We start from the raw sequence: 71,685 nt of genomic DNA on the forward strand, positions 1-71,685 counted from the left end.
AATAGGAACGATAATTAAGAACCAGGTTGTGACTGAGACATCAAATGCTTTTCTTAAGCTCTCTGATGAGAACAGCTCTCCCTTGGTTGGAGGTTAGGAAATATATTTATCTCTTGTGTAAGGGAAGAAGTGCCACCCTGCTACCTCAATTAATATAATCACAAGAAGCCCAAAACTAACCTTAAGGTGAAATTAAGTTGAATGGTGGTCATACATTCTGTAAGCAAGATGCCCCTAGACCTTTGAATCCCTTTATGAGGTGTAAAACCTCTTTGATTGTGTCGAGAATTCATGACTAACTGTACAGGGAGCCTGGCTAAGCCTCTAAGACCTTGAAATAGCTAGAGGAATTTCAGCATTTTCCTAATTTGGGACTTGGAAGTGGAAGTGGAAGAACTATGCTCCTGAGAGGGAATGGTCCTTTGGGGGTGGGAGGGGCTCAGGAAGGAGTTCTAAGAATAACAGGACCTGTAGGAAACAATGCATCTGGCCTGAAGCAGAGAGACACACTGAGGCCAGGCATGGATGTGGAAAGTCATGTGAGAGGACACAGCTTTTGAGAGTGTGACTCCTCATTGTGGAGAGAAATGCAAACTATGAACTCAATAATGAGACAGACCCTAGGAGTGTTTCCCTTGGCCACCCACCCAGCTGAGTGGCCAAGGGAAGCTATGTGAAAACAGAGAGAGAAGACTTTTATTACTAGGAGTTGTAAGTTATCCTTTGCTAAATCTACACGTGTGCCTCACTACAACTATATTCAGGTCTGAGCCCATCCTTTCCATGGACTCCGGGGATACTTGTAAGAGAGAGTGTTCCAGGCTTTTGAGGGACATAGTTGGTACCAATTCTTCTAAACTGATCAATTCAGTGTTGCTTGTTAATTGACTGATTCAACTTCCGGTTGCTTTATTACTAACAGTGGGGGGAAGTTTGCCATCTATCCAGAATTGGAGCTTTAGGAAAATAGCAGTTTATGGTACTTGATAGACATCAGTTGCCTATGGGGGATCTAAGAGATTGTGTGTTCAGATTCCAGGGAGACTAAAGCAAATAGTTTGCTATGTTGTAGAGCTACAGGGGAAGACCTTTTGATCCTGAAACTGAGAAAGGGGAAAGGGAAGGGTTCTGGAGAACTCATCAGAAAGTGCATTAGGAGCTAAGAAAGAGAGCTTTGCTTGCCTGGGAATAGAGGCCAAAAGTTAAAGCCGAAGCCAATAACTCTATTGGGTATCTGTGATTTAGACCTGAAGATTACTTACACATTGTGGTAAATGGGTCTGTACTCTTAAAATGACTATGCCAAAGTTTGGCTCCATGTCAAACCTAATTCCAAGGTGATCTGATTGACTCTAGTCTGGGGTTCTTAACCATTTTTGTTTCCCAGACCTCTTGGGTAATCTGGTGAAACCTGTAGACCCCTTCTCAGAAAGATGCTTGTAAATATCTAGAATAAAAGACATAGAATGACAAAGGAAACAAATTACACTGAAGTATAGTTATAAATTTAAAATAAACCCAAGGTCCTGAACCCCTGGTTAAGAACCTCTGGCGTAGACACTAAAGTTTTTTTCAAGCTCTAACAGGTCTTACCAAGCTGGAAAGGCCCAGTGAGAATCATCCAAGGCCCAGCCTAAATTCAGAGAGACTCATTAGCAGAAGTTGAGATAAGTCATGATTTGAAGATGGAGCAAAGGCACAGGAATTTATGAAGACTATTAAGGCATGGAAAGGTTAGGATCCACGTTGATGGAAGCTCCTCACTGACCAAATGACAGCTCTTTTGAAATAGTGGGGTAAGCATAGGGGTGGGGAGGAGAATGGTGGTAAATATTAGTCCCAAGGTCTGGAATGACCAAAGGCAATTGAAGGAAGGCCTTCTGATCAAGGGTGATCCCTGCCACTTTCTCCAGTCATTCAAAATCGGCTCAGGAAGGCCAGGCAAGCCCCTACGGGGTCCCCAGGGATCTCAGCACAGACCAGGCTAGGTAACCCTAGCTTAACCACACAACTGCCTATCTCAATAGGTGCTAGAAACAAGCTTCTGAGAGTAGAAAATACAAAATTCTTTTTTATTCATGATGGTATAAAACAGGAAAAAGTGACCAATAATAATGCGAGAAGGAGAATACATGTTTTAGTACAAAAAAAATCTCAGGACTCCAGAACTTGTGTTCATTGATTTGTCTGAGTGCCACATGCCGGTGTTTAACTTAAAGCACAGACAAGAGGTGATTTCATTGCCTTAGGAAACTTCAAGAAGAGAAAAGTCCATCACTTTGGTACCTTCTCTGCAATGTGTTGAGTTGCCAACATTACAAATTGAAGTAGGTATGTGTCACAGGCTGGACTTGAACCCAGGCCTCTTGGCCCCAAGGCCAGCTCTCTGATCACTAGGCCAGTGCTGCCTCTCAGTGATTTCTTTAAAAATACCTAATATTTATATAGCACTTTAAGGTTTGTATTATCTGTTGATGCGTATGTACAGCATTGATCATTTAAGTCCTGTTTTTTTAACTTTGCAGAATCTCTTGAATATGCCCCCTTCTCTCTTCTGACACAGCCCCCATCCTGATGTGGGCCCTCATTGCCTCACATCCGGACTATTTCAATAGCTGTGGGGGGGGGTGGTCTGCCTGCCTCAAGTCTCTTCTCATTTCAGTCCATTTGCCATTCAGCTACCTAAGGGGTCTTCCTAAAGTCACCTCCCTCCCTATTCAGTCAGCTCCAGTGGGTATCACCTCCAGGATGAAATACAAAACCCTGTTTGGCATCAAAGCCTTTCATAACCCAGCCCCCTCTTCCCTTTCCAGTCCTCTCACACCTTTCTCCACCCCCCCTCCCCCAACATGCCCTTTGATCCAATGTAACACTAAAGCTGCCTTGGTGATCTTCAAACAAGACACTCCATCTCCCAATTCTGAATGTTTTCATTTCATTGATTGTCCCTCATGCCTGGAATATTTTCCCTCCTCATCTCCACTGCGGCATTCCCCTGGCTCCCTTCGAGTCTCAGGTGAAGCCTCACCTTCTGTAAGATGTCTTTCCTGCTCCTCCTTAATTCTAGTGCATTTCCTCTGCTGCTGATCTCTGTAGATTGTGGGCTCCTTGGAAGCATAAACTTTTGCCTTCCTTTGTGTCCCCAGCACTTGGCACAGTGCCTGGTACATAATAGGCGCTTAATATATGCTTGTTACCTTCACTTGACTAGTTTTCCTCAAATCTATGAATAGAGAAATACACTTGATACACACAGATCCATTTAGCCCTATATCTACTGGCATATCTTTTGAATGTGGGACTTTTGTCTCTCTTTAAGAGAAAGTCAAAGTCACATGGGGTCTAGAGATGTCCCCCCATTCCTCCGAGTTTCTTGAGTATAGATACTTCTATAGGCAAAGGTAAATTGCAGGGGAGGGGAATATCATAAACTATTCTACTAAAAGCAATAAAAATAATTAGTAACTATATTGTATTAGGAATAGAAATTTTCAACTTAGTGACTTCAGTCAATGAGTACATTTTATAATGGAATATGTCTGCATCTCAGGCTTTTATGACTTTGCTTTGGTTTATCTATCGTTGAAAGATGATTAATAAATCCTTAATGGTTCAGTAGCAGTTTAATGTAGTGACAGGCATCACAGTCTAATCATCTGGAATCATGAATAGTATTAATATTCCCAGGCATGGAGGGATGCTCCAGAGTGGGTTGGCCTTCATTATTTTACTGGCCATCTTTGGAAAATTTGGTTTTGCTTCTCAAAAAATGCTCATTCCTTCATTTAAGTAGTAAAACCAAGAATAATCTCTCTCTCTGTCTCTCTCTCTTTCTCTCTCTCTGTATATGTGTGTGTGTGTGTGTGTGTGTGTGTGTGTCAAAAAGAGGCAGTAACAACAAAAGCATTGCTTGACTCCATAATTAACATTTTTCTTCAGTCTAAGGCCAGAGATCATGTCTTTCACTATAAAGGATTCATTCCTATGCCCTGGAATTTGTAAGCCACATAACTCTGCCCCCAAACCCTCTCGCCTGACTATACATTACCAATTATTCCTAGACGAGACTGGGGCAATGCTCTGAGGAACTGATGTCATGCTGCTTTCAGGTGGTGATAATTTGGGGCAATATCCTTAGGGAATACACCAATAGTGTTACTGACTTTTGAGGTAGCTGACTAGTGTTACCAACTATTGAGACAGCTAGGCAGTGCCACAGTGCACAGAGTCCTGGCCCTGGAATCGGGAAGACCTGAATTCAAACCCAGCCTCAGAAACTTAACAGCTGGGTGATCCTGGGCAAGTCATTTCACCTCTGCCTCAGTTCACTCAACTGTGAAATAGAGATCATAACAGCACCCAACTCCCAGGGTTGTTGTGGGGATCAAATGAGATAATTGTGAAATATTTAGCACAGTTCCTGGTACATAGTAAGTGCCGTATAAATGCTCATTCCCTTCCCTGGACTCAAGTGGGATGAACTGTTAGATGGGGGGCCAGGAATACAGTTTTTTTTTCAGGTTCAGAATCTGGGCCTGTCAATTCCTTGCTTGTAGAAAACTGAACTCTTAACAAAGTCCCACTTAAATGATTTCATCCAGTATCTTGGGCTGAAGCTCTTAAAGGCTGGGGTACAAAGTTCACCAGACAATTTAGGCTCCAGTTCTGCTGAGATTTACATAAGTCATTTTAGGGATTCAGGAATCAAATGGGTTTGCCATCAGGATGCTGGAAATTTGTGAAAGCCTAAAGGCGAGATAGAATATGCAGGTGCACTCTGGGTATCGCTGGCTAGATAGAAAGCAGAGTTCTCTTTCAAACTACATGTTTTGTCAACATTTCTAGCAGAAGTAGGGATATGATGCAAAAGGTAGCTTGCATGGGCAGTGGTCACTTTGGAACATGCACCCTTATTTTCCTAATTCATTTTTTTAGCCACAGATGCATAAGTGCTTTCAATCTCTTTATCTGCAGGGCATGTGTGGCTGAACTCCTCTCGGGCATAGGCATTTTCCAGATAGCGCCAGACTCCTGAGAATTCAGCAGGGATGTCAAAGTCCCGGTATTTCTTAGCAACCACCTAGAGGAACAAGTAAAAAAGAGGGAAGAGCTGTTGATGTCTAAAGCCACATACATGTCAATGGCAGTAAAAAATGACCATAATGGGCATTCTTCAGTCAAAATGGCCTTTTAAACTGTGGTGCGCTATACCTTGGTACTATTATTATCATGGTTATTTCTCACCTTGATGATGTGCAGTTTAGGGAGCAGGTTGCAGTCGGCCAGGGTCAGCTGATCTCCATCCAGGAACATCCTTCTGGAGACCACTATTTCTTCTGCACTGTCCTGATCAATTTCCTCTGGAAGGGGGTTGTTCAGATAGATGTCTAGACGCTTAAATTCCCTCAGCAAAGCTTTCTCCAGATCTAAATCATTCAATGAAGTCACAGGTTTATTTTTAGATGCTTGACTGTCATTGTCAAATGTCTCTCAGTATGCTTATTTTCCCATGTTTTTACCTACTTATCCCACATGCAAGACCTTATTGATGGCTCCCAAGTTCACTCAGTCATTGAACTTTGGAATCAATTTTGAGACACGGGAGACACTGGCAGAGGACCGCCCAGCATGGCATGCCCTGAATCAAGGAAGGTGCTGTGCTTTATGAGCAAAGCGGAATTGCAGTAGTACAAAGGAAACATGAGATACACGAATCTAGAAACATCTCCACCCCAAATGTTCATATGGACCATTTGTGCCCTATCTGTGTCTGATTTGTACCTGAGCCTTCTGAGCTCATATTGGTCTGATAAGCCACAGTCGGACACACTGCACCTTGACCCCAACATAGTGATGTCATTTTGGTCCTCTTCAAGATCCAACGACAACAACCAACCAACCAACTGATTTCTTTATTCATTCAACCAACAGATATTTATTGGGTACCTGCCTACTATGGGCTAGGCCTTGTACTTGATGCTGGGTTAGCTAGAAGGGCAGGTGGGGTAGGATGGATAGAACTCCAGGCTCGAACTTGGTCAGGAAACCTGAGTTCCAGTCTGGCCTAGGACTCTTACTAGCTGTGTGTCCCTGGGCAAGTCACTTCATCTCTGCCTGCCTCAGTTTCTTCAACCTTAAAGTATCCCGCAGGGTTGTTATGAGGATCAAGTGAGACTATAATTGTAAAGCACTTAGCACAGTGTAAGTGCTACATAAACATTAGCTATTACTGTTTCTGTTAGGGAGTGGAATACCATAGGCTGCCATAGTTTGGCCTCTCCCACTGGACTGCACTGGATTGGATTAATTAATTGATTGGTTCATACTTTGGGGAAGACAGGAAGGATTAAAGGAGAAATTAAGTAAGGAGTACACAGGTCACATGAACCAAATGTGTTTTTAGTCATGGGGGCAGGGTTAGGAAGGCTCTTTGCCTTATGAGCATTTTCTTTCCATTCTTTGGGTTGGGTTGGCACATGGGAGGAGGTGATGAGAGAAAGAAAATGACATGGCTTATCGAGGGTGAATCAATAAATGGAGGGCTTGGTAGTGGACAAGAAGATGGATGTATTTCACTTCCCAATCTAGATGGTTGACCTAATGAACACTGCTCAAAACGGCTCAGCAGCATTATCCCCTCTTCCTGCACCCCTCCCCACCCCAGACTCTCTTTGGCTCTCTCTCTCTGTGTCTCTGTCTCTTTCCTTCCCTCTTGCCCCAGAATGCTAGCTAGTGATTCCTTGTCCTTTCTAAGGTTTATCTTTAGTAACCTGTAACCTTGGTAAGCTCTTTTTCTCTTCCTTTAGGACACTGTCCTTGGACCCCTCTTCCTCTTTATTCTGTCCTTTAGAAATCTCGAACATACCCATGGCTTCAACTAGCACTCCTATGCTGCTGATTTCCAGTTCCATATCTGCGGTCCTGACCTTGCTTCTGAGCTGCATGCAGAGTCACATTTTTAATTGCCTGTAGCATTTCTCCACTTAGATTTCTTGCCAGCAAGTATCTTAAACTCATGTTTAAAAGAGAGCATGCTGCTTTTCACTTCGTTATTTGTGGTGGCTTCATTCACCTAGTCTCCCATTCTCTAAACCTTAGGGTGGTTATCCATGGCCTTTCCCTTCCTCTCATCTGTCAAATACAATTAGTTACCAAGTCCTGTTGATTCCACCTTCACAGTATCTCTCCTCCTCTTCCTTCTCCTCCCACTGCTCTTTCTCTTCTTCCTCCTCCCACTCTTCCTCCTCCTCCCACTGCTCCTCCTCTTCTTATTCTTCCCCCTCCTCCCCCTCCTCCAACTGTTTCTCCTCCTCTTCTTCTTCCTCCTTCTCCTGCAATTCCTCCTCCCACTGCTCCTCTTCTTCTTTTTCTTCCTTCTCCCCTTCCTCCCACTCCTCCTCCTCCCCCAACTGCCCCTCTTCTTCTTCCTCCTCCTTCTCCCCCTCCTCCCACTGCTCTTCCTCTTCTTCCTCATCTTCCTCTTCCTCCTCCTCCCCCTCCTCCTCTCCTTCTGCTGCTGCTCCTCTTCTTCCTCATCCTCCTCCTCTTCCTCTTCTTCCTCCTCTCCATTCTAATCTCAGTACAGTACAGGTCTTCATCACTACTTTGTCTGGACTATCACTATCACAGTAACCATCTTAAAATCTTCATGTCTCCCCTCTCTACTCTCTCCAATCCATTTTTCATATACCTGCCAAATAATCTTCCTTCTGGGTAGGTCTGTTTAACATCTTCAGTGTCTTCCTATCATTATCCAGTAAATTGCCAGCTCCTCTGCCTGTTATTCAAGATGTTTTCTAATCTGCCATCCCTCTCTACCTTACCATTCTGATTGTGTAGTAAGTACTCTTATCCATGGACCCTGAGCTCAAGTCAAATTGCTTTCCTGATTCTCTGCCCTTGCTCATAGCACTGCCTATGCCTGGAGCATTCTCTCTGCCCTCACCTCCATCCTTTGCCTGGTGAATCTCTACTGATCCCATAAAGCTCAACTGACATAGTGCTTCTTCGAGGAAGCTTTCTCCGATCCACTCGGCCCCTAGACCTTCCATAGCATTTTGTTTGGGCCTCTCTAATGCCATGTATGATTGTGTAATATAGTTGTCCATGTTAGGAGCATGTCTCCCCACTGGCTCCATGGGAGTATCTTACTGACAACTGGTGTCTCCGTCCCTAGTGGGAGGGAGGGCTTGAGTGACTCTGCTGCTGTTGGTGCTGCAGGACTCAAGTGGGCTGAGCGGGTAGATGAGGGCAAGAAGAACAGTTTTCCTTCAGGTTCAGAAGTTGGGTCCACCAATGTTCTTAGCTTGAAAAAAAATCACCTCTTGAAAGAACTTCAGTTATAAAACTATGAGTATCAATGAGCAATGTCACAGAGAGGGGAGAGAAAAGGCCAAGCTCCATTGTAAACCATGTCCAAAGAAACAAGTCCACTGGGATTATGGCTACAGTAGGTGTTAACTTCTCCGGGTCTCAGTTCCATTTCCTGTAAAATGAAGCTGGATTGGGTAACCTCTAATGTTCCTTCCAGCCTGAAATATATTATTCTATTTTTGTTATTTGAACTGAGATGTGGGGGAATAATTATCACAGAAAAATGATTCCATTCTACATATATGCTTTGGGGATTAGTACCCTAGAATCTAACAGGCAGCTAGGTAGTGCAGTGGATAGAGCACTGGGCGGGGAGTCAGGAAGACCTGAGTTCAAATCCACCTTTAGACACTTAATAGCTATGTCACCCTGAGCAAATCATTTAACCCTATTGCTTCAGACACTTGATAGCTATGTGACCCTAGGTAAATCACTTAACCTGCTTGCCTCAGTTCCTCATCTGTAAAACGAGCTGGAGAAGGAAATGGCAAACCACTCTGGTATCTTGGCCAAAAAAAACCCAAATGGGGTCATGAAGAGTTGGACATGACTGAAAAAATGACTAAACAACAACAAAAACCCTAGAATCTAAGAGGGCAGATAGAAAATATGTCTTACGTTTATTGGTATCCTTTTGTGTGTTCTTAATATATGCAGAAAACTTGGCGAAGATGTCACTCCCCACATCAAAAGACTCCATATACTTGGGACTCAAACGTGGATACCTTAGGAGAAATAGACTTTAGTCATATGATCAACTTTATCCACCTGGGTTTTGGTGGAACACTGAATGAAAACATCCAACATGTCTATTGGTTGTTAATCACATCTCCTAGAGTCCATGTTCTATTGGGACAGATGAAGGAGTGGCCAAGGAATGGTTCCTTCTTTTCCTCGTGCCTGTATGCAAATGGACTTTGTAAATAGAACCCGTTTAACTGTATCTTCAGTTAGGGCTTGCTACAACCCTTTTGCTTCCAATTCAGTCTGGTTCTCCGAACCTGAAGAAGGCATTCTCCCCATAGAATTGATGTTACATACGCGAGTTAAGTCTCCATTCTCTGAAAATGAGAAAGAAGGAAGAGGGGATAGGTCAAGATAGAGAGGTCTTGAGGTATACAGGAAGGGGAATGAGAGAGCTCATATTGGATGGCCATGATCTCAGCACAGTAAGGGGGACATTATCTAAAAGAGATAGGTAGAATTGAGGCTGAGAGAGGAGAAAGTTTGGAGTACCCAGTTGGGAGACAGTGTGATAGGGAATGAATCCAAGATGAATAAAAGGATCAGTCAGCAGTCATGAGATCTCAGCTAAGGTTAGATGGCACACATACGTAGTGAACAATTTCTTGATTTTCTCCAGTATGCTCAAAAACTCTGAAGGCACAGAGAAAATATTCAGTGAGAAAGAACCAGAGTTGTGGCTTTCCAACATGGGAACCCACAGTGGAATGAAATGGCCGATTTACAAGGGCCAAACTGTACTGGGAAGGCAGTGAAGTCAAAGAAGGGTGATGGAATGGGAAAAGAAGTTCAAGAAGGAGGGACTTGGGGTGCCATAAAGGCCAGGAGAAGGCTCCTAAGGAGTGAGGAGGTAGGACAGGTGAGAGGACTGGAACTTAGGATCAGAGATGGGCATCTAAGAGTTCAAGATCTTCAAGGTGAAGGTGTTTCAAGTGGTGACTCAGGTCTTGAGTGTGATCTATCTTGTAGGTAGTTAAGGTAGAATCCATCTAGGGCAGGGCTTCTTAACCTGGGGTCTGTGAACGTGTGTGTGTGTGTGTGTGTATGTGTGTGTATTGTTATTGTTGTTGTGTTTGTCCTTCATTCTCAAAAAGGATCATGACACCAGGGAAATGATGACATGACTTGCAGTTGATTTTGATTTGAGTGAGAGCTGTGCAAGGTTACCAGACTCACTTTCTCCTCCAGAGCCCTCTGTGTCCAATGGCCTGATATTTATTAGGAAGACTGGAGATGGCCCAGGATGCATTGGCAGACCCTGGCCCTTTCAGGCTAAGGTCTTTTCAGGTTCTCACTTTGAATGAGGTAATGCCCATTCAGTGAAGAGGCCTCTTTAAGAAGTTAAACAAGGCATAGCCCCTTTAATCAAAACTCAAATAGAGAAAAAAAAATCAAACTGGGAGAGGAAGACCCTTGGGGTTCCTGGCCAAAACAGAAACAGTTACTATTTACTGTTTACATTCACTCTGGGCTAGGAGGGCAGGGACCTATTGTCCAATACACATACACAATACATACACACATACGTATACATATATGTATAAACTTTATATATATATACACACATATACATATATTTATGTATGGATATAAATATATCTATACATATATAAACACATATAAATAAACTTTATTTTGCTATAATTTGTTTCCCTTATAATCCCAATTATTTTATTTTATTTATTATTTTAATTAATTTTTTAAGAAACATGTTTCTGAGAAGGTGTCCATGGGCTTCCCAGAAAGTTCTGAACCACTCAATGAGAGGAACTGACACATTCAGGAAATGGAAGGTGAGGGTCTTAGAAGGTTAGGGAAGAGAGGCAGGCCATAAGCCAGGTTCTAAAGTCCAGCAGGAAGAAAGGAGGTGAGGGGAACTCTGAGCCAGTTTGGGTGTTCACCTCCAAGGGAGGGAATCAGAGGCAGTCCATTTGGAAGGTAACGGTAACGGGAAGGCAATATTTCAAAGGAGACAGCCTAAAGCTATGAATGTGGGTATGCAAAGAAAGGAAGCAATCATTGATGTGGAAAATTCTGATGCCCATGTGGTGTCTTCATCGCAAAGCCAAGCTTGATAAAAGGGTCTGGCTGTTTACAAAAGTCTATCACAGGCAGAATATCTCTGCCTCAAGTTATAAAAACAAAAGACTCTCAGATTAAAGTAGGCCTGCCCCATCTCACTGTGACTGCTGGATTCATTATAAATACCCTATGTCACCCCAATTTTACTTCCAAGATCATGTATAAAATCTTCTCCAGAAAGGACAAATCAGCACAATTAGTATCATTTCCCACTCTTTGGGGAAGTGAGCAAGTGGTTATTTACAAGTTTCTCCTCAAGAGAATAAAAGAGAGGTCTGACTCCCAAATCCATGGTCCTGGAAGTGAGTGAGTCAGAAGTTTTGGGGATGAACAAATGGAAGAGCAAATTAAATTGATCTACTTATGCCAGGGAAGGATGGGAAAAATTCTGTACCTTGGAGGAGCCAGGACCTGCTCTAGAAACTCCTCGATTTTAATGAAGTCTGTCTTCAGTTCCTTGTTAAACAACAAGAAAGGAGGACTGGTTCCTGGGGCTAGTTCTTTCAGCTCTACAGGTTTCCTAGAGGGATTGGAAAGAAAGGGTTATTTACCAAAGGGGTCAGACTCACCCGGGTGCATGCAGCAGCAAAATTCCTCCTGCAGTGGGGAACCAGATGAAAATGTAATTGGGAAATGTTTAACAAAATAAATAAAAATGCAATAAAATACTGTTGTTGTTCAGTCATGTTCAACTCTCTGTGACCCCATTTGAGGTTTTCTTAGAAAAGATACTGGAGTGGTTTGCCATTTCCTTCTCCAGCTCATTTTATAAATGAGGAAACTGAGGCAAATAGGGTTAAGCGACTTGCCCAGGGTCACAACAGCTACTAAGTGTCAGAGGCCAGATTTGAACTCGGGTCTTTCTGACTCCAGGACTGGCGCTCTATCCACTGTGCTACCAAGATCATGTTAATTTGTGATTTTCTAAGTCAATATGAGACCTGCAAAGATCCATTTCTATTTGAGTTTGATACCACTGATTGAGACACCTACCAGAGAATCTATCTATACATTACCCAAGGAGATTACAGAATATGCCAGGAGAGCAAATGAGGAGGCCTCCCTACTCTGGGCTAATAGAAGGTCAAAGATTTCAGTCAAATAAAGAAAACTGATGACCACTTTATACTTTTTGAGAGCTGTTCATAAATTCTCCTGTCCCTTTACCTCTCCTTTTGGTTGATTTTACTCTTTGTGGACATCTGTCAGAAGGCAGATAATCAGTCAGAAGTACCTATTAAGCACTTACTACGTGCCAGTGCTAGAGATACAAAGAAAGTCAGAACCAGTCCCTGCACCCAAGGAGCTCAGTCTAATGGTGGAGAAAACATGCAAAGATGTACAAACAAGTTAGACAGAGGATTAATTAGAAATAATTAAGATGGAAGGCACTAGAATGAAGAGCAATTGGGAAAGGCTTCCTGTAGAAGGTAGGACTTGAAGGAAGCCAGGGGAGCTGAGAGGCAGAGATTAGGAGGGAGCCTTTTCTAGTTTGGGGGCCAGAGTCAGGAGATGGAGTGTTTGTTTGAAGAACAAGGACAGCATTGCTAGATCGTAGAGTGCTTACAAGGGCAGATAGTTTAAGAAGACTGGCAAAGTAGGAAAAGGCCAAGGCATACGGGGATTTAAAAGTTAAAGTTTAAGAAGACTGGCAAAGTAGGAAAAGGCCAAGGCATACAAGGCTTTAAAAGCTAAAGGGAAGATTTTATACTTGATCTTAGAAGTAATGGCAGGGTGACATAGTCAGACCTGAGCTCTAAGAACATCACTTTGGCGACCAAGGAGAGGATGGACTGGACTGGGGAGAAATTGAGGCAAGGAGGTTGAGCAGCAGACTCAGTCCTGAAGTGATAAGAGCCTGTATGAGGATTGATGGGTGTGTAAGTGGAGAGAAAGGGATATAGACCAGGGCTGTTGGGAAGGTAGAAAGGGGAAGACTTGGCAACAGATTGGATACCTCACTCATCTGGGCTGAGTGCAAGTAAGCAAGGATGATATTGAGGTCATGAGCCTGGATGAGTGAGAGGATGGTGGTACCTTTGATAGCAATATGCTAGTTGAGAAGAGAGGAGGCTTTGAGGGGAGAGATAATGAGTTCTCTTTTGGACATAATGAGTTTGAGATGCCTTTGGGACATTGAGACAAATGAGGATGCAAGCCCAGGGATCAGGAAATAGGTTATGGCTGGATAAAAAAGACCTAGAAATGATCAGCATAGAGATGGTAATTTAATCCATGGGAGCTGACGAGATCACCGAATGATATAGTATAGAAGGAGAAGAGAAGGGGGCCTAGAACAGAGGCTCAGCTAGTGGGCATGATCTGGATGAAAATTTAGTAAAGGGAACTGACAAGGAGTGGTCAGCCAAATAGATGGAAAGCCAGAAGAGATTGTCCTGAAAACCTAGAGAAGAGGGAGTATCTAGAAGGGGAAGGTGATCCACATTGTCCAAGGCTGCAGAGAGGTCAAAGAGAATGAGGATGAAGAAAAGGCCACCGGGTTTGGTAACTGTGGAACGATGATGCTAGCCTCATCATTTACCATCTTAAGCGAATGGCGAGGTCAGACTACAGAGGGTTTAGAAAAGAGTGAGAGAAGAAGTAAAGGCACCAAATGCAGAAAGCTTTGTCAAAGAAACATAGGACAATAGCTGGCAGAAATGGTTAAATCAAATGAGGGTTTTTAAAGGAAAGGGAGACATATGAGTGCTTGTAGGCAGAATGAAAACAAACAATAGGTAGGGAGAAGTTGAAGATAAAACATTGGGAATGATAGGAAGGGCAATCTGCTGGATAGAAGGGGGTGGGATCATAGTTGTACTTAGAAGGACTGGCTTTGGCAAGAAGAAAGGACAGAGACCAAAGACCAGAATGAAGGAGATAATGGAAGAAGACATATGAGTTATAGGAGATGATGAAAAGGAGAAAATGGGGAGCCTATTGACTGGCCTCTATTTTTTTTTGGTGGAATATGATTCTAGGTCTTCAGGTGGGATAATGGGGTGCAATGGGAGGCTTGAGGAAAGGCAAGAAGGTTTGGAATAGCTGCTGTGGGTATTCTGGCAAGACCCCCTGTGAGGGCTGAAGGACAATCATCTTGTCATGTGTGCCAGAGTCATCATCAGTGATGCAAAATCACCAAGTGATTTGAGAGGATTGCCTTGCTGCAATGAATGCCCAGTTAAGATTAGATAACATGAATTTGTAGTGGACCAGTAAACAGTAGTAGTCAGTAAACAGAAATTGGGAGGTGATCCATCTTCTCTTCTCTGGGATTTAATAGAATTCAAAAAATATTTCTTGAGTGCCTATTATGTACTAGGCATGGGAGATAGCAAGATGAAAAATGATTCTTTTACAATTCCTCAAGGAATGTATAATCTATTAGGGGGGACATGACATACACACGAGTAACCAGAATACAAATGAGAGTTCATGGGATAAGTCAAACTAAGAGGGATGCAAAGTTGTGGGTGGAGTCAGGGAGGTATTACTTAATATCTAGCCAAACAGCCCAATGTGGTGGCTATTAGGAAGAGCCAACTCCGAATCCTGATCCAGACACCTGGACAGGTTGTGTTACTCTGGGCAAAGGGACAGTCTTCCTTTGAACCTCATTTGTCTCATTTATAAAATGAGGGTAATGAGAGTGCCTATTCCAGGATGACTGTGATTATCAAATGAGATAATACATGTGCAATCTGTGCTACTTTTTCATTTTTTCTTTATTTAATATTTTATTTTTTCCCCAATTTTCCTCTTGGCTCAGGCTAAAGTAGATTTGAAGAGAGAACCTGCCAAAGCAGTATATGATAATCCTGGTGCACCTTCTGCCTCAAAGGGGGTCTTGGGAAGCCTTGGGGAAACAATACACAGAAGCTCCTACCCCAGGCACACTAGGTGAATTTGTGCTTGAAAGGGATTCCAACTGTCCTTCGAGAGTAAATGTGGATCACATGAGACAGGGAAGGCCTCACTGAACAGAGACCTTGGAGCAGGGGCTATTAGCTACTTGCTGTATATGGGGTTCATGGTCAGAGATGGCCACCAGGTCCTTCCCAATTCTGTAATTCCAGGAGAGCATTTAGAGATACTGAGGAGAATAATGAATAATGATGAGAACTGAAATTCAGACAGCAAAGTGCTTTACATGCACTATTTCATTTTATCCTCTGTAAATGGCATACTAATAGGTGGGCAATCATCTCCATTTCCAGATCAATCAAGTAATCGGTCAATACCTACTATAAGCAGGCACTGGATTAAATAAGCAGTAGGGACAGAAGCGCGATTCCTACCCACAAGGAGCTTACAGTACAAAGAAGAGACAAGGATGTATACAAATGGATAAATCGAAAGTAAATCAATATGCTACACACACACACACACACACACACACACACACACTTACACACATGTTAAGTACAGGGTAGTTTGGGAGGGAGGGCACTAACAGTTGGGGGAATCAAGAAAAGCTTCTTACAGAAGATGGCGCCCAAGATCCATCTTAAAGGAATAAGGGGACTCTTTGAGGTGGTGGTAAGGAAGCAGGGGATTCTAAGCATGGGGAATAGCCAGCACCAAGGCAGGTAGCTTCATGCATGAGTGAGAATCAAAGTGTCTCAATGGCAGATCATGGGAAAGGAAGGTTGGGAAAATGGACTAGGGTCAGGTTGCAAAGAGTTTTAAATACTAAACAGAGGTATTTCTATTTGATCCTAGAGGCAATAGAGAACCGCTGGAGTTGGTTAAGTAGAAGAGTCACATGGTCAGATCTGCACTTAGGGAAAATGACTCTGGCAGCAGGATATACAATGGACTGGGATGGGGAGAGACTTGAGGTGAGAAGACCTATTAGGAAGCTGTTGTGACGACTGAGGTGAGAGGAAATGAGGATCTAGACTAAGGCTGTAGCTGCAGGAGTGGGGAGAAGGTGTTGGGTGCAAGAGATATGTTGTGATGGTAGAAATGGCAAGATTTGGCAACTGATCAGATATGGAAGGTGAGGGAGAATCAGAAGCTGAGAAGGCCAAGTAGAAGATGATGGTTCTTTCCATAGTAGTAGGCAGAGATTAGGCAGTAATTAGGCAGAGAGGAGGTTTAGGGGGAAAGATAATGAGTTCAGTTTTAGACCTGTTGACTTGTCCTCAGATAAGGAAACTGAGAGAATTTAGGTGACATGCTCAGGGTCACACAGCTAGGAAGTTTCTGAGGCTGGATTTGAATACAGATCTTCCAGACTACCAGTCCAGTGGTCTGTTTCCAATGCCACGCTGCCTATGAAGGCTGATGGAGTCTTCACAGATCTTGTCTCCCAGGTCTCTAGGCTTAACTGTAACTGAGAAAGACCAGTGACATTGTCATAGGGTGGGTCGGATACTTCAATAACTGGACGTTTTGCCATATGCCTCGTGTCGTACACTAATGTCTAATTTTCTAGTGGCTAATGTAGGGGGTGAGGGCAGACTTGTGATTTCATTGGTAGAGGGATTTTCCTAAGTACAAACTCCTTTAACATAGTGCTGGGCACAGCATAAGTACTTAATAGATGCAGCTTGTTTTAGAGAGTTCCCTGGGACACTGAAGGCTTAAGTGATTAGCCCAGGGTCTTTGTGTCAGAGGTAGGATTTGAACCCAGTTATTCCTGGCTCTAGGCAGCTAGGTGGTAGAGTGGCTAGAGCTCTAGCCTGGGAGTCAAGAAGACCTGAGTTCAAATCCAGGCTCAGAAACTTCCTAGCTGTGTGACCTTGGACAAGTCACTTAACTTAAACACAGTTTGCCACTGGAGAAGGAAATGGCAAACCGTTCCAGTATCTTTGCCAAGAAAACCCTATGGACAACATTGGTGTGCTATGGGTCCACGGGGTCACGAAGTGTCAGACATGACTGAAAAACTGGCTCTAAGTCAATTCCTCTATCCGGCACTCAATGCTCCCTTCCAACACCTATATATTGTAGTAAAAGAGACCTTTGTTTTCTTAAAGACTGAATGTCAAGTGCCACTCTAGGTCCCACCAAAAGCAAAGGTCACATAACATGCTACATTATCACCAGTTGAACCTGAGAGGTTCATTCTCCAGATCGAGGCAGCCCTTTGCTTCTGTCTCATTCAGTCTTGGGGCCCATTATCAAACAGGTCCTGCTTTCTCTCACCTGGTCATGTCAACAGTTGTCACATTGAACTTGACTCCTTTCAACCAGAGGACCATGAAGAGGCGCTGGCAAAAGGGACAATTTCCAATGCTCTCCCCATCAAAACCAGCCTGTCAAGGGATGGAAAAGGAAACAGAAGACATCTTTAGTTGAAAGTGGAAAGAAAGCAATTCCACAATCTTTTTTTCATATTTAAAATAGAGAATGTAGCCAATTGATCCCAAATGTTTAGTTAAATCAATATGCACTTATTAAGTGGTTTACTGTGTACCCAGCCTGTGCTGATCACTGGGGATCCAAGCAAAGGCAAAAATGGCTCCCAACTTGGAGGAACTCTAATTGGGGAGACAACATGCAAACACATATATACAAATAAGACGGAGACAGGGTAAATGAAAGGTAATCTGGGAGGTGAGGTAGGCACTAGAGTGGAGGGGAGGACAGGAGAGGAAAGAGGAAAGAGTAGAAGCCAGAGAAGCCAGGAGGTGGAAGGATGGAGGGGGAGCACAGCAGGAATGGGGAGATAGGGATTGGAGTGTCACATGTTAGTAGAGTATGGTGCAGGAGAGGGCTGAAGAGATTCCAAAGCCAAACAGAGGATTGTATATTTGGGCCTAGAGGTAAAAGGGAACCACTGGAGTTTATTGAGGAGAGCAGCCTGCTCAGACCAACACTTTGGCAGCTGAGGAAGACAGGCTGGAGGAGAGAAAGGCTTGAGGCAGGGGAGTCCAGCAGCAGCAGCAGCATTTTGGGCAGAAGGTGACAAGGGCATGAACCAGAGTGGTGGCAGTGTTGGAGGGGAGAAGGGCACCTAAATAAGAGCTAGTATGAAGGTAGAAATGCCAGGCCTTGCCAAGTGATGGGCTATGTGGGATGAGTGCAAGTGAGGAACAGAGGATGTTAGCAAGGTTGCCAGCCTGGGTGACTGGGAGATTGGTGGTAGTCTTGGCAGTAATAGGAAGGTTTGGAAGAGTGGAGGGTTTGGGGGGAAAGACAATTCTGTTGTAAACATGTTGAGTTTAAGATGGCCACAGTACATTCTGTTTGAGATGCTTGAAAGGCATTTGGAGATGGGTGATGGGAAGTCAGGAGAGATGGTAGAGTTTATAAAGGAAGGAAGTTATTTTCATAGAGATGATGGGAACTGAGGAGATCACCAAACAAGTTACTCTAGAGGAAGAGGGTCAGGCCAGACCTTTGGGAGATACTCACGGTTACTAGACACGACCTAGCTGAAGATCCAGCAAAGGAGACAGAGGAGCATCACACAGGTAGGAGGAGAACCAGGAGAGAGAGAGTGAGAGCAGTGTCAGAGAGAAGCTTGAGAGTATCCAGAAGAGGATGATGGATAGTGTCAAAGGCTGCAGAGAAGTCAAGAGGGAGAACTGAGAAAAGGTCATTAAAAGAAAAGAGCAGTTTTGGTTGAATGACAAACCAGATGCAGAGGGTTTAGGCCACTTTTTATCTTGCCTAGCTTCCTGGGCAGCCTTATTACCTAGTCATTTGTCAGCTAGACTTGATTGGTGGGGTGACAATACAAATATTTGGTAGGTCCTACTGGGACAGTGCTTTTGGAAAAGAATTCATGCTTGTGTATATATTCTGCTGCATTCCTATGTGTTGTAGAAAAGTGGAATGCCTTCAGTAGGGGGGATGGTTGGCATGGCCTCTAGTTCCACAAACCTACATGTAAGCTCTCCTAGCCAGCCATTTGCATGTATGGGTATGCGTGTGTCACCCACATAGGTTATGTGTTTGTCAAAGGGAGTCATTAATGGATACTTCTGGAGTCTCCTTTCTCCAAAGGAGTTTTGCTACCTGCCAAGCAGGGAGCAAGAGATTGGGGACATGAAGTTGACCCTTCTGCTCTCCTCAGAGAGGGAAGGCCAGGCTAAAACGATATCTATCACCTAGTCCCGGTACATTGCTAGTCTAGGGGAAATAACTTTTTAGGTTCCAAGCGGTTCCTGGCCGCTATCCCTTAATGAGGAGTGCCCTAAACCAGAGGTGTCAGACACAAGGTTCATGGCTGAATGTAGCCCACAATGCTCCCCAGTACAGCCTGAACCAGATTAAAATGGAATTGGGAAAGATTTTTAAAAAACAAAGATACAATAAAACAGAGATAACATTGCATTTTAAAACTAAATTGATAAGTGGCCCACAGGGATCTTTTTTTTAACCAATTAGTGGCCCCCATTTCTGAGTTTGACACCATTGCCCTAAGCTATATCTGAAGGCTTGACCCCCTTTCCACCAATGCTAGTCACACAGACTATTACAAGGAGTGAATAGCAAAAAAACCACATTTCTCCAACCCCATAGAAAAAAGTCAGGGGCAGCTAGGTGGCGCAGTGAGTAGAGCACTGGCCCTAGACTCAGGAGGACCTGAGTTCAAATCTGAACTGAGACGCTTGACACACTTACTAGCTGTGTGAACTTGGGCAAGTCACTTAACCCCAATTGCCCTGCCTTCCCCCTCCCCCAAAGGAAGAAAAGTCAGAGAAATTATACTAATTAGAATATACCAGACAATATGCAGAAAGAATGAGTTCTCCCACTGAGAATGAGATAGCTCAACTGGGGAAAATTCTCTGGTCACTAAATGTGCTAGGAATAGGGACACGTGATCTAGGTGCCAGATCCTCTATGTTCCTCTATAGTCTTTCTCCCCCTCCAGGTACTTCTCTCTGAAGAGATCTTGGAAGCGCATGTGACCCATCATGAAGCTGGAAGCTAGAAGAACAAGAATTTCTTTTCTCCCAAGCTCGCCCTCAACAACTCTGCAATAGGCTTGAGCCCTGGGTGACACTCATGTTGTCTTCCCTGACAGAATGTAAGTTCTTTGAGAAAAGGGACTTTTCCATCTCCTGGAAAAGTGCTTGCTATATAATAAATCTTTAATAAATGCTTGTTGATTGATACCTGACGAGTGGTCATCCTTGCATAGCAGAGCAGAGCATTTAGGGCTGAAGAGATCTGAGAAGTCATCTAGTCCTAGCCCCTTGTTCCGTAGGTGAGGAAGCTGAGGCCAAGACAGGTTAAGTGACTTGCCAGAGGGCATGCAGGTAGGAAGCAGCAGAGCTAGGATTTGAATCCAGGTCCTCTGGCTACAAAAGCAAATTTTTTTCTATTGTACCAAGCTACCTCCCAATATGTACCTATATCTTTCAATAAATAACGTTAGGATATGTGAATTGGTATGGTTCTCTTTTCATTTCCCTCATGCTACTAAGGACAGGCCATATAACCATTCACTCAGAAATCTTTTGCTTTGAAATGCTAGGGAGCAAACAGGGGAGACTGATTACCTCTCTCACCTCTGAAAATTAGCACCTTGAACCCAGAACATTCTTCCCACATACTTCTCCTCAGGTGATTCTCTGCACTTTCATGCATTCATACATACTCTTCCCTCAATCCCAGCCCACCCCTCCATATACCCAAATGTCTTCATTCCTCCTCCCTCCAAATGCCACACTTGCTTGAAAACATAGCACAGAGTTGGCTTCCTCCTTACAGCCTTTCCAGTCTGCTGGCCAACTTTCATTTGGTCTTTGCCATCGTTGGCTAGTGTTTTTGAAATCTCTCATTGACTGCCTGGCACACTGTCCAATCGTGGCTACTGGTCCATCGCCCAACTTCTCTGTGGAATCACCTAATGGCTTCCCCATCTCCGTCGTCGATGTCAGCTGGATGAGAGCTTTACTGACTGATTCTCAGGAACCTTAAGCTCACACACTCCACAGGGCCAATTGTGTCTCCCGCCTCTCCCTCTTTTGTCACATCCTTATTCCTTTCTGCCTACATTCAGAGGAACCTTTTCTTAAAAACAACAACAACCACAGCGACAACAGCCACAACAGCGACAACCACAGCAGCAGCAGCAACAACACACCAAACCCTGCACTTAATATTGCTTCCCTCTCTTGTTACTGTTTTATTCTTTCTCCTTATGGTCTGTAAGGACCTTTCTTGGTCTGTAAGGAGAGAAAATTGACTCTCACCTCATTTCCCAGAACTTAGCACCCTACTGTTAAGAGAATGGCAGATTTGGGGCCATGCAAGGAAGGATTAGCAGATGGGAAGTGATCAGATACAAAGGACATGAAAGCAGTTGGTGCCACCAAAGGCATATAGCCATGAAAACACTGCAGGGTGATTCTGGGTACTTGGGCCAAGGTAGGCCTCTCCAGCTGTGATGGAACTGATTCTACTCCAGCCCAAGATGGCAGCAGATAAATGGAAAATGTGTTCGATGTGCTTGGTGCATTCAAAGGAAAACAACCTTCCCATATTGCTTCTCTGGAGAGTAGAGGTATCAGTAAGCCTCTGGAGCTTGGAGGTATCATGCCCCACCTTTTAATCTCTGGAAAGAGATAGAAAAAAGCCAAGCAACATCTTTGTGGTGTCTGACCATATTACCAGGTATTCAGAGGGAGACCTAATCAGAAACCAGAACATTTCTACATTGACCAAAGCATGGGAGAAGAATTTTGCTGTATGTCACTTCCCAACCAGGATCCATTCTAATGAAGATCAAGATTTTGGAGGCAGTTGCTCAGGGAAGTAGAGTCTCCAAAGATCCCTCACCATCCACAAGGAGACCGCTCTCCCCCTTCCCCCCCACCCCTGTTGAGATTAAGTAAGCTAGCACCCTCCTAACCGTGTTGGTTGCCCTGAGGACTAAGCAGAAGGCTCAGCTGGGACCACCACTTATGTGGGCATTAGTCTATGCTCTAGAACTGCGATCAAAATAAATTTACTCAGTGTTATTAAAAGGAAACAATTTAATAAAAACACATGCTGTTATTTGCCAGGGTAGCAATGCTTGGTCAGAAGGAAATCCTGCAGAGCAGTGGGAACAATGCCAAATCTCAGGAACACCAACCCCATACATACTGGGCTTTTTCCTGCCTCAGGAGATGAAGAAGCCTCAGGAACAAACTCATCTGTAAGATGACCTGGTCCCTTTAAGGAGAAAGCAGCCCAGGCCCCAGAAACATCGGATATATCTCCCATACCTGATGATGTTCCGGTTCACATTTGTCTATCACTTGGTGGTGGAGTCTCATAATCTTATGAAATATCTTTGTTTTGAGTTTATGTCTTCCCAAGCAACACCCCCACCTCCACCCCCCAGTTTGTTATGGTGGAGAAATAGCATTGGCTGGGGCCTCCCAAACCACACTTTTCAACAGACACAGAGTTGAGGTACACCTCAAACCTCAGTCTCACTCTCAGGGGCCCACATTTGAAGGGAGCCTGGGCTATACTTGCTTTAGGCCTGATTCACCAGCCACCTTCTCCAGGACTCCTTTCCAAACTGTGGTCCCTTGTCGCTACTTGCCAATTTTTCTTTTAATCTCTCATTGATTGCCTGGCACACTACCCTATAGTGGTTACTGGACGACTACCAACCTTCTCTTCTCCAAGTTCCTAATCTCTCCACCCTCTCATCCTTCCTCTGCCATCTAGACTCGGGCTCTACTGAGAGGTTCCCAGGAACTTTGACCTCACAATTCTATTCTTCCTGTCATATCTCCAGCTTGCCTCTTTCTTCTCTACCTTATTCCCTTCCACCTACAAACACTCAGATCTCTCCTTGCCTGGAAAAAACAGGACAAAACAAAACAAAAAAACAAACAAACCAAAAAAAGCACCAACCCACAACAAACCCCCCCCCCCCCCACTTAATGCTCTATCCCCCTTCTTACTATGGAATTATAATTGGGGTGGGGTGGGGGGACTAATTGGCACTTGTTTTTTCACTGTTTAAGGAATTTTTATTACAGCAAGAATTTTATAATTCAAATTACGTTTCCTTGCTCAGCTATCAATTCTGTTATCTAAAACAGTGGTGATATTCTGAGCTTTTCTACAATAAAGAATTACAAAGTTAAAGACAGGAATGCTTCAGTTCCTCATCTGTCAAATGAGCTGGAGAAGGAAACGACAAACCACTCCAGTACCTTTGCCAAGAAAACCCCAAATGGGGTCACAAAGAGTCGGACACGACTGAAACGACGGAACAACATCAACAACTGTGCTGAAAATTACCCCCACCCCCACCCCCACCCCACCCGTCTATTAAACATTAAATTGGTTTTTAAATTTTACTATTTTTTTAGGATTATTTTCTCCCCCCTCCCTTTTTTTTTTCTTTTAAATCAATAAGTAATCTAGGACTAGCATTAAGTTTGCTAGACCTGGCATCTGCTTGATACATCAAGTTCAAAGTTTCCTTTTCATTTTTTCTTTCTTTTGCAATGTTTTTTTTTCTTCCCCACAATAGACATTTTTCTTCGGTGAATCGTGAATCGGTGGTTCCATTTCGTGGTCCCTCATCTTTTCTTTTAAACAGCGGGCACATCAGGAGCACTGTTCACTGCTTTCTGGGCAGCCTCTTTCGCCTGGTGAGCTTGGAGTACGGCTACAGCTTCGTCGACCTTAGAACGCAGAGACTCGGGAGACTCGAGCATGTGAAGAAGCTCCGAGTTGTCGATTTCTAGCAACATGCCAGTGATTTTCCCGGCCAGAGTAGGGTGCATGGCCTGAATGAGTGGAAACAGGCGTTCACCTAACATCTGCTTCTGCTCTTGCGGAGGGGCAGATGCCAACATCGAAGCAGTTAGAGGTTCCTGACCTTGCACGTGAACGGCAGGCTGCTGCATGGTAACCTGTGGTTGAGCATTAAGATGCTGTTGAGGATTGCGAACGCCGGCAGCATACTTATACTGTGGAACCGAGCGGACAGCAGGGGTACCCGCGGCAGCCGCTGCTCCCGCTGGACGTGGACCCATGGTCTGAGTCGACGTGTTTGCCACACGTGTGGACACCACTCGTGGCACCTGTGAAGAAGCTGGTCTCATCGTACTGAATGGCGGCCTGGGAGCCGCGGGGCGGATAGCACCAGGCATGTTCTGGAATGGATGAGGTCTGGCGCCCTGAGCAGTCCAGCGAGGACTTGGTCTGAGAGGAGCGATTTGGCTGGCAGGATAGTAGGCAGCCCGGTTCTGAGTCTGAGGAATAGCTGCCATGAAGTAACCTGAAGGAGGCTGATAAGGGTTGATCACAGGGTTGGGCACAGCTCTGACACTGGCCATTCTCTGCATGTACTGGTTTGTGAGGTGAGCCTGCCGCTCCTCTTTGCGCTGGGCTAAAGCTATGTACAACGGCTTGGTGGCCACGATCCTGCCATTCATTTCTGTGACGGCTTTGGTGGCTTCCTCTGGCGAGGAGAAGCACACGAAGCCAAACCCTTTGCTGCGGCCCCCTTCCATCATCACCTTCGCACTGGTGATGGTACCAAATGGGGAGAACTCTTTGCGCAGGCGCTCGTCATCAATACCATCATCCAGATTTTTCACGTACAGGTTCACACCCTGGTACCTGGTGATCCTGTCCTGCTTCATCTGTTCAAATTTGCGCTTGAGTTCCGTCTGACGCTCTACTTTTTTCTGAGCCCGGCCCACATAGATTTTTTTCCCATTCAGTTCTTTCCCATTCATCTCATCTACAGCCTTTTGGGCATCCTCGTGCCTCTCAAAGTTCACAAAGCCAAACCCTTTGGACGTGCCACTTTCATCAGTCATGACTTTGACACTTAAAGCAGGTCCAAACTTACCAAAGAGCCTCTTAAGCCTCAGATCGTCCATGTCCTCGCCAAAATTCTTGATGTAAACGTTGGTGAACTCTTTGGCTCTGGCCCCGAGCTCTGCCTCTCTCTCTTTGCGGGATTTGAAGCGCCCCACAAAGACCTTGCGGTCATTCAGAAGCATCCCGTTCATTTTGTCAATAGCCCTCTCGGCAGCCTCTCGGGTCTCAAAGTGTACAAATCCATAGCCCTTGGACCCATTCTCATCACATACCACCTTGCAGGAGAGGATGTTCCCAAAGGCAGAGAAGGTATCGAACAAAGCCTTATTATCGATGGACTTATCCAGGTTTTTAATGAAGATGTTGCCCACGCCGCTCTTGCGGAGGGAGGGGTCCCTCTGGGACCACATGATGCGCACCGGCTTGCCCTTGATGACATCGAAATTCATGGTCTCCAGGGCTCGCTCGGCGTCTGCCGGCTGCTGGAAGTTGACATAGGCGTAGCCCAAGGAGCGCCGGGTGATCATGTCCCTGCAGACGCGGATGGAGAGGATGGGCCCGGCCGGGCTGAACTTCTCGTACAGCATCGCCTCGCTCACCTCAGGGTGCAGGTCCCCCACGTACAGCGAGGCCGTGGGGTAGCTGGGGGCGCTGGGGTGCATCTCGCCGCCGCCGCCGCCTCCCGACGAGGAGGATGAAGGAAGAAGAGGAGGATGAAGGAAGATGAAGAGGAGGAGGAGGAGGAAGAGAAAGGCCACAGGCTGCCACCACCGACGCCGCCGCCGCCTCCGCCGCCGCCGCTGCCTCCGCCTCCGCGAGCTTTCCGGCGAGAGGAAAGGAACGGGTGGGGGGGCCGCAGTCTGGAGCCGGGGTGGGGGCTGGGCGGGGGGAGGGGAGGGGAGAGAGGGCGAGCGCGGAGGGACAAAAATCTCCCGGAATCGGAATCGAAAACCGCTCCACGGCGGCGCAGCGGCAGAGGGGGCGGTGGCAGAGGGGGCGGCGGCAGGGGCGGTGACAGGGCCAGGGGCGGCTCGCGCTCGCTCGCCCCTGCGCTCCCTCCGCAGGGGCTGCGGCGGCCTCTGGAGCTGGGAGGTGGCCGTGGTCCTGGCCGGGGCGCCGGGCTCCCCCTCCCTGCTGGATTCCTAAGGGAGGGAGGGAGGGAGGACCACAAAGGAGAGACGGGGGCGGGGGCGCCTCGGGCTCCATGGAGGGGGGGAATGACGAGGATGGTCTGTCATTCTTTGGTCAATAGTAAATGTGAGCTCGGACCCGAGCACACACCCGCACTCCCAGCACTCACCGCCAGGCCATCAAGCGGCCTAATGGGCGCCCAGTGACAGGGTGCTGATGGAGCACAGGCTCCCCACATCAATTCCCAAACAGATTTTTTTTTTTACTTCTACTTTACACAAATTCTTTAAAAAAAAAAATTACAGTGGTGCAGGGTACTAAGCCCTGGGCCTGGAGTCAGGAAGACCTGAATTCAAATCCAGCCTCAGACTGTGTGACCCTGGGCAAGTCACTTCACCTGTCTGCCCCATTTTCCTCAGTTGTGAAATGGAGATTATAATAGTACCAACCTCCCAGGATCAAATGGGAAAATATTTGTAAAATGCTCAAGTGCTTGGCACACAGTAGGTGCTGTATAAATGCTTATTCCTTCCTTCCTGCCTGCCTCATAAAATTCTTGTGAATAACAAACGGCAAACAGCACTTTGCAAACCTTGAAGCACCACATAAACACTGCTGTTTTTCAGTTGGATCCAACTCTCTGTGATCCCATTTGGGGTTTTCTTGGCAAAGATACTGGAGTGGTTTGCCATTCATTTCCTTCTCCAGCTCATTTTACAGATGAGGAAACTGAGGTAAACAGGGTGAAGTGACTTGCCCAGGGTCACACAGCTAGGAAGTGTCTGAGGTCAAATTCGAACTCAGGACCTGACTCCAGACCTGACACTCTATGCAGCGCCACTTAAACACTAATTATTACCATAATCATCATCACCACCATCATTATTCCTCTGCACTCTATCCAGCTGCGCTCTATGCAGTGCCACCTGGCTGTGCACATAAACACTAGTTGTTATCATCATCATTATTCCTCTGAAGCAGGATCAGATTTGCAAGTCTGTGACCCCAAGTACATGTGAACATAGAATACCTGCTTTAGGCTGCAAGTTTACAGAGCAGACTTAATTATTCAGAATGCTATAGTGTTCCAAGGTTGCCATGGGAGAGTGTGGCCACAACTGACCATCCCACAGGCATAGCTGTGAAGTCTCCAGGGGAAAAGAAAGAAAGAACGGATAGGTGTGTTGCCCTCGTCCATCATGCTTTAGAGGTGTCATAACGCCCTCTAATATGGCATCTGCCTGGCCCTCAGTGGACTGTCACTACCACCTGTTGGCCATCTTAGGATATGTCAGGTCCAACCAGATGCTGTCCATGAAGCTCTAGGTGGCAGAGGAGATGGAGGGGACAGAGTGATGTCTCCTCCAGTTGTCTATGCAAGGGGGCCTCCAGGCCTCCCATATCTCTTTCTTGGGGATCTGGGTGGTGGAGGGGATGATGTGGCTGAGATCATGCCACCCCCAATGGTCTATCCCAGATGGCCTCAGGGCTTCCCTGAGGGTCTTCGGATGCCTTAGTTGGGGCTGGAGATAGAAGAGATACACATTTAAGGAGATTTCAGATTCTCCCTGATAATATTCATGGACCTTTGCTTAGTGCAGGTGATGGAAGACCTGAATTTTTTGCCCACCCAAGGCGGTCTCAAGGCCTCCTTGATGGTCTCCAGGGAGATCGACCAATAAGCCATCCACAAAGGCCTCGGGCTATTCCTGAGAATCTGCTGGCAGCTTTGGTTGGGGTTGCAGAAGGAAGATCTGGTGCAATGCCCCACCCCAGGAGGTCTCATATTCTCCCTGAGAACCTCCTGGAAGCTTTGGGTAGGGAAGGAGATGAGAGAGCTACTCTGCTATCGCAAGCAAGACTATCTCAGGCCTTGGCAGGGGAGATGGAGTGGCTTGAAAGGATCTACCCTTCTATGTGCCCTCAGGGTCACTGTGACTGGGGCCATAGAGACCCCCTGCCCTCACCCCCTAACTCTTTAATAGGTGGCCTCAAGGCTCACTCCAACAGCCTAAAGTGGAGAGTCCAGCAGGGAAGGGGCTGGAGGATCTGAAAGGTCACCCTTTCAAATGGAGAGGGCATAGTTAATTAACTTAAATGTTACATGTTAAAATGTTGAAAGAACAAAAATGTTCTGCCCCATCAAAAAAGGGGGGCATAAGGCTTGTCAGATTTTTATGTCTTTCTGTGCCCCCAAATTTTCTTGTGGCCTCCTCCATTGCCCTGCACCCTGCTTCTCCCCCTGCTATCTCCTCTTCCCTTCCCCCGTGCTCCCAGTCTCTGCCCCCTGAGCCCCTGAGAGCCACCTCCACCAGGCTGCGGGGGATGGAACCCCCTGGGCTACAGAACTTGGGGATTGGGAACCCTGGCCCCCTGGTCCAGACTCACTGCCTCCAGCTTCCTCTTTCACTGAGCCCTCCTTTCTTTCTGTCTCCCACCACACTCCAGAAGGGCAGGGGCAGAAAGGAGAGTGCTTACCCCCAGGACCAAAGGAAGCACCGAGACAGCAAGTTTGGGACCTGGGAGTCTCTGGGGTGGCCAACACCTGGCCCAGGTTTGACTGCAGGCCCAGAGTCAGGTGCAGAGAGGCCGTCTTAGCTAAATGTGTCAGGGAGGGAGACTGCCATGAGAGGAGGTCAAGATCTGGGTACCCCAGCAGCAACAAACTGGTTTTCCAGGGAAACTTCTCAGGCCAGAACAAACCAGCTGGTTATCCTGACAATAGATCAGGAACAGGGGAGGTGGGAGCAGGGTGGTTTGGGAAGGCTGTCAGGACCAGAACATCCAAAGAGTCCTATCAGTTCAGCTCGGAAGACGTGCACTTGTCTGTATTTACAGATTCTAAAATGAGAGGAACAAGGGCAGGAAAGAGAGGGGGAAGCCTGGCTGCCCCCAGAATTCCTCTGCTCCTTTGGTGGGAACTTTCCCCAAAGCCAGGCAAAAAGGAGCAGTGGCACTGCAATGCCGGTTCCAACATCAAAACATCAAACAGTAGATGAACTGGGCAGCATGGCTGGCCACCAGGTGCCGCCTCCATCCAGCAGCAGCCGAAGCTCCCACTGGTCACATGGCTAAGACCTGCCCCTTTCACCACTCCCACCTCAGAAGAGAAAAAGGAATGGGAAATGGCCATCAGATTTGAACTAAAAATTTTAGAAAGAACTAAGGGATTCAAAAGCCCAATGAAAGCATCAGTAGATAGGTTCTCTAATTGGGTAATAGACTGAAGGAGTTAAAGAAGGACAAATTTGAGCTCAATTCTTAGTCATATTTTTAGTTGGCTTTTCCACTGTCAGCTCAGATTGCACATTCTTAAATGAAATCCCTAATCTTCTCACTTCCCCCGCTGCCCTGATGAGCTTTGGGGAGATATGAGAGCCAACCCCCCCCCCGCACCAGGCTACAGCCTTCTGGGCCACAGAACTTGGGTATTTGACTGCTCCAAGGTCTAGTTTAGGGTGGGAAACACCCTAAACATCCCGACTCTGGGGATGCCTCTGCCCACCTCTTTTTCAACATTCCCACACATCGTTAGTTGTTTTTGCTGAGGAAGCATCAGACCCAGAGTTAGTGACATTCCCCCCCCCCCACTCCTGTCCCCCACCAACCCCTGCCCAGTGCAACAGCAAGGTTCCTTCTCACAGGGCAGCCCGACTCAGGGGCTGAGGTTCAGATGAGGGCTAGAAGGGAACATGGAGTGGACAAAGAGCTGGGAAAAAAAGCTTCAGAATCCTGACAAATTCCAGGCCCCAAATCAAGAGAAGAATTCCCTTGCTGGCCCAGGGCTGTGAGAGAGAACCTGGTGGCCCCCTGTCAAGCACTGCCACAGGCTCCTCCCCCTTTCTCAGATGTGGCCAGCTTCCCCTCCCTATAGAGGCAACCCTGGAAAATGTGCAGCAGCGGCCAAGAAAACCAAACCAGCTATGTTGCCTCCTCTCTGACCCAAACCTTTACCAACCTTCCAGTTCCTGTAATAATCTCCTAAGAAGGTGTGAGCCTCCATGCTCTTGCCCAGTTCTCTGCTCCAAAACTTTGAAGGTTGCCTCAAGTTTTCCCTCAAACTGTTCCCACTCTGCTCACCTTCTGTGGGGAGGCTTAGATCCTGACATTCCCCTTGCTAGGAAATGCTCCCTCCATTTTTTCAAGTCTTTCAACTCTTTCCAACTTGGTTGGTCACAAGATGATGACTATTAGGCCACAGCAGCTCTGGAAGAATGCTTGCTAAGTCACGGAAGGGCTTTGCTCTACATGTTGGTGAAGGCCCACCTCCTCAAGCTCTGGAATAAGTGCCAAGACCTGATTCTCCCTGTGAGAGCCCAGAAACTCCCTGAAGACAAAGAGAACTTTGACCTGGGGCAAGTCACCATTTTGGGCATCAGGTAGATAAGCCTTACTAACGTGTAGTTAGTAAGAGAGGACTGAGAGATCATCCAGTCTAACCTTTTCATTTTATAGATAGAAACCTGGGACAATTGAACCTCTAGAACTGGTGAGATCTGAGAACTTATCTGTTCCTCTCCAGCAGACTGTCTTCTACCATCGCCACTCTTTTATTAATCTTCAACAACTCCCTATCTACTGACCCCCTCACTGCTGCCTACAACCCCACCCAAGTCCCCTCAGCCTTAAAAATCCCTCACTTGATCCCCACTTCTTATCACCAGCCTTCTATACATGCTGCCTTCACTTCCTCTTCTCACTCTGGCTTCTGACTGCATCATTCAACTGGAGCTGCTCTTTCCAAAGTTACTCCTGATTTCTTAATTGCCAAATCCAATGACCTTTTCTCAATCCTCATCCTTCTTGGCCTCTCCGAAGCCTCTGACACTGGTCATCCACTTTTCTCCTGTGTTCTCTCTCTAGTTTTTGTGACACTGCTTTCTCCTGGTTCTCCTCCTTCCTCTCTAACCAATCAATCCTCAATCTCTTTTGATGGATTTTCCTCCAGGTAACACCCACTAACCCCAGGGTGTCTCCCAAGGTCTGTCCTGGCAGTCTCTTCTCTATATATATTATTTTACTTGGTCATCCCATCCCCAAAGGACAGCTAGGTGGCCAAGTAGATAGAGCACTGGGCTTGGAATCCGGAAGATTCGTGAGTTCAAAGCTAGCCTCTGACACTTATCAGCTTTGTGACCCTGGGCAAGTCACTTAACCCTGTTTGCCTCAGTTTGAGCCAAGAGATGGAATGTCTTGTTCGTGGGACATGAACAAGGAGGTCAATGTTACTGGATCAGAGAGTACATGCTGGAGAATGATGTAAGAAGACTGGAAAGGGAGGAGGGGGCTGCTCAGTGGCAGGATTCAAATGAATTAACAACTAGTTCTCCACGAACCAAGCTAGGTGCCACCCCTGCTGATGACAAAACAGGTGCAGACCCCACCCCCGCTAACAACTGTTTTGCCTAACTCAACCTAAAATTAAGTACAGGTTCTAGCGAACCGATTCGAACCGGCTGAATCCCACCACTGGGGCTGCTTTATAAAGGGCTTTGAATGCCAAACAGAGAATTTTCTATTTGAATTGTGGAGGCAATAGGGACTCACCAGAAGGCTTTCTGTAAAAAGCTTTTCTTGGTCCCCCCCCTTCCCCAACCCAGTGCCTTGCCCTGAAATGATCTGCAATTACTCCTGCCTATAAATTGTTTATACATATTTGCTAGTCGTCTCGCCCCTTAAACTGTGAGCTCCTCAAGAATAGAGATTGTTTTTTGCCTTTCTTTGTACTCCCAATATTTAGCACAGTGCCCTATACATGCCTAATAAATGCATGTTGACTGACTAGTCCAGACCCTTCATTGACAGAGGAGGGCACTGATCAGAGAGGATTTAGAGGTGGAAGAGATCTTTCGACAGCTAAGGCCCAGAGAGGAGAAGTGACTTACCTAAGGTCACACAGGGAGTGACAGAGCAGGGGTTCCAATTGAGCTCCTCTGCCTCTCCCAGAACCTAGGCCATTTTCACCCTTCCAGCTTTCACCTGGTTCTATGATTCTAAACTGTCCCCATCTTGAGATTCTAAATAGCCTTTCAGATCCCCAGGCCTCTCAGCTCCATTTCTATGGAAGAGGACAGACTAGTCCTTTGTCCTTCAGCTCTCTCCAAACCAGAATACACAGCATTACAAATGCTCAAGAACTCTGGATTTCTTGGAAGATTTTGTTCTGTGTCTCTGTCCCTAGATGGGACAAAGCAGTGTCTCCTCTCAGCTGTGGTTGCCTTTTTCTGTGGGGCAGGGCGGAGAAAGGGAGGGAACCTCATCTGTCTTTGGCAGTAGGCTTTCTTTTGCGATGCTTGTATAGAGAAGTCAGACAAAGCAGACAGTGGATCCATCTTGAATTGGAAGGACTGACCAGAGCCCTAACATGGGAAGTGGGGGAGGGAATGGAATTTGATAGTGGACATAACAGGAAGGGAGGGCACCCTTTGGGCACAAGAGGATACTCAAGGCGGGGAAGTGTATGAGGAGGAGGGAGAACATAGCCAAGTTTTCTGGGAAAACCCAGTTTTATTTTTTTCTTTCGTTGATGTGCTGATTTAAAGGGCCACAACACAAATTCCCAGCCTGACTAGTGAAATACCTCCCAAGTGTTCCCTGAAAAATAGGCAGGAGTGGAAGGAGAGAAAAGGAACTGGAAGCAGTTTTTATTCCATGTGCCTGAAAAATGGACCCCTATACCTTACCATATCTCGACCCTGGACCCTGAAAGCTGGTCTTCTTTTGAGATGACGTTGCTACAAAAACCCTCAGATGACTCAAAATGGAAAAAAGAGGTGTGGAGATAGGAGAGGCTTCCAGCCCTGCACTTGGGCTCATTTTGAAAAACCTTTATGAAACACCTACTGGGTGAGCTAGTTGCTGGGAATCAAGGTGGCTGTCCTGAGTTATTTCCCAATCATGCTACTCCTCAGAGCCCTGAGAGGCCAGATCATGGCCACACATTGCCAGGGTCTAGAGGAGGCTGCCCATCTGTTCACAGAATCATCAATGGAAGTATATAAACAGCCAAATCTGGACCTTTGGGTGCCGGGGAGTTACAGAGAACTGATAAAGTCTGAACAAGAAGATGGGTGGGAAAAGCTGACTAGAGAACAATGAAAGGTTCTGAGACCCTTGGTCCTCGAGACTCAGAGCTGCGCAGCCTCAGACAAATCACTCTGCCTGCCAACCTTGAAAATGGAGATGATCTTGTAAGTTCCAGCTTCTGTAGGTTGTTGCAAGGGGCAAATGAGATAATGTCGGGAAATCATACTGCTGCCTGTGCTCCACAAATGGCAACTCTTAGATGCCCATTTTACAGAGGAAGTTATGTGATATGCAACTTAAGGTCGAGGGAAGGATTTTTTTTAAATGGCTAAAGGCAAAGGGGCGCTGGTTAATATTGAACAAAATAGGACCAACACAGAAGCTCCACTTTCTCTATCACTTTCTAAAGTCTAGACAATCACCACACCAAGAATTCAAACCCTGAAAATCAGTCAATCGCTATTGGGAGCCTGTGTAAGAAGGCTCTAGCATGCCTCTGATAAGAGAATTGAGTGTTTGTAGGTAGAACGGAAGGAACCAGTGGAAAGGGAGAAGTTGAACATGAGAGACAGAAAAGGAATAAATGTCCGGTTGGAGGCAGGAAGGCATGAATCATGATGGAGCAAAAAGAACCCCAGCTAGGTCATCTGCTGGAGCCAGGGAGGGAGAGCTGGGAGGGAGCTAGAGAAGAAACTGAGACTGTTGAGCCTGAAGAAATGTCAGAGGGTGATGGGAGAGTTGCTTTGTTTTGGTTGGCCGTAGAGGCAAGAAGTACCAATACATGGATGGTAGTACCAAGATGTACCCTGGGGCAGCTAGGTGGCCCTGCAGTGGATAGAGCCCTGGGCCTGGAGTCAGGAAAACCTGAGTTCATCTCCAGCCTCAGACTAGCTGGGTGACCCTGGGCAAGCCACTTAACCCTGTTTACCTCAGTTTCCTCATCTGTAAAATGAGCTGGAGAAGGAATGGCAAACCACTCCAGTATCTCTGCCAAGAAAATCCCAAATGGAGTCGTGGAGAGTCAGACATGACTGAAAAACGACTGAGCGACACCACCACCAGGCTGTAGTTAAAGGGAGGCCAGTTTCAGTTCAATTTAAGGGAGAACTACTTGGCCACTAGAGCTTTCTAACAGTACAATGGAATGTCTCCCATTTTGAGGTAGTGAACTCCTCATGATTGAAAGTGTCCCAGTAGTTTCCTTGGGCCAGCACCAGCTGTTTTCAACAAACAAATCACTATTCCTTCCAAAGGCAAATATGTTAGCCTCTTGAGCCAGGAGGAAATCTGTTAGCCTGCCTCTCCTTAGAACACAGTACAGAACATGAAAAGTTCTGAGGGAGGCTTAAACCCCTCAATCAGCAAGCTTTTATTAAGCACTTGGTGCTGGGCTTTGCGGTGGGGACACGGGGACTCTTGGGCTATCTCGGCTATCACCAAGACCAAGAGGAAGCTTCCAGGTAGTTGGGCAACCCATCTGTTTCATTGTTTTGACCATTTTAGAAGTTGTGTTGCTATGGGATCCCCTCTGCCTTCGAGGTTGACAACCACTTGGGTGCTTACTTCACACAACTAACTGGACAACACCTTCAGGCTGACCTGTATCAGCCACGTCATGGCATACAGCTACTTTTTCTAAACAGTGGTGTGGGTTAATAGCACCAGAAAGGAGCCCAGAGGCCAGGCTTTTGCTATTAAGCCTGAGGACCCTAGAATTGTTGCCATTGTTAACGGAGTACTTTCCTTCAAGACAGAGCGGTATGGAGCGTGGTATTATTAGGTCCAGGCAATGTGGTATATGGGAATAGAATTATGGACTAGGGGTTTGAATCCTGCTGAATTTAGATCCATCCTTACTGTGTGACCCTGGGTAAGTCACTTCAGCTCAGAGGCTTGGTTTTTTCTTCTATAATATGGCGGGGGTGGGGGCAGGGCAGGGAAGTGATGACAGCACCTATTCCACAGGGTTGTCTAGTGGGTCAGATTAGGTAAACCTTAAGGCTAGTTCAACATCAGCTACTATTAGTGTCCCCATATTCCGGGGGAAGAAACCTAGGGCTGGAGAATGAAAGGGACTCGCCAGGATCCCCCAGGTACTAACTGGCGGAGGTGGGACTTTTGCTTGTTCCACGAATAGCTGATTCTTTTATGACACAGATAGAAAGTATCAGAGTCATTTAGAAGTTCAGCTGAGTCAAGTAGAATGCTGGAAATAAGCAAGGGAAGAAAGGGAGGGCTTGACTTGATTGTTTCCTTGTTCAGTGCCTGGCATGTCACCGGGGCTGGAGGGGCTTTCCAAAGAAGCCACACAGAGGAAACTCCAAGATTGAGCCCAAAGTGGAAGCAGCCCCTCCCTGAGCTGGCCTGGGCTTGTCTCCGCCATCTCCTCCACCCTCAACCCAGCTGGCTCCAGCCCCTCTGCTCAGCCTTCTGATCTGCCCGGCTGCTTGCTTCTAGAATCAACACTCTTCCCCCACCTATGGAAGACAATGCAGGCTCATCTCACTTGATAATAACAACTGAGAGATCTAGAACAACAGAAAGTTTACAAACTGGGATTATCCCATCCCACAACCACCCCCAAGGAAAGGATTTTAATCCCTATTTATCCCTAGTATCCCACTGAGGCAGCTGGGGGCATCACAGTACACAGAGCCCTGAGCCTGGAGTCAGACTACCTGAATTCAGATGTGGCCTCAAGCTCTGTGACCCTGGGCGAGTCACTTCACCATTGCCTGCCTTGATCTGTAAAATGGACATCATAATAGCCCCTACCTCCCAGGGTTGTTGTGGGAGCCAAATGAGATATCTCTAAAGTGCTTAGCGCAGGACCTGGCACATAGTTGGTGCTATATAAATGTGTATTTCTTTCCTTCCCTCTTATTTTACAGAAGAGGAAATGGAAAATCAGAGGGGAAGTCACTTGCCTAGAGTCACACAGATAATGATCACAAGAGGTGGAATTTGAACCTAGGTCTTCCTGTCAGCCCAATATTTGTTCATTCTTGCTATCTTGGAGTGAAGATAAATTACCCAGATTGCTTTCTGGAACTCCAAAGAGTAATACTTTGAGAACTGTCCATCTTCCCAGCAAAAAAGATGGCCTCCTGATGCCCCCCTGCTAAAAAAAACATCTTCCTTCTACTGACTACCTTCCACCACCACCCCACCCCACCCCACCCTCCCTTGAAAAATTGGCCACCAGGCAAACTCACCTTGACAAAGAGCTCAATCTCAGGCTCCTGTTTCGTGCTGAGCCCCCAGTCTGCCATCTTGGCTTGCCTTCTGAACTGCCAGCTGTGTGCAGACCACCCCCACCAAAGCACAGAACCCCGGTCTGGTGCCCAGGAAGCAGTCAGCCTTCTCTCAGGAGGCTCTGGCTGGGAAGGGCTAAAACTAGGGGCAGACCCTTTTATCAAGATATGGGGTGACTAAACTTGAAACACTTAGGGGAAGTTCTTGAATTCATTTTCCTTCTTCCTGTTGACTTTAAACTTTTGAATCAAGGAGGGGCAAAGGGGGCGTGTATGGTGGAAGGGAGTGGTTGTTCCTAACCAGAGAGGTCTCAGAGCCATGACTCAGCATCAGAGAGAAAACACACACACACACACACACACACACACTCATGAACAGATTCAGCACACCCCTACAGCCTTGCTTTTATCTGTCAAGTGGGCCCAATGCTATCCTGAAACCTCCCTCTGAGGCCTGGGCTCCAAGCCCAGAAAAAGACCTCTCCTTTCTGTTCCTATAACCTGACATCACCCAAAAGCTCTTACAGGAAACAGGCCACCGGAGTCCTGGATTTTCTTAGTTAGGAAGGAAGGTCATTTACTGAATTGTCCTGTCCTGAAGAGGAAAAAAAAATATTCTTTCTCCAATCTCCCCATCCCCTTTCCCACCCCGCCATTTCAACACATACCACACATATAACAGTATCTGTCCTTGTGTACTCCCATCATTAAGCAGACAGAGAAAAGAAGTGGGGCAGGGAGCAGAAATGGGAAGGGTTCACTTCCCAGCCTGCTTGTGAATTTCAGTTCTCTCCTAATGCTTGCCAACCAAATGAGCCGGTCAGATTTGAACTAATTAGGGGGGTGATGGGGGTGGTGTGGTGGTCAGCACTGGCCCAGAAGAAGCTCCCAGGCTTAACTGAGCTAAAAAACTAGAGATGGGAAAGCAGAGATCCTAACAAGAGCAAGGGAGACCAAGAAAAGTAATCAGAGATTAATTTCCCCAGCTTGGAGTCAGAGAACCTGGGTTCAAATCCTACTTCTGGCCCTTAATAGCTCTTTGACTTTGGGCAAGTCATTGAACCACATCTGTAGAACGGGTGCCCAGTAGATAGAGTGTGTGACTTGAAATCAGGAAGACTTGAGTGGAAATTCTGCCTTCAACATTTACTAATTCTGTTTCTCTAAAGAAGTCACTTCACCTCTGTCTATCTTCTGTAAAATGGGGATAATAATAGTACCTACCTCCCAGAGCTATTGTGAGGATTAACTCAGGATAAAATAGGTCAAACACTTGGCAAACCTTAAAGTGCCATGAAAATACTAGTTAATAGGTAACATTTATATAGCACCTACTATGTGCCAAGCACTATGCTAAGCACTTTACAAAAATTATCTTATTTGGTCCCCACAACAACCCTGGGAGCTACGTGCTGTTAGGATTCCCATTTGACAGATGAGAAACCGAGGCAGACTTGAAGTGACCTGCCTAGGGTTACACAGCTAGGAAGTGTCTGAGGCTGGATTTGAGTTCAGGTTTTCCTGACTGCAGGCCCAGCACTCTTATTTTTATTCAGTTCAGCTAGTATTTGCTGTGTGCTATGCAAAGAAATTTTTCCTGCTCTCAGAAGCTTGGGTGGGGAGTAAAAATATGTAAAATAGTGGATCTCTCTCTCTCTCTCTCTCTGTACATATATATGTGTGTGTGTGTGTGTGTGTGTACATATACATACACATATAAATCCATATATATGTACTTAAGGTTTGCTAAATGCCTAGACTAGATAATCCTTTTTGGCTCTAATGCTATGAACGATACCATGACCACCTCCTCCAGGAGGCCCAAATGCCTTCCATTTACTCTTTTCTCTGCAGTATGAAGCCAAAATCCCAGTGTCAGAAATCCTTGCATGTTAAAAGCAATCAGCAGCTGGTCTGGGATGTACCCATTATCTTCCTTTTTTCCCTTCCATATATATATGTATGTGTGTGTGTGTGTATGTATATATATGTATGTGTGTGTGTGTGATATATGTATGTATATGTGTGTATACATATATATGTTTTTATCAATCAACAAAAATTTTCCTCTCCCTTCCCAAGGTCACACAGCTACAGCATGTGTCAAGTGTCTGACCTCGAATTTGAACTCAGGTCCTCCTGACTTCAGGGCCGGTGCTCTACTCACTGCGCCACCTAGCTGCCCCGAAATTCAGTTTTATACTGATAGTAATAATCCAAAGTGCTTTTATGATGTCCCGAAGGCTGTTTATGGGCTGAAGACCTATGGCGCATCTCAACTATTCAGTGCTGATGGAGCCACACTGATTAGTGATAGGGACATGATCCTGGAGAGATGGGCTGACCACTTCCATAGTGTTCTCCACAGACCATCATCAATCAATACTGAAGCCACTGACCATTTACCTCAGGTTGAAGTCAATCCCTCCCTAACTGAAGCTCCAACTCCACTACAAATATTCATAGGGACTGTTTGTTCCTGACTTGCGGTAGAGCCTTCCAAGGTCATATTGGTCTTATCAGCCACAGTTGGACACACTGTGATATAGTGATGTTATTTTGGTCCTCTTTGAGAACAAAGGACAACAACCAACTAACCCAGACTTTTCTGAAACTATCCCGTTTATCATTTCTTACGGTATAATAGTATTCCATCACTTTCATATACCATAACTTGTTTAGCCATTCCCCAGTTGATAGGTACCCCCTCAGATTCCTGTTTGCCACTACTAAAAGAACAGCTATACATATTTTTCTATATCCTTGGAAATTGTTTTTTAATTAATTTATTTTTTATTTTTAGTTTACAGCTCTCAATTCCACAAGTTTTGAGGTTCCAAATTTTCTCTCCCTCCCTCTCCTCTCCCCTTCCCCCCAAGATGGCATGTAATCCAATATGGGTTCTACATATACCTTCGCATTGAACTTATTTACATAATAGTCCAGTTGTAAAGAAGAATTATAACCAATGGAATGAATCATGAGAAAGGAGAAACAAAACCAAAAAAGAAGGGGAAAAAAAGAGAGCAAATAGTTTGCCTCAATCTGCATTCAGACTCCATAATTCTTTCTCTGGATGTGCATAGCTTTTTCCATCATGGGTCTTTGGAGCTGTCTTTGAACCTTGAATTGATAAGAGGAGCCAAGTCTGTCAAAGTTAGTCCTTACAGATACCGTGTGTCATATAAGTCTTTCTGGGTTGTAATGAAGTCTGTTTGGGGATTGTTTTGATTAGAAATAAGCCCTCACTCTAATTTCCCACTTTCCCCTTTTCTCTATTCCCCCCTCATTCCTCTGTGGAGTGAAATGTATTTCTGTTCCCAACTCTGTGTTTGTGTGCCTCTGTGTGTGTGTGTGTGTGTGTGCGCGCGCGCGCGCACGCGTTCATTCTTTGACTGGTTCAGAGGAGAGTGAGGTTCAAGTGTCAGTCACTCCCACCCCCAGCCCTTCCACCTTATTTGTATGAATGTCAATTTGTGCACTCCAATCATGTGGGATAATTTTTGTTAACCTTCCTTTCTCTCTCTTCCCCCAGCCTATTTCTCTTCCCTTCTCTTTCCGTTCTTCTCTTAAGTTCATCAGACATAACAGAATCACTCTCAGGCCTTGTGTAATTAAACTCCCTCTATGACCCCTGATGATAACAGGTTCAGAGGGGACACAAGTAACATCTCTTCATATTTGAGTGTAAGCAGTTTATCCTTGTTTGGTTTTTTATCATTGTTCATTCAAGTTTACCTTTTTATGTTTCTCTTCACTCCTGTGTTTGAATTTCAAAATTTCTACACAGCTCTGAGCTTTTCATCAGGAATTCTTGGAAGTCTTCTGTTTCATTAAAGATCTATTTTTCCCCCTGTAGGATTATACTCAGCTTTGCTGGATAAGCTATTCTTGGCTGTAAGCTCATGTCCTTTGCCTTCTACAATATCATATTCCAAATTCTCCACTCCATTATAGTGGCAGCTGCCAAATCATGGGTGACCTCACTGTAGATCCTCTGTACTTGAAATCTTTCTTTATGGCTGCTTGCAGTATTTTTTTTCTGGAATTTTATTGTGGTGTTCCTGGGAGTTTTCATTTGGGGTTTTCTTTCAGTAGGTGACAAGTAGAATTCAGTTAATACTTTGCCCTCTGGTTCTAAGAGATCTGAGCACTTTTAAAATTTTTTGAGATGTGATGTCTAGTCTGTTTTTCTAGTCATGGCTTTTATGATATCTAAATTTAAAAAAAATCTAAAATCTTTAAATTTTAAAAAATTCTTAAATGTTACTCCTTCAATCTGTTCTCAAGGTCAGTTGTTTTTTTTACTACAAGGTACCATAGATATTCTTCTATTTTTTCAGTCTTTTGCCTTTGCTTTAATATTTCTTGTTGCTTCATGGAGTCATTGGTTTCTATATGGTCCATTCTAATTTTCAGGGAGTTTGTTGCCTGGACAGGGTTTTTATACCTCTTGTGCCAAGCTATCAATTCCCTTTCCAATTCTTTCTTCCATAGATCTCATTGCTTTTCCAATTTTTTCTTCTAGTGTTCTCATTTCACTGACAATATTTTTAAATTAGTTTTTAAAATCTTGTGTCAGCTCTTCTAGGAATTCTAGTGGAGTTTGTGTCTATGCTGTGTTTTTCTCCAGGGCTTTGCTTGTAGATATTTTGCATTCATTCTACTCTTCTGAGTCTGTGTCTTGAGCATCCCTGCCACCATAATAGCTTTTTATGGTCAGGTTATTATTTTTTTATTTGCTCATCCTTCCAGCCTACTTCCTGACTTTGGTTTTGATGTTAAAGCTTGGCTCTGTGGCACTTCTGGAGGGAAGGTCTAGGCTGGTCCTGTTGCTGCTTTCTTGGGGGTATTGAGTGTTATGTCATTCCAGGATCTGAGAACCAGCTCAGGCTTGGGACCTGAAAGCTTTCAGTGCTCCCAAAGGAGTCTGATTCAGTGCAAGCTCTGCAAGCTCCTGATCTGGGTGTGAACAAAAATAAAGTGATGCTGGACTTCACCTCTGTCAGGAAACTGGGAAGCTCTGCTATTTCAGTGTCAGAACAATAGACTCCCTTTTGGTCTCAGATTCCTGCATGGTTATTCCTCTGCAGGCTGAAGACTGGGCTAGAACTGGAACTGAGACCCCGTTCTGCTCCTGAGATCTGAGCTACACTGCTGCTACTGGCCACTCAGCTTCTTACTCTCTTGGTATACAACCTAGCATCTGCTTATCCTGGACCACCACCATTGGGTGAAAGCCCCATTTTCAATCAGCCCTGGATCTGTGACACAGAACTGGGTAGTGAGCAACAAAATTATCAATTGGTACTTGCTCCTGGGTTGAGGCATGGGTCTGAGGGTGATCCAGCTATGGGTCTGGTACACCACCTCCCCATGCATGCTGGGGTGATCTGCTGGTGTACTCTTGGCCAGACTCCATCACCAATGTTTGCAGAAACCTATACCTGTTTCCCTATGGTGCCATTGACTAAATGAATGACTCACTGTGACTCATTCTTAGATTTCCCTGTCAGGTTTCAGTTTTTCATTTTCTAGATCTGTTTGGAGGGGTTTGGGGCTTTATTGCTCCTTGCTGCTCTGCCATCTTGGCTCTGCCTCCATTATAAAATGTAAAATCATCAGATCCTCATGTCCTCTGGGGAAATTCATAATTTGCCATCATGGAGGACTGGGGTAGGAAGAGGGGCTGAAGATATTTTGAAGGAGCTAGAGAGGGAACTTTCACTGGGGCACTGATGACAAATTTTCCTATTTCAAACACTTTTTGGGCCTTACCCTGTCTATCTGTCTGTCTATGTCAATGTTTCCTTTTTGATTCCTGAGTCTATGGGTATGGACAGAGGCTGGGTCCAAGAATAGATAAGACCATTCTTCAGTTCTGGGGTGGGAAAGTTCTTTAAAGTACTTGTCTGACTCTTGTTGTCCACTCCACTCCCAGCTGTCCAGACCACCCTGCTGACTGTCACTTTTCCTTCAGGTGTTTTGGGTCTGGAGCTGGAAGGTACTCTAGAGGTCATTTGGTCCAAAACCCTGTTTTACCAATGATGAAAGTGGAAGACCCACTGAGATGAGGTTAAGGAGGTTGTATTTATCTTGTGGAATAAAACGGTGGGGAGCCATGGAAGGTTTTTGAATAGAGGAATGATGATCATAGACCTCTGCATTTGGACCATTGATTTAATAGAGAAGTATGAAGGATGGATTGGGGAAGGGAGGGGAGGTGGTCACTAAGGAGGCAGTGTGCTAGAGTGGATGGAAGGCTGTGCTTGAAGTGAGAATGACAAGGGTTCAATAGAAACTCTGATGTTTACCTTGCTATGTGACCATGAGCATGTCATTTAACCTCTTGCTGCCTGTTTCCTCATCTATAAAATAAGAACCCAAATTGTATGTATGAGAATCTAGAAAGTATTTTGCAAACTTTGAAATGATGTGTCAGTGCTAGTTGTTGTAGAGGAGAGGTGATAACAGTGGCTATGTGAGTGACAAGGAGGGGACAGCTGCAGGAGATATTTTGGAGTACTTGGCAACTGACTGGATGGGGGCAGCATGGGGAGAGGTCAAGAATTGAGACTGGGAGCCTGAGTGATTGGGAGAATGTGAAGGTGTTAGGAAAAAAGCAAGCCTTGAAAGATGTCTTCATGATATCTTTGTGTTGTTTACATCACTTCCATTTCTAAATATAGCCATCCACCTCCCCTGCTTCCCCAGAGACATAGTTTTGTAGCACAGAATAAAAAGGTGGGGGGGTGGGGGAGTCAACCACCTGTCCATGGCCAGAGTCAGTAAAGTGAATCTGGCAGTATGTGCCAGAGGTTCCCACTCTGCAGAGACCCAGCAGGGCATCGTCTCACTTCCTGTCCCAGGCCACACCTGGGCGTTATGTTTCTTGCTGTTGCCATGGGCGTTTGCTCCTATTTGTCAGTATATCGTTTTCCTGGTCCTACTTATTCCTTCTTTCATTCCAGTCTGTTGTTCTTGGCCCTCAGAGAGCTGCTACCAACTGCTTTGGGTTCTCAGGACTCAAATGGGGCTTAAATCCAGAGAAGTTTGAGGGGAGATGCCTCATTCCTGGTCTTGGCTTCTAGGCTTACGTTATGTTTCAGGCAGTGGTGGGATTCAGCCAGTTCGCACAGGTTCGGTAGAACCGGTACCTAATTTTAGGCTGAGTTCTGCAAACCGGTTGTTAGCAGGGGTGTCGGCGCCTCTGCTCAGTTCTGTGGAGAACTGATTGTTAATTCATTTGAATCCCACCAGTGGTTTCATGGCTGATAAGGAAAAAAAACAGCCCACTGTGGAATCCACATCCACAGCTCCTCTTTTGGCCCTTGCCTCCCCTCCCTTCTTCCCTCCTTTGTCTTTTTGGGGAGCTCAGCAAGGTTTCCCCAATCTTGGTGTGGAGTGCCGAGGGGGAGTAACAGTTTAGCTTCTGCTCCAGCTCCAAGCCTGGAAGCTAGAAGGAAGTTTCAGTTCCTTTCTTCTTAACTCAGCAGAGTTCTTTCTCTAGTCGAATTCAGGCCCAAGAAGTAGTTAACTGAAATGAGTTCTTGTGCAAAGAGGTCAAGGTTGTCTGCTTGCCTGCCTGCTTGTTGCCTGTCTGCCTCAGCAGAGTGGCCAGTGCTTAGCACAGCGCCTAGTACATAGTAAGCACTTTGCTTGTTGATTGTTGACTGACTGACTGTGTGCTTTTCACAAATGGAGACTGTCACTCAAATACTGAGTCATTCTGGGGCACGAAGAAGCAGCCAAGCATTTGTTACCAGACAGAAGGGGTCTGGGGAAATGTTAGAATTCATTCTGTGATAAAGGATCCACTAGGCTCCTGGGGGACTTGACAAGCCAGTGGTGGACCAGGAATTGATCAATGAACCAAGCATGCAATGGCTATCATGGGACAGTTTCTAGTTGGCTGCTAGATTCTGGGCCTGAGGACAATGTTGGGCATTTTGTGCTTGGCAGCTGTACTGAGCAGTCTTCAAGTGCTCAGGTGATCAACAAAAGGCAACGGGAGCTTCTGGGAATCCGACTCTTCCCAGATAGGGAGACACCTTCATCTCTGGGCAGCATCGCCTTACTGGCAGCCAGAAAAGCCCCACTGAGGAGGAGATTATGGGAAGGGGCTGGGAGGCGCCAGTCTGTCTGCTCACATTTTAAAATTAACCTCACTCAGGAGGGCCTTGGGCTCCAGAGAAAGATTCTCAGTCTCTTGACCCCTTTACTTGGCCACCAAGAAAGCAAAAGTGGGAGTTTAGAGGACCTGGCTTCAAATCCCAGCCCTGTCACTCACTGTGCGACTTTGGGTAACTCACTTCTCTTTTTTGGAGCTCCATTTCCTTTTCTAAAGGTTGGACTCTAGATCACCAGATGATTTCAAAAAGTCCCTTTTAACTCTCAGTTTCTAACTTGGCAGCTTCCCTCTGCGAATTATTGTGTGATTCCATTGGCCTGAGTGACACCAAATTCAAGGATTTCTGGCTTCACCGGCATGAGGGCTTCCTCCTCCTTGAAACTGGGGGAAAGGGGAAAAGGAGGCTTTGTTTGATTTATTGATTATTCCTTCTTATGCTGCATTTCTCCATTTTCAATTAAAATTTTTTCTGCCTATATAGCCATGGGAGGAGTCTGGGCATAGTGCTGGGTCCTAGTTCCGGCCTTGCCATTCATGATCTGTGTGAGAAATCAATCCACATTTCCTTTTGTCCATGTGTAAAATCAGGGAGTTGGCCTGAATCATCTCTAATATGCCATCTGGCTCTGACAATCATAATTCCAGACTTCACAGGGTTGGGCTTGACTTGACTCAGTTCTTGACCACATTCCTTGTCTTCCACAGGCCATATGTGGAACACACACATTACTTGCTGAAGCTTTTAAATAATAAACTTCAATATATGCAATGTGTCTCACCCATAGACCTCCCACTTTTGCAGCTTAGGTGGCACACTGCTGCTCCTGGAGTCAGGAAGTTCTTGTTGTTTGTTATGGCTCAGTTGTTTCTCAGTTGTGTCTGACTCTTTGTGAGCCCATTTGGGGGTTTCTTGGCAAAGTGTGCCATTTCCTTCTCCAGCTCATTTTACAGATGATCCCCATTTTACAGATGAGGAAACTGAAGCAAACAGGGTTAAGTGACTTGCCCAGAGTCACACAGCTAGTAAATGTCTGAGGCCAGATTTAAACTCAGAAAGATTGGTCTTCCTGAATCCAGGCCCAGCACTCTATCCACTGCAACACCTAGGAAGACCTAAGTTCAAATCCAGCCTCAGACACTTACTAGCTGTGTGCCCCTGGGCAAATCGCTTCACCTCTGTTTGCCTCAGTTTCCTCATCTGTAAAATGGGGTTCATAATAGCACCTACCTCCCAGAATTGTTGTGAGGCTCAAATAAGATAATAATTACAAAATTTTTAGCACAGTGACTGCCACACAGTAAATGGGTGTTCTCTTCATTTCTGCAGAGGATTGGGGTTGGGGATGTTTTCTTTTGAATCATGCTTGTTCCTTTCAAATTTGCAACCTTCACTTTTAATTGTTTTTGTTTTTGTTGTTGTTTGTTCTTTCCATTGACATTGTTGTAGTTAGTGTGTATATTGATTCTTTTTTGCTTTGCTGACTTCCCTCTGCATCAGTTCATGTAGATCTTTCCATGCTTCTCTATATTCGCCACAAGCACTATTTCTTACAGCACAGGAATATTCCATTACATTCATCTACCACAACGTGTTTAGCCATTCCTCAATCAATAGGCATCTATTTTGTTTCCAATTCTTTGCTATCACCAAAAAATGCTGCTATAAATATTTTGGAGTATATGGAGACTTTCTTCTTATCAATGACCTCCTGTTTCAACAATCCGGTTAGCAGCTGCTGTGGCTGGGTAAAACCAACAATGACCAGCTCACAGAACCCTGCAAGCCCAGAATCTTTTGATCTGCTTTACTAAGGAAAGCAACGTTAAGGGGTTAACAATCTCACTTTAATCCAACGTATAAATATCATTCACTTAGTTCAAGGGAAAAAGCTAGCACCCTGAACTTCAGAGCAGATACAAATTACAAACATCAACAGACAGACCTTGTCCGATTCAAATCTCAACGCATAGTTACCAGAGTTTAACAAAGTCCGAACATCTGGGTTTACAAGCTGGAGGGCTCTTTACAGCTGCCCAGAGTCTCCACTTCAACATGCCTCCAACAGTGAGAGCCCTAAGCAAATAGCTCTCTCTTCTCTTTTCATGCACTCTTTAGCCATCATCAAATGTCATCTGAGCCACCAGAACTTAAGCTCTTACTATTGGCTCTGGAGTTAGCAACACCCCTTAGGACCCATGTGACCTAAAATCATCACAAAAATTTGACTGAAACCCATGTGGTCTAAAAGCCTCTGATGTCACAAACATGTCACTCAAACCCATGTAAACTAGGCTTTCCCTTAAGGCAAGGAGGTCATCAAGGACTCCTAATTTAATCAAGGAAACAAAGGCCAAACTCTTCAAGGGCACTTGGTTGAATAAGTGCTAAGAACCCATCTTGATTTCCAATACACCTCCTTGGGGAATAAATCTTGTAGTGATTTAGTCACTTGCTATGCATAATTCCAAACTACTTTCTTATATGATTTACAATTCTACCAATAATGCACTAGTGTGTGTCTTCCCACAACTCCTCCAACATTGAATGTTCCTATCTTTTTTCATCTTTGCAAATTTTCAGGGTGCGAGGTGAAACCTCAGGGTTGTTTTGATTTGTAGTTTTTCTGATTAGTGATTTGGATCATCCTTTCATATGGTCATTTACAGTTTGCAATTCTTTTGAGAATTTTTTGTTCATATCCTTTGATCATTTACCTAATGGGGAATGGCTTTTGGATATATATACATATATAATATTTTATGTAATATGATTTGATATATAATATTATATGATTCCATTTTCCCATATTGTATCATTTTATATTTAAAATGCATTATAGGGGAAGATGGCAGAGTAGGTCAGAAAATTCCAAGCTCTCAAGATCTCTCCCACAAAAGAGTTAAAATAGCACCTTAGGGTGAACAAAGTGTGAGTGGAGACAAAGAAGAATAGGGGCACAACCGGGGTCTTCCTGGAACAATTTGAGAAGATCTGAAGAAAAATCCCAGGAAGAGGTCTGGTCCCTGTGAGGAGTAAACACCTCCAGGCTAGGTTCCATTTTAACAACAAGCTGCAAGCCACTTAAACAACAGGTGGCAAGTCCTGGGGTTAGTTGGTTTGAGAGGCTGCCTTGGCCCCAGCCACTGGAACTTTTCACCCTGGGATAGTGAGGGGAGTCAGGCATTTGAGCCCAGGAAGATTGAGGGAACTTCTGCTGACGAGGAATGCCAGATCCAGCTGTGCTTCAAAGAGTGGTGGGGGTGAGAAGGAGCCAGCACACGCCCGGTGAGTGCCAGAGCAGTGGGGCAGAAAGCCCCCGGCTGTGGGCACTTATAGGAGGTTAGAGATTTGGCTTTGGTTCCAGGCTAGAGGGGAGAACTGAAGATCTGGGGCAAGAGGCACCATACCCCAAGGATAGAGGTGATTACAGAAATCAAGCTATTACCACCAAAAATGCACAGGCAAAGGAGAAAGCTTAGAACCATAGAAAGCTATTACAGGAATAGAGATGACCTGGGTTCATCTTCAGAGGAGGTTATTGAAGTAAAGAAACCCCCCCCAAAAGTAATGTCAAACGATCACCTGCCCAAAAAGAATTTATAGATCTTAAAAAGACTTTAAAAATCAAATGGCAGAGATGGAAGAAAAACTAAAAAAAATAAGAATAATCCAAGAAAAACAAGAAGGTTATGAAAGGAAAGTCAACCAACTAGAAAAGGAGATTCAGAATCTTGAGGAAAATGACACTTTGAAAATTAGAATTGGGCAAAGTGAAGCCAGTGAAATTCTAAGAGATCAACAAATAATTAAACAAAATATGAATAATGAAAAAATAGAAGAGAAAGTAAAACATCTTGTAAGAAAAACAACAGATTTGGAAAATAGATCAAGAAGAGAAAATATAAAAATAATCAGACTAACTGAAAGTTATGATCAAAAAAAGAATCTTGATCCAATAATACAAGAAATAATTAAAGAAAATTATCCTGAAGCATTAGAACAAGGTAGGGAAGTAGAAATAGAAAAAATCCATTGATCATCACTTAACAGAGATCCTATAAGGAAAACTCATAGGAATATCATAGTCAAATTCTGAAACCCCTACCTCAAGGACAAAATATTAAAATCATCAAGATTAAAACAATTTAAATATGATGGTGACACAATTAGAAATACACAAGACTTAGCAGCAGAAACATTAAAGGACCGCAGGTCTTGGAATACAACATATGGAAGAGCAAAAGAACTAGGGCTCCGGACAAAAATATCATACCCTGTAAAGTTAAGTATTGTCCTGAATGAAAAAATGGACATATGGTAAACTCTCAGACTTTCAAGACTTTGTTAAAAAAATCCTGAACTTAATAGAAGATTTGACATACAAGAACCAAGAGAAATATAAGGCACATTCCAAAGACTGATTATAAGGGATTCATAAGGACAGACTGTTTACCTTTTATATATGTAAAATATATGTCTAAGATTCTTACTAATAATTGACTAGCTCATAAGAAAGATTGGGGTAAACCTGACTATGATATGAATTTAAATAGTAAAACCAGTTAGGAACAGCTAAAAAGAGTAACTATTTTATACAAATGAGGTGCAAGAGGAAGAATGGATATAGAGGAATTAGATGGGGGAGGAGGGCTGGTAGTTCTGGTAATGTACTTTTATCAGGAATGGGTTCAAGAGGGAACAATACATATATGTTTAGAGGAGTATAAAAGTCTTCTAAATTTAGAAGAAATAAAATGGTAGGGGGAATAGGAAGGGAGGTGAGGACAAGGGAGGGATTTTCAGGGGAGAATGGGGGAATAGGTAAAAGGGGGTATAGAAGGGTGTTTAGATTTATGGAAATGGGAGGATAGGGGAGGGATCCTTGGAGGGGGGTAGGCAAGTAATAGGAGGGCAAGGTAGTTGGTAGAAGTAGAGGAGTCTGGAGGGATAGGAAACGAGATATGAACAAACATAAAAACAAAGATCAGAAATAGAGTATGTTTGGGAAAATATATGTCCATATATGTATGTATATATGTATATGTGTATGTATATATGTATAGCTATAGAGAAACATATCTAAACTTTATTGTAGCCTTCGGGGGGGAGGGAAAAAAGAACAAAGTAAAAAAGTACACAACAGAGAACAAACAAAAACTCACAAGGAAGCAAAGAAAAGATGGACAATTATCAACACAATGTGTATTATTTATCATACAGGCTTTCTTGAAGTGAAAATTTATTGTTATATATTTTGAATCCTCTCTTACATTCTGCTATGCACAAATATGCTTTTTTTTCCCTTTCTTACTTTGTATTTAAGTTTCAATATTTTAAGTTTATGATATGTTTTGTTTCTTTTTTCTATTCTGTATGTGTGTTCTGGCCCTTGAGTCTAAAATAAAGTTTAAAAAAAGGGGGGCAGCTAGGTGGCACAGTGAATAGAGCACTGGGCCTGGAGTCACGAGGACCTGAGTTCAAATCCAGACTCAGACACTTGATACTTACTAGCTGTGTGACCCTGGGCGAGTCACTTAGCCCTGATTACCTTGCCTTCCCACCTCCAAAATAATGTATGTATATTAGTTTGTGTATTTTAAATACCAAACCCTTACCTGAGAAATTTTATATAAAGTTTTTTTTTCCCATTCTACTACTTCCCTTCTTATCTTTGTTGCTCATTCACTCAGTCATGTCTGATTCTTCATGATCCCGTGGACCATAGTATGCCAGGCCCTTCTATCCATCCACTATCTCTCAAAGTCTGTCCAAGTTCATCTTCATTTTTTTCCATGACGCTATCTATCCATCTCATCGTCTGCCATCCCCTTCTCCTTTTGCCGTCAATCTTTCCCAACATAAGGGTCTTTTCCATTTCCTGTCTTCTCATTATGTACCTATATCACCAATGGCAACTATGAATATGCTGGCATAGTTCTGAATTGCAAAATATAACAGATTCTCTATATGGAAGACAGAACCAAAGCATTTATTCAAACACCAGAAAGCCAACTCCTCACAGCAACAAAGAAGTTTATGCGCATTATCACTGCAGGAGGCACTGCCATTCCCAAGCCCTCCCCCTGCTAGGGCCTTCCCACAAGCAAACACTCACAATCTTAGCTGTCTGCTTGCCTGTGTCCTCTCTCTCCCTCTGCTCTAACTGCTCTGACCAACTTGCTCCATTCTGCTCCACTGTTCCTGCTCCACCCTTTCAGCAAGCTCCTCTTACCACAGGCTTCATGTAACTTAGGCTTCCATATGACTTAAGCAGGTCACATGGGCCTATTAATAGATGGGAAGATCTTCAAATTTACATGACCATTATAGTACCCAAAGCTTCAGCTTTAGTATTTGACCTTCCAGTGAATAACCTGAATTAATTTCTGTAAGTATTGAATGATTTTACCTCCTTGCTCTCCAAGGGACTCTCAAAAATCTTCTCCAGCACCACAATTTGAAAGTGTTGATTCTGCACCACTCAGATTTCCTTATGGTCCAACTCTCACAGCCATGCATTTCTATTGGAAAAAAGCATATCTTTGACTATATGGACCTTTGTCTTCAAGGTGATGTCTTTACTTTTTGAGTATGTTGTCCTGATTTGCTATAGCTTTTCTTCCAAGGAACAAGCATCTTTTAATTTCAAGGCTTCAGTCACCATCTGTACTGATCAAGAATATAGCCCAAGGATATAAAATCTGAGACTGCTTCCATTTCTTCTTCCTCTATTTCTCAGGAAATATGGGACCAGTTGCCAAGATCTTCATTTTTTTTTGACGTTAAGCTTCAAGGCAGCTTTTATACTCTCCTCTTTCATGCTCATCCAGAGGATTCTTAATTCCTCTTCACTTTCTGCCATCAGAGTGGTATCATCTGCCTATCTGAGACTGTTGATTTTTCTCCTGGCATCTTTAATTCTGGCTTTTGATTCATTCAGCCTGGCATTTCACATGATATAATCTGCATATAAGTTAAATAAATAAAGTGACAATGTACAGCCTTGTTGTAATACTTTTCCAATGTTAAACCAATCAGTTGTTCCATATTCAGTTCTAACTGTTGCTTCTTGGCCTGCATACAAGTTCCTCAGGAGACAAGTAAGATGATCTCGTACTCCCATCTCTTTGAGGACTTGCCACATTTTGTTGTGATCCACACAGTCAAAGGCTTTAGTGTAGTCAATGAAGCAGAAGTAGATGTTTTTCTGGAACTCCTTTGCTTCTTCCATAACCCAGTGAATGTTGGCAATTTGGCCTCTGGTTCCTCTGCTTCTTCAAAAACCAACCTAACGCTAAGTGCCTTAATTTTGTTTGTTTAAAAGCTTTTCAGTTTCATGTAATCAAAAAATATATCATCTTTTGTAATTACCTCTATTACTTGTTTGGTTAAGAATACATCTCCTATCCACCATAGCTATAAAAAAATATATGCTTTGTTTCTCTTCAACTTTTAAAAAAATAGTTTGATCTTTAATTTTTAACATCACATCTTCATTTACATTTATTGTGGAATATAGCACAAGGGGTTGGTCTAAGGTTTTCCAGTTTTCCAGTTTTCCCTGTAGTTCCTTTCTCTCTCTCTCTCTCTCTCTCTCTCTCTCTCTCTCTCTCTCTCTCTCTCTCCCTCCCTCCCTCCCTCCCTCTCCTCTCTCTCTTCCTTTCTTTCTCTTTCTCCCTCTCCCTTCCTCCCTTCCTTCCTTCCTTCCTTCTTTCCTTCCTTCCTTCCTTCCTTCCTTCCTTCCTTCCTTCTTTCCTTCCTTCCTTCCTTCCTTCCTTCCTTCCTTCCTTCCTTCCTTCTTTCCTTAAGGAGAACTGTGTAATTGAATCCATGCAAATCTTTTGTATGCTTTGGTAAATTGATCCTCAAATTTTATGCATTTTTAAGTATTTCGAATGTTATTTCACTTTCTATTATTGCCTCTTTGATTTTGTTGTTATATAGAAATTTTGCTAATTTTTGAGGGTTTATTTTGTAGCCTGCAACTCTTTTGATGCTATCAATTGTCTCAATTAGTATCTGTTGATTTCCTAGGATTTTTCAAGCATACCATCATAGCATCAGCAAATAAGGATAGTTTTACCTCCTCTTTACCATTTTTATGTTTTTAATTTCTTTCTCTTGTCTTATTGCAGTTGTTAGCATCCAGGGCCATCTCCAGTTGTTCCAATCATATCTTGCCACTGGACCCAGACAGCTTTGGAAGAGAGAGTGACTGGTGACTTTACATAGCCCTTCCTCACTTAAATCCAATTCACTTGCAACTCGTGGCATTACCTTCCTGATGTCATGGTCCTCTTTGAGAATGAAGGACAAACAAGAACAGCATTTCCAAAACTATATCGGATAATACTGGGGAGAGTGGATATCCTTAAATTACTCCTCTCTGCTTCTGATTTTAGGTAGATACTTTTTTGATATTTCTAAAACGTTCCTTTATGCCTGTACTTTGTAGGGTTTTTAGGATAAATGAGTGTTGTACTTTGTCAAAGGCTTTTTTTTCTGTATCTATGGAGCTAATCATGTGGTTTTGGATATTATTGTTTTTAATATGATTAATTATGCTGATTACTTCCCTAATGTTGAACCATCTCTGCATCCATGGTATACCATTTCACATGGTCTTAATGAAGGATTTCTTGAATGAATTCTGTTGTCTGACAGAATTTCATTTCAAATTGTTTTTGAATCAATATGCGTTATTGATATTGGTCTGTAATTTTCCTTCTGTGTTTTATCCTTCTCTGTCTCAGGTACTAAGTCTCAATATATTTGTCTCATAAAAGAAAACTGATAAGTTGCTTTCTTTCTCAATTTTTGATAATAATTGATATAGTATGGGTAATAGTTGTTACTTAAAAGTTTGATAGAATTCTTCTGTGTATCCATCTGGAATTGGAATATTCTTCTTTGGTAGTTTTCTTACAGGTATTTCTATTCCCTTTTCTGAGATTGAGTATTTATTTGGTCTTTTGTTAGTTTGAATATTTTGTATTTTTGAAGATAATACTTTATTTCTTTTGTGTTCTCAGTTTTGTTAGCGGATAACTGTGTATAGTAGGTTCTGAAAATTATTTTTTATTTCTTCCTGGTATTGTTGTGATTTTACCTTGGTCATTTGCTATTTTGTTGATTTAATTTTCTGCCCTTTTCTTTCGAATCAAATTGGCTAACATTTTTTCTAATCTTTGTCTTGGGGTAGCTAGGTAGTACACTGGATACAGCACTGGTCTTGGAGTCAAGAGGACCTGAGTTCAAATCCAGCTTCAGACACTTACTTGGTGCGTGACCCTGGGCAAGTCATTTAACCCCAATTGCCTCCAAAATTTTTTTAAAAGAAATTTTGTTAGTCTTTTCAAAGATTTGGCTTTTAATTTTATATATCATTTCTGTAGGGTTTTTTTGTTTCCAGTTTATCTGATTCTTCTCTATTTTTTTGCTTATTTTAAGTTTATTTGTGGACTTTCTAATTTTTATAAATGAATTAATTCATTAATCCTCTCCTTTTTTGTTTTGCTAATATATATTTTTCTGGATATAATTTTTCTCCTGAGGATTGCTTTAGTTGCATCTCAGAAATTTTGGAATGTTGTATCATTAATGTAATTTTCTTTTGCATGATCATTAATGTCTCTACTATTTGTTTTTTGGCCAATCGATTAATGAGGATTTTGATATTAAGTCTCCACTTGGGTCTGTGCCTTTTGTTTGTCCTCCCTATTGTTATTCCATTGTGAATTATAAAGGGTGTATTTACTATTTCTACCTGTTTACATTTATTTGCATTATCTCTGTGCCCTGATACATGGTCAATTTCTACAAAAGTTCCATGTGGGGCTGAGAACTATATGTATCAGTTAACAGTACCGTATGGAATATACCATCTATCTTTTAGCTTCAGTTTCTCCAGCAGTATGTTCAATTCTATATTTTTTTCTTTTAGTTTATTGTTGTTAGATTTGTCCAAAATGAGAGAGGGACATTAAAGTCTCCTCTGCATCTGTTGTATTGCTGTATATATATTCTTGTGATTCAGTTAATTTTTCCTTTATGAATTAGATGCTAAAGCATTTAGAGCAAATATTTTCATGTTGACCTTAGTTTATACTCTGTAGTTCCTTTCAGCATAATGTGTTTTTCTCATTTATCTCTTTTTATGTTGTGAATGTTTCCTTTTGCTTTGTTAGCATGATTGTGCTTTCAGTCTTTTTGGATTCTCCTGATGCACAGTAAATTTTGTTTTAGCCCCTCATTTTAATTCTCTCTGTCTTTGTTTTTTTAGGTGTTTTTTGTAACAGATATTTTTTAAAAAAATTATTGGATTGTTTAATTCATTCACATTTAAAGTTATATTTTATATTTTCATCCATTTGTCTCCAATATTTTTTTCTGAATTACAATTTTACTTTGCTTCTCTTCTTCTGTAAAGCCAGCACTTTGTCTCTTAAGTTATTTTAGCTTAATCTACTTTAAGGTAACTTTATTCTGAAATAAAACTCTAAGCATAACCCCTACCCTCAGCCCCACTTCCCTTTCTGTTTGTCTTTCTTTTCCCTATTTTGGAGTTTTGCTTATATTCCATTTCCTTTCTTCCTTTTGTAAGGTTATCTAATTCTTTCCCTTTTTTCCTCTCAATTAAATACTCAAGTAAAATGTCCCTTCTTCTCTTCCCCTTCAACTTGTTTCATTAGTTTTTTTTAACATTGATTTATTTCAAACTTAAATATAAAAACTTAAATATTCAATAAGAAAAAAGAAATATAAACTTAAATACAAAATAAGAAAAGAAAAAAGCATTGTCATGTGCACAGCAGAACTTAAGAGAGGATTCAAAATATAAAGCAATACATTTCCATTTCAAGAAAGCCTATATAATAATATACTTATATTCAGAGCTGTCCACCTTTTCTTCGCTTCCTTGTAAACTTTCTTTTGTTCTCTGCTGTGCACTTTTTGCTTTGTTCCCCCTCCCTTTCCTCCCCTCCTCCCCTCCTTCCCCAAGAAGGTACAGTTGAGTGTGGATACACACACACACACACACACACACACACACCCCTATATATAAATGTACACATGTACACATATATACACAAATACACGCAGACACATATATGCATATACACATACATGCATACACTTACATACACATACATATACTTAGATATCTATAATCATGCTCATATATAGACATATACATTCATACGTATCTATGTAAGACTGTACTATACTTATTTGTCCTCTGTCTCTCTGAGAGTAGATAACCTCTTCCTTCATAAGTCTGTGTTCATTCATTTTAAATTTCATTTTCTATGCCTTTAAGAGAAAAGGGGGTTCTTTCCCTTATTCTCTTAATTATTTCTCCCCTCTTTCTGTCTATTCCAGACTTTTCTCTTTGATTGTAGTACTTCTGCTTATTGGCTCTTTCTCTAGTCTCTATATTCTTTATGGAATTAAAGCTTCTAAAATACCTATTTTGTGTTCCCACTTCTAAATAATTTCTATGCCTTGTAGATCTTGCCCCTTTCCCTTCTTATGTTGTGTCTCACTCTTACATTCTCATGTTATATGTTCCTGGAGGAGATGGAGAACTTGGAAGTATTTCCCCATTGTAGAAATTTTCCTCTCTCCTTGATTCTGCAATTCATTATTACCTCCTATCCTCCCTTGGATCACTTTTCCCCCATTTCTCATGAAATCTCCTTTATGGGTCTACTCTTCTGGGTATCCATTGTCCCTAGAAGCTCTGATTCCCCTTCTCCTGAGGCAAGATACTGTCCAAGGAGGCCTGATTTTCTCTCAGAGGTAGCAGTCTCTCTAAGCACAAAATCTCTGTAGATTATCCCCATTCTAAGGTCCACTTTTCTCATTATAGACTATCTCTCTCTCATTATGGGAGTCTATTTCAGTGGGATCCCCTCCAACCAGTGAGTTGAGATTTCCTCCTTTCTTTTCAGTCCCTCTCTTTGCCACCTCTCCCAATCTCCTGCAGGCCCTTTTCTTCCAGAGAGACTATAGGAGTAATTTTCCATTCCTTGTTCTCCATTGACTTGATTAGGGTATATCACACATTCCCCTCCATCTTCTTCCTTTTTCTTCCTTCATTTGTGCTCCTTTTCATTCTGCAGCTTAGTTCCGGCAAAAGACATTCATTCACCTCTGGCTGGTGTGTTGTGAGGTGTCCCTGTGTGTTTCAGTCTCATTCCTATAGGTCAGTTTAACACTAGCACCCAGTTAAGTTTGACATTGGGATGAAATTAGGCACTTGACTGGTAACATATGCCACAAGGGTACAGTGGCCTCTGGCTTCTTTGGACACAGCTTCTGTCATCTCCATGTAGAAATGCCTCTGGTCAGGAAGGCAGGATATGGTGACTTTAGTGGCCTTCAGAAATCCACCAATTGGTAGGATCCTGACTCTATGTGGGTGAAACTTTGGTAACCAGAAACGCTTTGGTAACCAGAAAGCTGGGTGAATGGAGCAGGGGCCAATCAAGTCACAAGGACATTTTGATTGTCTTTTAAGGAGAGCTAATCTCACTTATGAGGTGGCTCAGTGGCTAGAGTGCTGGGCCTGGAGTCAAGAACCTGAGTTCAAATCCAGCCTCAAACACTTACTAGTTGTGTGACTCTGGGCAATTCACTAAACGCTGTTTGCCTTAATACATTGTAGAAGGATATGACAAACCATTCCAGGATTTTTGCCAAGAAAACCCTATGGATGGTATGGTCCATGGAGTCATGAAAAGTCAAACATGACTAAATAACAATGAAATCTCAATTGTGAGAAACAAGGAAACCTACTGTATACCATCCCCATGGTGGCAAGGTCCTAGTGTTCTAACAGAGGACCTTCCCTCATCTATCTGCTTTTAGGGCCTTTACTAGACTTCTCCTGGGATAGGTAATACTGAGGGAAAAAAGAAAAACCTATCCCCCCCAGGAGTCACCTAAAAAGAATAAGAAAGAGAAAACAATGTGGATGAGTAGAAAAGCCCCAAATCTGAGCCTTTTTTCCAGCTTTGGAAGGTTTGAGTCTCAGATCTCAATGATTTAGTCCATGTGTTGGCTGATAGCAGATCTTTGCAATTCTCATTGGGTCTCCTAATACAAGCTGGGGAGCATGAGCTGATGAGCCACAGAAGAAAGGATGTCAGGGATATGGCATAGAATAGGATGCATCTAGCATGGTCAGATTCTTCTGTACCAGGAACATCAGAGCCACACCAAGGACATTTCTGGCACCATTAGCAATTCTTTGTTCTGCCTCAGGGTCATCTGGATGGAAATAGGTAAGAGGTCATAAGTGTATGCGTGCAAGTGGGTACCAAGGCTCTCCCAATACCACCACTCACCCAGTATTCTCTGGCTCACCCACCAAAAGCACATATTTCTAAGACTGATTGAGTTCTCATAGACAGCTGCTGGATTCAGTCACTATTAGCCCACTGGGAGATTCTGGAGGTTCAGAGAGACTGAACTGCTGGCTTCCCTTTGGTCTAAGATTCCTTCCACTGCAGGCTTATGCACTGGGCTAAAGGTTACAAGTGAATCACCGTCTGCTCCTGGGTTCCAAGCCACGCAGAGAGCTCTGATTCTGGAATTTGGTTTGGGCTCAGTGCATACTTAGGGCCTTCCACACAGTTGCAGCTGTTCCTCTCTGGCCTGGATTTGTAATCAGGATCTGGATAATGGGCTACAGAGCTGTCAGAGGGCCCCCATTCCTGCAGCCAGTGCTCATACAGGACTCCCTTGGGATCTCTTTCTGCCCCAGCGTCTCCTGTCCTGGTGTCCTGGCTCTGCCTCCTGTCTCTCTCTGGGCCTGGGCCTGAGTGCTGGACTTTGGCTGCTCCTGGCTGGCTCCCCATCCCAGGATCCACAGAATGACTCCCTGTGGCTTTTTTTGGCTTTGCTGATCAGAATTCAGTCAAATTTTTTTCCAGCTTGTTCAGGATAAGGTGGGATGGGTGACCCAGGCAAAAAAGCTTCTCCTCATTCCACCATCTTGACTCCATTCCCCTCAGGACATACTTTGAGACTTAATCTGCATCACTAACATTTGCTCTATCATTTGCTTAAGTCTAGACAATCAATCAAACAATAAATCAAGCCCAGATTTGTACTATTTAACAATTAGATCTCAAGGGCAAGTCTAAGCTGGCTCCAGATGATAGGTGTAAACAATCTGCAACTTATAAACAATGAGGGGGAAAGGAAAGAGAACCAGCATTTATATAGTGCCTTCTGTGTACCAAACATTGCATTATGTCCTTTGATCCTCATAACAGCCCTGCAAGGTAGTTGGTATTTATGATTCTCAATTTACAGTTGAGTAAACTGAGACACACAGAGGGTAAGTGACTTGCCCAGGGTCACACAGCTAGTAAGGCTCTGAGGTAGGATTTGAATTTAGGTCTTCCTGACTCCAGGCCCAGCACTCACCTAGCTGACTTGATAAAAAAAACCGAAGTAAAATATATAATCAAGGAGTACAGCAGTAAGGCAAAACTCATGACCTCGGAGAGGGCTGTGGGCATGCCTGAATGGTTTGGAATCGTGAAGTATAAGGAATTCTCTAGGTAGAAGGCAGAGGAAGTGTAACATTTATTTAGACTACAGAGTATCAGGTTCAGGGACCAATGCTCCCAACTTGATATTGTAGCAGTAATACTCCAAAACCGCCACTAGAGTAACAAGAAAATTGTAACAAAATATTGTAGCAAGAAACCAAGCCATACTTGTGCTTCCGCTCAATGCTAGGGCCTCCCTATAAAAAGATCACCCACGAATCCTACCTCTCCTCACTCAGCACTCTCTGCTCTGCCCTCTGGATGCTGCTTCTGAATCCTGCTGCTCTCAGTTCTGGGCTCTCTTTTTATACGGTCCTAGCTATCATGGCACATACCGTTGGCTCTGGTCTTAGCAACTCCCCTTAGGGCCCAATAGAAACAGACCAGATCACAATTCATAGTTACCAAGAAACCATCAACATCTGAGTTCATGAAATGGGGAGCTCTTAACAACGGTGGGCCCAGAGTCAAGCCACTCCTTCTGTGGCTCAGAGCCCCAGGCAAACAACTCTGTTCTCTTTTTTTATACAGTCTTTAGCCATCATCAAACCTGAGTGACCAGAATTTAGGCACATATTACCAGCTCTGGTCTTAGCAACTCCCCTTAGGGCCCTGGGGGTTTCCGCTTCCACATCAGCTTAGCACCTAGTAATTAGGGGTTTGGACCTGAGTTAGACTCAATCAAAGACACTTAATTAATCTAGCATTCTAAAACAGTAAAAATGTCCCACCTTAATAACCAATACACTACCCAAACTCACCTAGCTGGAATGCTACATTCTTCCCTTAGCCAAAACATTTGCATTCCCTTGAAAAAAATAAGCTGGGGAAGTCTTAAAACCTGCAACTTATACACAACACATCATTCAACTGAAATGGTATTCTCCAGTCATCAATGATCTCTGGAATTGACAAATGCAATGGCCTTTTCTCAATCCTCACTCTTCTTGACCTGTCTGTAGCCTTTGACACTCCTCCTGGATATTCCTCTTTTCTAGTTTTTTCGTACATTGTTCTCTCCTGGCTCTCCTCGGATCTTCATCCAGATAATTCTCGTTAACTGGAGCGGAAGGCCTCTCTTCTTTTTGCCCTTTACTATTTTTCTTGGCCATCTCATCAGCTCCCATAGAATCAATTAGCATCTCTATGCAGATTGTTTTCAGATTTATTTGTTCAGCACCAATCTCTCTGCTAACCTCCAGTCTTACATCTCCAATTGCCTATTAGATATTTTGAATTGTCTGTCCCATAGACATCTGAAACTCTACATGTACCAAACAGGGCCCATTATCTTTTCCCCCACATCCTCCCGTCTTCTGAATTTCCCTGTTCCCATCAAGAGCACCACAATCCTCCCAGTCATTCAAGTTAGAAACCTAGGTGCCATCTTTGACTCTTCATTCTCACTCACCCCACATATGCACTCAGTTGCTAGGTCCTTTTTACCTTCACAGCATTTCTTTCCTATGTCCCCTTCTCTCCTCTGACATAGCTGCCACCTTGGTGCAGGCCTTCATCACCTCAAGCCTGGATTACTTCAATTGGTTTCCATGCCACAAGTCTCTTTCAAGGTGAACTCCAGTCCTCCACTCAGCTATCAAGGTGAGCTTCCTAAAGAGAAGTGCTGACCATACCATCCCTCTATTCAATCAATTCTAGTGGCTCCTTATTACCTCCAGGATCAAATAGAAAATCCTCTGTTTGGCTTTTAAAACCCTTCCCAGCCTGACTCCTTCCTTCCCTGCCAATTTTCTTCAACTTTACTGCCCTTCATGTACTCCCCGATCCAGGCCTCTTTGATTTCCTTGCAGAAGACACTCTCTCACTCCAGGCCTTTTCACTGGCCGTGGCCCCTGCCTGGAAGCCTCTCCTTCCTTGTCTCTGCCTCCTGCCTTCCTTGGCTTCAGTCAAATCTCAGCTCATATCCAGCCTTCTGCAATAGGCCTTTTCTGGTCCTCCTCAATGTTAGGGGATTCCCTCCAGGATTCCCTCCCACTTACCTTATATATCTTGCATGTACAAAGTTGTTTGCATGTCTCCCCTGTTAGAATTTGAAGTCCTCAAGGGCAGGGACCCTGTTTTTGCCTTTTTTTTTAATCCCTAGTGCTTAGCACAATGCCTGGCATAGTAAGCCCTTAATAAAATGCTTGTTGAAAATATTTATAGCAGTTCTTTCTGTGGTGCCTAAGAATTAGAAATTGAAGGGATGCCCATCAATTGGGGAATGGCTAAACAAGCCGTGGTATATGATTATAATAGAATATTATTGTGCTATAAGAAATGGCAAGCAGGATGATTTCAGAAAAACCTGGAAAGACTTACATGAACTGATGCAAAGTGAACAGAACACAGTAAAAGCAACAGCACAAAGTGAACAGAACACATTAACAGCAATATTGTTCGATGAAAGACTGTGAATGACAGGTAGGGAACCTGCGGCCTCAAAGCCACATGTGGCCCTCTAGGTCCTCAAGCTCAGACCTTTGCCTGAATCCAAACTTCACAGAACAAATCCCCTTAATGAAAGGATTTATTTTGTAAAACTTGGACTTGGTCAAAAAGTCACATCCCAGGACCTAGAAGGCCACATGTGACCTCGAGGCCTCAGGTTCCCCAGCCCTGATTTAGCTATTCTCAGCAATACAATGATCCAAGACTAATCCAAAGGACTAATGATGGAGCATGCTATCTGCCTCCAGAGAAAGAACTGATATTGTTTAAACACAGACTGAAGCATTCTATTTTTCACTTTCTTTCTTTCATTCTTTTTCTTTTATTGGAGTCTTCTTGCACAAAATGACTAATATGGAAATGTTTTACATGATTGCACATGTATATATATACATATCTATCTATCTATCTATCTATCTATCTATCTATCTATCTATCTATCTATCTATCTACATGATGGCTTAATGTCTCAGGGAGCAGGGAGAGAAGAGAGGGAAGGATAGAGTTTGGAACTCAAAACTTTTTTTTTTAATGCAATTTATTTATTTAACATATTTGGTTTTCAGCATTGATTTTCACAACATTTTGAATTACAAATTTTCTCCCCATTTCTACCCTCCCCCCCACTCCAAGATGGCTTATATTCTGGTTGCCCTGTTCCCCAGTCAGCCCTCCCCTCTATCACCCCCCTCCCCTCTCATCCCCTTTTCCCTTCCTTTCTTGTAGGGCAAGATAAATTTCTACGCCCCATTGCCTGTGTATCTTATTTTTTAGTTGCATACAAAAACTTTTTTTGTTTTTGAACATCTGATTTTAAAACTTTGAACTCAAAACTTTAAAAAAAACAAATGTTAAAAATTGTTTTAACATGTAATTAGGGAAAACTATGTACGTATATATGTATATATATATATGTATGTGTATATATACATATACACATACATATATATTATAGATAATGCTTGTTGATTTGACAATCCAATTACACACAAGGCACATTTCACATGGGCAATCTCTAGTATTGTCACCTGTGTAACTATTCTGATGCACCTACAATATTATATATTAGTCTAGTGACTGGTCTGATTGGCCTAGGTCCTATGTCACTGACTGCTCTTTCTATGTCTATATCTGCGTTAGTAAATGGTAAAGGCTGACCATCAGGATCATTGTAGACTTGTTTGTCTATACCAGGGATGACAGCAGGGGCAGGTTGACTATGTTTGTTCTCTATGGATTGTATCTGCACCTTGGGAATCTGGTATTCCAAGACAAGAAAGTAGGTGCCTCTAAATTAAATTCTTTTGACATATCATAATCTCCTTCACTGGAAATATCACTTGTTTTTTTAATTCAATTTTGATTATTTTAGTTGCTAATTCTCTCCTTCCCTCCTTCCCCTTTATCACCCATTAAGAAGGCAAGAAAAACAAAACCCATTCCAAATATGTATATTCATGCAAAACAAATTCCCACATTAACTACATCCAAAAATGAAAAGGAAAAAGAGTGGGGGGCAGGAAAGAAAAGAAAATATGTTTCAATCTGTACTCTGACTCCATCAGCTCTTTATCTGGGGGTGGTCAGCATATTTCATCATGAATCCTTTGGAATTGTGGTTGGTCATTGATCAGAGTTCCTAAGTCTTTCAAAGTTGATTATGTTTATAATATTATTGTTATTATAAAAATTGTTCTTCTGCTTCTGCTCACTTCATTTTGCATAAATTCATATAGTCTTCCCAGGATTTTCTGAAGCCATTCCCTCCATCATTTCTTATAGTACAAATCAGCCCTCCCTCACTCAAATCAAAATCCCATTTACCTTATATATCTTGCATGTATGAAGTTGTTTGCATGTCTCCCCTATTAGAATTTGAACTCCTCAAGGGCAGGGACCCTGTTTTTGCCTTTTTTTTAATCCCTAATGCTTAGCACAATGCCTGGAACAGTAAGCCCTTAATAAAATGCTTGTTGAAAATATTTATAGCAGTTCTTTTTGTGGTGCCTAAGAAACCATCCTTTCATCTCCCTGATGTTATGGTCCTCTTCGAGAACGAAGAACAAACATAGCAAAAATAGTATAAATAGTATTCCATCACAATCATATACCATAACTTATTCAATCATTCCTCAATTGATGGGTATCCCCTCAGTTTCCAATTCTTTGCCGCCATGAAAAGAGCTGCTAGAAATACTATTATACATGTGGGTCCTTTTTCCTCTTTATTTGGGGTATAAACCTTGTAGCAGTATCTCTGAGTCAAAGCGTATATGGTTTAATTGCTTTTGGGGCATAGTTCCAAATTGCTTTCCAGAATGGTCGGACCAGTTCACAACTCCACCAATGATGCATTAATGTACCTTGTTTTCTAAAGCCCCTCTAGCATTTGTCATTTTCCTTTTTCTCAATTTGGCCAATCTGGTGGGTGTGAGGTGCTACCTTGGAGTTGTCTTAATTTGTATTGCTCTAATTATGAATGATTTTTAATAATTTTTCATATGGCTATTGATAGCTTGGATTTCTTTCTCACATCCATTAGTCATTTATCAATTGAGGAATGGCTTTTATTCTTATAAATTTGACTTAGTTTCCCAATATATCTTAGAAATGAGACCTTTATCAGAATTAGTTGGTTGGTTGGTTGTTGTCCTTCTTTCTCAAAGAGGGCCAAAATGACATCACTATGTTAGAGTCAAGTTACAGCATGTCGGACTGTGGCTGATCGGACCAATATGAGCTCAGAAGGTTCTACCATAGGTCAGGCACAAATAGGCCATGTGTGAGTAGAGAGATAATTTCCATGTCCAAGAGTGACGTGATGTCATCTTCAGCCTCTCATTGAACATCTACTTTTTGAAGGGTATATAAACTGTGACCCTATTGCCATGATTGTCTTTGGTCTAAAAGAAATGGCCAAGTGACCATCCTTTCATTAATAACCTGCTGGCCTTATTAATAAAATGATTAAATTACCCAGAAAATATCTCTTGAACCTTTTTAATTGTCACAGTGGATACTAGAGGGAGGACTGAAATGGTGGATGGCGCCCAAGCCAGATAAAGTGATGAAACTGACGGAAAGTATGTCATTGAGTCATGTCAACTGGTGCAAAGACATCCAAACTTGAGCCCAGATGTTTGAAAGGGCTGCACCAACAGAAGAATGGGTTTGTCTCGAATTCTGTGGAGTATAAAGGAGATAAGCCTCTTGAGTTCCTCCTATAGAACTTGATGCTGAAGAGAGTGTTCAGGAGTTTGAAAAAGTAGGTGAAATCAGACTCCAGGGACTAAGTCAAGGCTTGAGGTATGATTCTTATGCCTCCAGGGCCAATGATGCCCAAGCATTCCCCTAACTACTACAAAGGGCAGTTTCAGTCTCAAGGTAATGGAGGCATGAATGCCTCACATAAGAATACCTCTATCAGATCATAACCATAGTAATAGATTCCCCTTGTGGATTAGATAGCAATACTTATATTGAATTCACTAGCAAAGAGAATGCAACATTGGCCATGTCTTAGGAAGATTCTGAAGATCACCTGGCAAGATAAGGTACTGGACACCGAAGTCCATTCTTGAGCTAAACTGCCAAGCTAACGCTATGTTGTTATACAGGACCCAGAAGACAATGAAATCCCATAGCCAATTGTCCCATAACCTCTTGTTGGCCTTATTTTACTTCAGCCAATGGCTTTCAAACACTTTTGATTGAGTAATTGATTGAGACAAGTTCTCACCCAGTTAAGGGATCCGGCTAAAATGGGGACGGGTGCTTTTGACAGCACCTTTACATAAGGATGGCAAGGATATGGGAATGTTTGGAAGCTGCAGGGAAGGAGTCAATAGATAAAGATAAGAGAGAGGGGGTAGGGAGGGAGGGAGAGAGAGAGAATTGAGAGAGAGAGAGGGAGGGGGAGAGAAGGGAGAGGGAGAAAGAGAGAGAGAGAGGGAGAGAGAAAGAGAGAGAGAGAGGAAGAGGGGAGAGAGAGAGAGAGAAGATGATAAGATGATAAAGGGGCTACCTCTTCCTGATAGATGCAGTGAAGGAAGAGATAGTTGAAGAGGACATCTATATAATGTGAAATAGAGTTGGGAGAACATAGAACTCTTGTTGAATGGCCTTAATTGCTTTCTCAGCGAAGTATGTTAGGTTGAAATGAACCCATGTAGAGACAATCCTTGAAATAATAAAGAGTTTATTGAAAAGAGGAAAGTAGGAACATTCAGAGTATATGCATTATTGGCAGCTTACCAAAGAGACTACAAGAGAAATCCACAACTGTACTTTTTAAAAAATAGATTGCAGAGGAGTAATAGGTATCTAAAAAGAACTCATGCATGCTACAACTATTTCTCAGAATTGATTTCAATGTAACTCTTCCTCAGAGCTGTCAACCTATTATTTCTTCCTTGGTAAGTTTATCAGGACTTAGGTGCGTCAACAGTGTTGGCATAACACTGGCAGAACAATCTGTTTAGGTTTGGTTCCAGTAGATGCACCTGTTCTTGGAGGGAACCAAGGAATTATAGACTATTTGCTAAAACCAGGTTAGGGTTACAATCTCACCTCCTTAAGACTATGCTGTATTAAAATTCAATCCCCACTTATTCTTGCAAGTATAAGGCAAGGTTCTCAACTGAGAAGGGGAGGGGATGGGAGAGGAGAAGTCATGGGAGGCTTAAGCAGAGATGAAAAAATCTGGAAAACTTTTGTAAGAACTCCCTGCAGTGAATGGAAGATTGAATTGATTAGAGAGATATAAGAGAATTGTCTTGATGAAATGAGGTCTCAGTTGAGATAACATAAATGTATAGTGGACCCAGTGAGTGTGGTTTTGTGACTTTCTCTGGCTCTGTTGAGTGACACTGAATCAGAGCAAAGGTGGTGGATGATGGGAGCAATCCAAGTTCGGGGTTTAACAAGGTGTGATTTGTGAGAGGATAAAGGGGCAAGGTATTCAAGCATAGAGGGTGGTATAATGTTGGATTGATTCACCAATGTAGTGTAGCCAGTGCAGGGGTGATGGCCTGAGAAAGAACTGAGGAGTTAAGGGTTTGGGGGGCACAGTGAGATGAACAGGGCTGGGGTCATAAGGCAAAGGGAAAGATGGAATGATCAAAGATTGTAAATAAAGGAATTTCAGAGTTTATGAATGCGAGAGTAGACCACTCATTAATGATGGCAAGAACATGGGTATGCCCATTTCTGTGTGTAGCTGAGGTAGAATGGAGGAATTCTGGTCATGGGAATTGAGTAGACTGAGGACCTTGGAAGTTAGGGTATTTGAGGCAATATCAATATTCCTGGTGGAACATTCTAGCATAAAGGCAGGAGTTGTAGTAGGGAGAAACTGTGAGCCAGGCACTGAATCCATTGAGGAAAGAATGTCTGGGAGAAGCATAGATAATAGACACCAGAATTGGGATTGGGTAATAAACCTGAAGAGTATGTAGCTTGATGGAGAAGTTGCTGAATGATGGCGGAAGAGGAAGACTTCAGAAAGAGCAAAGAGTTAGACTTTTATCTGTGTGCTTTCTAGACTTGAGCCCACTTCCTCCTGGAGTCTGTTTACATCGCTGAATGTCACAGACTTTCCAGGGGAGTATTTTGCATGGATGTACTTACTCTTCCACTTTAGTTTAAAAAAGACTTCTAAAAACAAAGTGCCAATTGATGTCAACTACTAATGAATGGGGGGAAGCATATTGGTGGGGAACCGTGAACCATAGCATCGGAAGGGCACTCCCCAACACCCCAACACCTGTAGGTGGACAAGAAGCAGTGTCCTCTGGGGACTCAGCCTGTCAACCCGGCTGAGGTGATTTGACAGAGTAGTTCCCGAACAAGCACGTCCAGTGACATGCAGTGTCTAGAAGAAAGGAGTCTGTCTACCCTGGTCAGACCACAGCTGTAGCACTAATGTTCAGTTTGTGGGGCTACATTTCAGGAAGGATGTTGACAAGCTGGGACATGCTCAGAGGAGGGTGACCATCACCGTGGGGGATTCACAAGCACATTTGGAGTCAGGAACAAGCCTTCAATGTCCAAGGGATGATGAGGAAATCAGCTGGATTAAAGTAGACAGTCCATGGTGGAGAATAACTAAATAAAGCTGGATTATCTAGGTAACAGAGGGGCTCCAGTGCCAGTCTGAGCTGTAATAAGCCGTTGGGAATTTGCTGTAAGAACTTTTGCTCTTCCCACTAGTTCATTTTCCCCCTTACCCTGTTTATTTCTCTTGCCAGATGTTATCTTTTTAAAGGGAAATATTTTCTTTTATAAAAAGTATCTTTGTTTTCTCAGGAAAATGGAAGTAGGACAAGTGGAAATGGTGGAGGTGGAACCTCCTCAGGAGGCTGCCCTGTAAAATGGCTAATCCTGGAAACTCCACAGCCCAGAGGAGTTTCCCATATTAATTCCCATACCATGCAGGGTGGCTGAGGTGTTCGAGGTCAGGCTATGAACAGATTCATTCTCAAGTCCCCGAATTGTCCTCCAGTCAGCAGAAGTTCCCATGAGAGAAAGATCAGGTTGAATCGTAGGCCATCTTCAAGCCACTTGTCAGGTATATTTTCAGATCTGGGTCAGCCTAGCTGGCTACTGAGTTCCCTGTGATCTGTGACACAGTGCTCTGTAAGCCCCCAAAGTGCTTCTGAGTGGCCCAACTATCTTTCCAGTTACTACCTTGCCTCACCTTTAAAAATGGAGTTGTGGAAATACAATTGAATCTAGGCCAGCCTCACAAAGGAGGATTCTGGCTCTTCTGGCCATGAGTCAGTTTGTCCTGTGGAAGAAGAGAACAGGTGACCCGGGGTGCTTTGAAGTTCACAGAATACACTTTCCAGACGCTACAGGTCTTTTGATCCTCACAGTGATACTGTAAGGCAGGCCTGTTTTACAGATGAGTTATCTAAAGCTCAGGAAGTACTCCCATCCATACCAGGAGTTTCAGGACAGAGGGGATTCCACAAAACAGTCTACTAATAAACACAACTGAGTTTATGAGGGGGTGAGGGAGGAAAGGAACTGGGTAATTAAAGAAACCACCAGAGAATCCTTTAAAGAGGCTGCCCCCAGATTTGGCACTCCCAGGTTCTTCCAAGATTGGTCTGTTCTTAGCAGATGCATAGAATGCCTGGGGTCTTCTGTTCCATGATGTATCCCTCCCTACCCCCCATACCCCTACACCTGGTGTATACACCAGGGCAGTAGTCAAGGTTAATGAGTGTTTGGAGACAGGGTATGGACTCTTGCTCAGGGTCTGATTCTTTTTCCTCTCCCACTCACGGGCAGGGAGACATCTGACATCATACAGACGAGCCTGGCTCTCCAATGGGACAGGATGGGAGTACTGGGTAAGAGAGGGTAGATTTAGAGCAGAGGCAGCCTGTTGGAAGGGAACATGAAGAGGGTTTTTCAGGCTCTCATCACTGGCCAGAAAGAAAGTCCATTGTGAAGGCAGAGGTGGGACCAAGGCCAGTCTCTGCCTCCAGACCTGGTGGGGGCTCTTTCTACTCTGTGGGTCACAAGAGATTCTCAAGTCCCCCAAGCTTCTTTCTATACCTCTAAATGTGGCCATTTAGAAACTCCTCTATGGAGGGAGTTCAGTCACTTAGGAAGTAGTGGCCAGCACCGGCACTGCAGCTTCTTTTGGAGAAGTTACACCAGGACTGGACTGGGAGTCAAGTTCAAATCCCACTTGTGACACTTACCAGCTACACCACGGGTAGGTCGCTTCTCCATATGTAAAATGAGGGTAATACCTACCTCGAAAGGGAGTGTGGCATAGTGGAAAGAAGGCTGGCCTTGGACTCTGGGAGCCCTGGGTTCAAGTCCTGCTTTTAACCCTAGGCAAATCACTTTACTTTAACACTCTAAGTTATAGATAAATAGCCAATCTGTAACAGTAGAGGGAATTTCTACACCAAGAGTTCCTTATGCAATTGCATCTGGATCCCCTCCTCCCAAAATCACCTTCCTCACAGGGTTGGGGGGGTGTTGAAAGAAATAAAGCATAAGTGCTTTGCAAACCTTCTTTGTCTTTTGGTAATTCGTGCCCCCTTACCTCAGGTTCCATTCTGGGAGTCCCTCGGTTATCTGAATCAGAAGCATTTCACAGACAATGCTAAAAGAAGGTGAGGCTGGTCCAATTTAGCTAACTGACCCAGACTTGGAGTCAAGAAAAATGAATATGCTGATATTTCAACTTTGTGCTTATGGAAAACAAATCTCTTCCAGGTTACAGCAAGCTGAATTAACCCATAAGGTGTGTAACACAATCCCCATTTTTGTTCACACCCAACCTTCCTTCTTTTGCCTTAATTTCTGCTCACATTCCAGGAGAAAAAAAAAACAATTTAAGTCAACATCAGCAAACACCTCGTTCACAAAATGGGCATTAAGCAAGGGTTATCATCCACTTCAACTGTCTTGGGTCCAGGGCTGGCTGGGATATACTAGATCAGGGCTTCTTAAACTTTTTCCACTTTCAACCCCTATCAGCACTTCTTAAACTGTTTAAGTACTGCCCTAGATTATGCTCTCTAAAGTTACCTTCAGGTTAGAGCTTTTTGCTTTCTAAGGGTGGAGGGTCACTTCCTGCCTAGGTGGCAAAGAAGGAGGATCATCAATCTGTGGCTGGCAGGGACTTTCTCTATGCCTACTCTGATCCCTTCATTTATCTTGGGACCTATGGAAGGCCACCTCCAAGGTAAATAACCTGAAGGAAAATCTGGAGAGCCAGTTAGATCCTCCTTGGGTCCCAGGATCCCTTTCCTTTCCCTGCACGCCCAAATCCTGACTTTTCATTAGGGTAAGATCCTGCCTGGAGTCTTACATCCTGATCTGGACCCTGCAACTAAAAAGATAAGGAAAATTTGGAACGCTCAAGGAGAGGCAAATGGTATAGAGGGGAAAGAAGGGTCACCCAGCAATACTGCAAAGGAGGGAGGGAGAGGAAAGGGCATAGACGGTTGGCTCAGCTAAAGCCTCCTCCACAGAATAATTGGGGGGGCAGGAGGGAATGGAATGGGATTGAGAGATATGGTCTCAGCCTCAGAAACAGGAGCTAGGGAAGACCTCAGAGGTGATGAGGTGGAAGAAAAACCAATGGGGCAGTGGGAGGGCAGAAAAAGGGAGATTTAATGAGACAGCAGCCAAGAAAATGAAAATCAATTAAGCTACAGTAACAGAAGCAGTAGTGTTCCGAAAGAAGTGCTTGTTCTGCCCAATCTTGTATTCTGCCCCATACACTGAATTACAGAGTACATGGAGAGGAGAGTAAGGTGAAAGAAGACTGGAAAGGTGGCAGTGGGTCAGGTTATAAAGGACTTTACAGAACAGGATGTTAGATTTCACCCTGAAGATAACTGGAGTTTATTGAGGAGGGTTGCGATTTAATCAAACCTGTGTGTTAGGAAATCACTTTGGTGGCTGATTTGGAGGATCGATTGAAGTGGGAAGACTTGAGGCAGGAAGACCTCTGAGCAGGCTATGGCATTCCAGGCATGAGGTGATGAGGGCCTGTCCCAAGGTGGTGGCAGTGTTAGACAAGAGAAGGGGGAATATGGGACAGATGTTATGATGGCAAAAACAAGACATAGCAATTTATTGGATATTGGAGGCAGGCAGTGAGAGTGGGCTCTCCTTGTCCCACTTGCCTTCCTTCTACCTTACCACTTCTGAGGTTTTGAACCTAATGTGACTTGGGAGGATGGTGGTGCCTTCAACAGTTAAAGGAGAGGCAGGAAGAGGAGAGGACTTGGGAGAAAAGATAATGACTTCAATTTTGGACATGTTGAGTGAGTTTAAGATCTTGAACACCTAGTTCAAGTCTAGTAGGCAGTTAGAGATGTAAGACTGAAGATCGGGAAAGATTAGATCTGAGAATCATCTGTAGAAAGATGATAATTCAATCCATGGTGGCTGCTGAGATCACCAAGTGAAATCAATATATACAGAGAGAAAACTCAGGAAAGAGCCTTGGGGAACATCCATAGTTAGTGGGCATGACCTGGTTTAAGATTCAGCAAAGGAGACTGAGAAGAAGCAGTCAAATAGGTAGGAAGAAAACCAGGACAGAGCAGTGTCACAAAAATCTTGAGAGAAAAGAGAATCAGAGGTGATTTACAGTGTCAAATGCTGCAGAAGTAGAAATAGATGAGGATTGAG

The 71,685-nt window shown here is 43.7% G+C and overlaps 2 protein-coding genes across 3 annotated transcripts; both read right to left on the bottom strand.

Moving 5' to 3' along the window:
* Nucleotides 1–3,027: 3,027 nt before the first annotated feature.
* On the bottom strand, nucleotides 3,028–36,630 carry CLIC2 (chloride intracellular channel 2). 2 transcript variants are annotated; one of them, XM_036740542.1, is made up of 6 exons: nucleotides 36,324–36,630; nucleotides 17,353–17,462; nucleotides 11,594–11,719; nucleotides 8,992–9,098; nucleotides 5,245–5,426; nucleotides 3,028–5,080 (listed from the first exon to the last, which is right to left on the bottom strand). In XM_036740542.1, exons 1-6 carry the CDS (start codon nucleotides 36,378–36,380, stop codon nucleotides 4,919–4,921), a joined length of 744 nt encoding a protein of 247 aa, XP_036596437.1. In that variant the 5' UTR covers nucleotides 36,381–36,630; the 3' UTR covers nucleotides 3,028–4,918. The 2 variants fall into 2 exon arrangements, with proteins under 2 accessions (XP_036596437.1, XP_036596438.1); XM_036740543.1 differs by lacking the exon at nucleotides 36,324–36,630 and adding an exon at nucleotides 18,565–18,618.
* LOC118833140 (polyadenylate-binding protein 1-like) lies at nucleotides 23,522–25,807 on the bottom strand. Its single transcript, XM_036740541.1, has one exon. The coding sequence runs from the start codon at nucleotides 25,611–25,613 to the stop codon at nucleotides 23,709–23,711; it is 1,905 nt and encodes a 634-aa protein (XP_036596436.1). The 5' UTR covers nucleotides 25,614–25,807; the 3' UTR covers nucleotides 23,522–23,708.
* Nucleotides 36,631–71,685: the final 35,055 nt, after the last annotated feature.

The sequence above is a fragment of the Trichosurus vulpecula genome (assembly GCF_011100635.1).
Source record: "Trichosurus vulpecula isolate mTriVul1 chromosome X unlocalized genomic scaffold, mTriVul1.pri SUPER_X_unloc_2, whole genome shotgun sequence".
NCBI classification, from domain to species: domain Eukaryota; kingdom Metazoa; phylum Chordata; class Mammalia; order Diprotodontia; family Phalangeridae; genus Trichosurus; species Trichosurus vulpecula.

What these genes read in the sequence shown, in the direction of transcription:
- LOC118833140 (XM_036740541.1), bottom strand. Translation starts at nt 25,613, where the DNA reads ATGCACCCCAGCGCCCCCAGCTACCCCACGGCCTCGCTGTACGTGGGG.
- CLIC2 (XM_036740542.1), bottom strand. Translation starts at nt 36,380, where the DNA reads ATGGCAGACTGGGGGCTCAGCACGAAACAGGAGCCTGAGATTGAGCTC. An exon ending in CAGGTCCTGGCTCCTCCAAG is followed by an intron (nt 9,099 to 11,593) that starts GTACAGAATTTT and finishes ATTTCTCCTAAG; the next exon opens with GTATCCACGTTTGAGTCCCA. An exon ending in CTAAACTGCACATCATCAAG is followed by an intron (nt 5,081 to 5,244) that starts GTGAGAAATAAC and finishes TTGTTCCTCTAG; the next exon opens with GTGGTTGCTAAGAAATACCG.